The sequence below is a fragment of the Acartia tonsa genome, chromosome 3 (genome assembly GCF_053477335.1).
Source record: "Acartia tonsa isolate MP-2025a chromosome 3, ASM5347733v1, whole genome shotgun sequence".
Lineage (NCBI taxonomy): Eukaryota > Metazoa > Arthropoda > Copepoda > Calanoida > Acartiidae > Acartia > Acartia tonsa.
Window position 1 is genome coordinate 50,172,307 of NC_137262.1, and position 72,089 is coordinate 50,244,395.

The 72,089-nt window shown below is 34.9% G+C and overlaps 1 protein-coding gene across 1 annotated transcript; it reads left to right on the forward strand.

Annotated features, from left to right (window-relative positions):
* The first annotated feature begins 2,685 nt into the window (after positions 1-2,685).
* LOC145314504 (uncharacterized) lies at positions 2,686-55,118 on the forward strand. The gene is made up of 7 exons (XM_080154431.1): positions 2,686-2,817; positions 8,367-8,442; positions 10,079-10,155; positions 11,252-11,312; positions 50,360-50,425; positions 54,023-54,104; positions 54,808-55,118. Exons 2-7 carry the CDS (start codon positions 8,401-8,403, stop codon positions 54,870-54,872), a joined length of 393 nt encoding a protein of 130 aa, XP_080010557.1. The 5' UTR covers positions 2,686-2,817; positions 8,367-8,400; the 3' UTR covers positions 54,873-55,118.
* The last annotated feature ends 16,971 nt before the right edge of the window (positions 55,119-72,089 follow it).

Below are 72,089 nucleotides of genomic sequence, written 5' to 3' on the forward strand. Positions count from 1 at the left end.
GGTTAATAAATAGTTTAAACAGTATTTAATATTAAAATGTAGGTTATTACTTCGTTCAGATCTAAATATATAGCTGCGCTACTAAAATAAGCAAATATATATTTGTTTTATTATCAAATAAGATAAATAAATCATGTATAACTAGATTAATCAATCTAAGCAAATCAAAACCATTTTCCCTAAGCTCAAAAAAGATTTTCTTTTTTTCCGTCATGCATTCTCTACAGTTTTTTTTGTGTAGAATAAAGGATCTACAAAACAGGACAGGCAGGGAACCAAATATATAGAAGCAAGTTAGAAGCTATAAAAGTCTTCTATGTACTGTATATTCCCTAAACACGGTTATTTATTCTATTCAACTATTATTTTATAACCTGCAAAACCTTCCATAACCCTGTATGCGTATGCCTTTTTTTGTAAATTTATCTTTTTTTGTTGACGGAATATTAATTTTTTCTGCGTTTCAAATATGAAAAATGTACCTTTTTGTACCTTATACAATTGTTTATAAGAATCCTGTGAAACTCATTATCTTGTTATTGCTGTAATACTCATAGAAATTATGGTCACTGATAATATTTTTTCAGGATACTTATCCCTGTGCTGTATTCAGGCCTATCTTGTTCTTCCATTTGCTTCAGAAAAATCATGTGCTTGGTAACACACACACACATACACACACACTCACACACACAAAACCACACACAGAAATCCTCCCCCTCTTACGATATAAGTCCCCATAAAACAGCCAATCCTAAAAATTAGCAAAGAGCTAGCAAACTTAAAAATGGATAAAAACACATTAACTAAAAAGGATAGTCAAAGTGCAATATAAAAGGACAAAAATACATCATTAGTTGAGCAATTGGATTATCATAAAGATTTTAAAAATAATTTAGAAAAATAAAAGAAAAAAAGTAAATCTACTTTTAAATTTTTGGTAAATTTTAAATTTACATGTTTGTTTGTTAACTTAATTCCAAAGCCTTCCCAATTGTGTAAAGAAGGCCAATGCCACTAATTTACTTATTCTTCTATTTACCCCAATTTCTACCACTCTCCCCCCCCCCCCCCCCATCCAAATCCATGACTCCGTCATTTCCTCTTTGTCCTCTGTTAGTGTAGTCCTTCTTCATTTTTGATTTCGGTGCAGATACGTTGCAACCAAAGATAATACTGTCCAAATTAGCGCATCAACAAAAGTAAATTGTTAATTGCAACGAAGTCCGGAAAAATAACTGCGAAAAATACTAAACTAAAGCCCACATGATGTAAAACATGTAAGGGAGGTGGAAATATGTGAAAGGTGGCAGATAAAATGTTGATCGTGAAGATACAAAATGTTAATAATATTCCTACAGAAGCAGCATTTAATACAATTTTATTAGAATTTTTAGAACTTTAGAAACAAAAAAATCAATTTGTCTTTATTGAAGAATAAACGGTTAGATGGAAAGAAACCATCTAGCAGCTGCGCTGCTAGTAGCTTTATACAGTTTGTGCAAAATTCAGCAAATTTTGTCTTTTTGTGCGACCTCCTTACGTCCTCTCTGGGTGGTGGTGATGGTACTCACGACCTCAGAACATTTATCTTCTCTCCGAGAATTGCTTACAAAGTTTCTGCTTCGAAGAGAATTCCAGCGTAGCCAAAAGTGGTATAATTTATACATTGTCGTCTAAGTAGTACATAAATTACAGTGTACTACTACTGGGCAAAAAATAATTATTCATATGGTAAAATGAAACCAATTAAAGCCTTTATGATTTCTTGTTTCATTCAATTAAAAAATCTTGTTCTATAATATGCTAGCCTCTAGGCCTCTAGGAAAACTTAAAGTAGAAGCTACCCACTTTTTCAATATTAGTTTTTAAAGTTGGGGTAATTATTTTCTTGGGGCGAATTCTCTAAGGAGGGTAGTGTTAGCCTACCCAAAAATAGGTATAAACCTAACCATGACATGTGAGAAGCTAATAAACACAATTTTCACTTTTTTCAAAACCAATTTTGCATATTTGAGCATAAATTATGGCATATTCACCTCTATTGAGTGTCTTTTTCTACGATTTTATATTATTTTCAATATGTATACCTATCCTTTCTGTTTTCATATAAAAAATACAACACATTTTTGTTGTTATTGCATAAAAGAAAATAGCTTAATGTGATATCATACCATATTTTTTATAACATAAATATCATAATTAGGAAACTTTTTAATTGTTCTATATCTTAGGATCGTAAATATAAGGCCGAGTCTTATTACGGTGTCCATTCGATAATACTTAATTTCTGACAAGGAAGCAACTCTGTAATTGACATTGTCTGTCTGCAATGGTATAGGGGTAATGTGATTTTCTTAGCTGCTTGTTAAGATATACTGCCGATTTTTTTTTTAATAATGAGAATTCAGTAATGTATTCCTCTATGATTTTTGTGCCTCGCTATTTATTGATAATGTCATTCTTGTTTTCATATAGGTCAGAGGGTCAGTGCAATTATATTTGTTTTGAGACCATGGACAAAAATCTGTAATATTGTGTTAACATTCAACCTCTCTGAGTGTCCCATGCCTCTTTGTAATCCGAAGGGATTGAAATGGGGAGGTATCCCCCCCCCCTACACACACACACAACCAAGGGCGCAGGCCTAAGGGTTGATGCATAGAGGATGGCCCATGGGGGGGGGGAGTGGGTTGAAGGGGAGGCTGAGTATTATGGTTGAGAAGCACATAGCCATAGTAGTAAACCATCCACAAGACCAGTGTTAGGTCATTGTTACAGTAACAGGAGTACAGGAGCTGTTCCTTCTTTTTTGAGGTAATTTTACCAAGTTTTTTGTGGATTTTTATTTTTTTTTATTTTTTTTTATTATTAATAGTCATCTACAATTAGAAAAATAATGTAAACTTATATTGAAGTGTTAAAAACGTATATTTTTTTAACAAAGAATAAATTAACATATATCATATATGATTGATTTCATCATTTTTGGTAGAAAACTTTTTTTGTGAGATTCTAGAGGCGTAGCTACTATACAAATAATATGTGTCAGTTTGTTGGTCATTTAGTAATGTTTTCATTGATTTGTCATGAGGGATAAGATTAGGTCATCCCATTAGTGGCGTTAAATGCACTTAAACAGAGATATGACAACAGTCAATAATTAAATCTTTTCTAAGGATTTCATGTCTGAAATTCTGCCTGTCATTTTAATCTTCTTGAGTAGAAAAGAGAGGTGTAGATTAATCCTTTCCCTCCTTATGTTGGTGAAAAGCTTTGCTGCCTAAGAACAAGAGATTTCTTGTGTTCCTAACAGAAAATTGGCAAAGAATACGCTTTGTTTGGAAGGGTAATTGTTCTTTTATAGTTTTTATCAACATTTATATTTAAAGGGACCATTTTATCCATAACAAGTGTAGCAATAACAAGTCAATACATATTAGATAAAATTAAGAACTGGGTTAATTAAATACTTAAGGGTAAAAAATAGTTTTAGTTGAGAAGCTACTCTATAATCTACACGTCTATCCATCAGTCTGTTTGTAATGATATGGGATAGATTTTTTAAGCTGCTATTTAAGGCAGCTGAAATACTTTTTTCCCTAAAGGTTTCGTGGTTTTATGACTTGTTTTCTGTTTTAAGTCAAATGAAATTCTTTTCAATAAGTCGCTTTGTCTGTTTGTCCATCTAACATTTTTTTGCTTTGCTACTTATTTTGTCATCCTTGTTAAATTATGTGCTTAATGGGAATGTGTACATGTATTTGTGCGTGTGTGTGTGTGTGTGTATGTGTGTATGTATGTGTGTGTGTGTCTCTTGAGGTAAGTATACACCATAGTTATATAGTAGCTGCGCTACTTTAAGCTTTTTTAAAATGAATTTAGAAATTAGAATTAAATAATGTTTCCCCAAATTTCTTATGCAAAAACTACTTGCGATTAAGTTCTCATTTATATAGTGCGCAATAAGCCAAAAATTATTCTTTTTTTTTTTCACCATGAAAATATAGATTTTTAATATGATAATGAGAGGTTTGCTTTGGGTAAACATTACACTCATATTGCGTGGAATTTTTAAAAGCAAAGGTTTTCTATAATTGGGATATTATTTACTCCGTCATTCTATTGGACTGCCAAAAGGCTAACGTCAGAAATACAGTTTCTATGCAGTCTAGACTCTCAAATATTTACGAAATCCTGACAGTTTTTACTTTTGCTGTACAGTTATATGCCCCTAATGTTCGTTCTCTCTAATATTTTCTCTATTATTACTGCATTACTGTTTATTGTTATTCAGTAATAAGTTATAGCCAACAAGCGAAATAAATCTAAAATAATATTTGGGGGGGGGGGGCAGATTAAAAAGTCATCAATTCTACTTTTGTTGCCCCCCCCCCCCCCAACGACAGCAGAAAATCACTTATAGGGTTCGTGATTTACTTTCTTATTCATTTCGTTGTTGGTATAAGCTGATTTTTACTGTGCTAATTATGGACAATATTGTCCTTGAAAAGAAAAATGTATGTGGTAAATTATATGTATTTTTACCTTTCGTACTTAAAAACTTTTTGGAAAATAGAAATACTAATATATTAGCTTTATTAATAAAGTTATGGTTTATTGATAATTTTTTTCCGCCTTCCAATAAATCGTTTTCTTTACCTTTTGATGCTGTTGTAACAGGATGTCTATCTGTTTGTCTGTCTGTCTGTTTGTCTATCTGTCAGTATTTTTAAATATTATGTAGGTATAGTAGCTTAAATATGTATTATTCCTACTACATTAAAAAAGCAAATATTCATAATAAGCAATCTATCTGTCTATGTTTACCCTTATAAGTAGGTGTGTGTGTGTGTGTGATTGTAGGTGTGTTTGTGGGTATAGGTGTGTGTGTGTGTGTGGGTAGGTTTGTGTATTTAAGGTAAACTACGAAGGGAATAACCAATGGATACATGGAATCCTCAATAGTATACAAATGTAACTTTTTATTTTTATGAGCTATTAAAAAAGGTATGTAATAGTTAAGAAAAATTTAGTTAGCCTTCTATATAAGCCTGAGAGGACTAGCCTTTTGGGTTCAGCTAATGGAAGGAATTCTGCGTGGCTCTTCTGTAAAAAATTAGTGTCGTTGTTATACTTACTTAGCAATGTAGCCATCATATCATTTAAATAGTCTTATATTAATATGGTGTCAGTCTGGACCACATTTATTTAGTGTGATATTGCCGACATAAATAATACCATGTCGATAAAATGTCAGCCGTGACCACTTTTATCTATATGTCGACATATAACATTAAAATTGCATTCACAGAATGTTTTTTTATGTATGCATTACATTACATTGAATAGCATGTCTTGCAATTTCATCTTGTTAAAATAAGATTCGATTAAAACATTCATATTCTGTAAGAGTGTAAATTCCATGTGGAAACACAGTTTTTATAATGAGCCCAGCTACTCTATAAGTTGTGTGTGGTTAATTGACGGTATATTTGATGCCAAGAAAGGGGCAGGGACGTCATTTATGTGACGTCATGAAAATGCGTCTGTTATCCATCTCTTTTCAGGGCAAAATTGAAAAAAATTGAAAAAAAAATTTCTAAGAGGATAACGCCGAATATCTTATTTAAAAGAGCATTTGCTGAAAAACTGTAGAGTAAGGTTGTGTTTCAATTTTTAGGTCTATTGCTGTAAAAATTGCTTACGTACTTGGTTTCTCTGATTATTAGAATACAGATATCTGAGTCACGAAGAATCTGTGCTTAATAAAAACACACATTTTTTCTTCTTTTTTTCAAATTTCCTTATGTGTATTTTGAGAAAGAAATTTTCTGAAACGTAATTAATTTGAAATGTATCACTGTCATACAATTCTCAAATTTAGAAACTTCGTTTATCATAATTTGATATCTTTCAAAATTTGAGGGAAGTATAATTTAATCATCAATTTAGCTATCCCTGTATTCATATTCTAATCCCAATGAAAAAGATCAGCAAATTACGAATCTGAAAAGATTTAAATATTGGAAAAATAATAAATCTAATACAACTTTTATTCTATTTTAATAATTGATTGTGGTTTAAAGTAAGTACGATGACGTCTTATTTACGAATACCTTGTCATGGTGTTACGGAAATACCTACGGACAAAACAAGTTGTCGTTCAGCAGTCAAATATATAAGGAAAGGAAGATTTGATTTTCAACTCTTATTTGTCCAATAAAATTTTAGGAAAATGTATTAGCTAGTCTACATCGTACAGCATCCAAGAGAACCTTTTTCAGCCCTAAGCGTTCCTGAAGCATGGAAGACAAACATTGTGATTTAAGAAGTAGCTACTCTACGAAAAGTTCTTAAAGTTTTACACATTTTGTAGAGTTTATTGCTACATAAAATACATACGAACATATTATATAACATTTAAGAATATAAGCATAAGTAAAAAGATCAAAAAATGAACAAACATATCTTTCATTTTGTTGACCTATGAAAATTATGTATGAACATTATCCGATTTTTTAAAGTAATAGGCTTTTTTCTGTCTGTAGCGAGGGATCTCGCTAACTAACGAACAGATATGGTTCTTCTTTACAGTAAAGCTTCTTAAAGGTCCTAAGGTGGTTTTAGGATATTTTTTTGCCCATCCATATCCCTTTGATTATAGAGCCATACGAACATATTACATAAAATTTAAGAATATAAGGATAGGTAAAATAGCTGAAAATCTCTAGATTCATATCCCCAAATTTTTCTATTTGCATTTATATTTAAAGAAAAATTAGCTTGTTGTATGTTATCATGGTTACAATCTACCAATCCTTTTATCCACACTATTTTATCTCGTAAATATGTATGTAGCCGCGCCTAAGGAAAGTTTTAATCTAAACTTTAATCTAACTCTACTTAATTTATATGCACTTGGAATAAAACAAAGCATTTGATGTGCAGCTTTTAAAACTTTTTGAAACTGTTTCTTTGATGCTTGTTTAAGTTTAAAATGCTTATTAAGACAAGGACGCCAACATCAAATAAATATATACAATAGAAGCTTAAATTATCAAACTCTCATATAAAAGTAAAATAATTTGTCTGTCTGTACCAAAGGATCTCGCTAACAGTTTAGCTTCTCATAGGTCCTGGGTTGATAACTTTTCTAAGGGAGGGTACCATTAGCCTCCCAAGAAATACCAAAAATATGACATACTGGACTTTCCCATGTACAAGACTGCCTAAACTTATTCTTTTTAAAACTATAATTGAAAGTGTAGGGTCGAAGTCACCTTCCCTCCTCCCACCTGTAAGAGGCGTAGTCAATTTTACAATGTATAACGAGACATGATAATTTACAAATATCAAATAGTTAATTGTATTTATATCAAATTAGTTACTGTATGCTATTTTATTAAAATTATTGTTCAATTGCTGCGATGCTTCAAAGCTGTAAATTAAATCATTCTCTAATTATAGAAAAGTTTCACCTTGAAAAAGTTACATAAGTGCTTTTGGGTACATGGCACTTTTACAACTACTACAAATATAGTCACCGTGTTTTTTTGGCAAAATAGTTTTACCTGTGAATTTGACAGTCTGATTAAATTATAAATGACAATTCAACTGTGTTCATATCAGTGGTAAATATAAAGTTGTTCTTATGAGTTAAGTATATGTCCAGTTATACACCTAATAATAAAATTGACAAAAATACATAAGTTTTTGTCAAAAACACAGGCGCTTTACTTTTGTTAGTTGTATAAATGTCAGCACCCCATGCTTTTATGGAAATATAATAACGTTTGCATACCTACATAGCATTCTTTTGCATTAAAAATTAAACAAACTTTTTTGACAATGTATACACAACATTTTTATATAACTAAACTCTGCATCTGAACTTTTTAAATAAGATCTTTTTATATTTATGACTCATTATAAACGTCTGTAATTTATAGAGTGACAGACGAACGCACAGACATTTCAGAGCTCATAAAAATCAATGTTAACCTTAATTGGGTAATTTAGTTTGAATCAGACATGTCTAACACACAATTATCGAGATTCTATTTTTCTCCAATCGAAAGACTATTTATACCTAAGGTTGTGAAGCATCTCTAAAAATAAAATCTTATTTACGTAGCTACATATATAGGGTCCTGTTTTTTTTGGAGTTTTTTTATTTGTTTTTTTTTCTAGATATTTGTATTAAATCCTTAAAAAGAAAAACCATTAAATATTAGTAACAAATTTACTTTGCTATATAAAGAATATCGTCTATTTATTGTTAGCTTCACTAACCTAAGACTTTTAGTCAATTGCCAATTTACTGACATTTTTCATAATTATATTCAAATTTGTTTTGTTTTCAGACGTAGAAAGGACCCCTGAAAAGCCCGTGCCAAGATGATGATGTTAAAGATGATGAACCCTATGGGTTCCATGCCTGTAAGTTTTATATAGAGTAGCTCTGCTCTTATATAATTAGCTTGTGCGTTCGTTTGACCGTACGTGGTTTCTCCGCCCCCAAATTTTGATTGGATTAGGCCCTTACCTCCAAGTGACCGTCTGACCGGTGATAGAGTAGGTAAATAGAATAGGTTCAATTTCAAATCAATTTTGAATTAACCAAAGAAGGCAATACTTTTTAAAGAGTATCCATGCGTATTTTGATTTGCAATTTATGCAGAGTTCTGCTTTTAAAACATTATGATTGAATTAATATATATTTATTATGCATCTTAAAACAAACTATCTGCCAAAAGGTATTGATTTTTAGATCAATAAAAAAAAACATTTTAAACATTCTAAAAACTGTTATAAAAACCCTATACAAAGAATTGGATCAATACTTTTATTTTAATTGAAGATTAAAGAACCTTCTCATATTATTGTTTTAGCTCCCACTATGAGCTTTAATATTGCTATGAAATGTTTACATTTTTTTTCTTTTAAGGATATCATTAAATAGATCATTAAACTTTAAGCAACCTATAATCATTTGAATTAGGAGATTTAGACATACCAGAGAAATAGACTAGCTGTTCTTCTAAACATTAATGGATATTATGGTTGGTCCACTGGGTATATAAGCTATTTTACCACGAATTGTCTTCTTACAGAGTCTATTGAAGTCTTTTGTTTGGATTTTACAATTGAACTTCTTGCGGATCAAGTCAAATATACGAAGAAAGTTGTTTTAAATACATCTTATAAAGTAATTTTCTAAGCTTAAACATTAGTTTTATTAAAAATAACTAGGCTAGCGGTTGCGCTAAAAGTAAATTATATTAAATTTATAATAATGCTATGTACTTTGAGTAAATGCATTCAAAAGCATAAAAATAATATGGAATCGCCTTGATTTCCTTGTTCATTGCAAGGTCTTTACAAATTTATATTCACTGTCTAAGAAGTGTACGACTTTACTGAGACTTGATCCACCTTTTTTCTGTGTAAACATTTTTATAATTCTTTCTTGTGTTGTTAACCTGAAGAGGTATTTTTCTATTCTATTGTGTTAAAACTATTTTAATGAGAGAATAAAAATTGTTTAATGTTCACACTAAGCTTGAGTTTGACACAGTCTTATATGGGTTTCTTTAGTTGAGTCAAAGTCCTGGCAAAACATAGATTAATTAAGTAAATAAGTGGTTCCATATTGGGAATAGTACATTAAAAAGTCACCATCCTTTTATAAACAATTCTAATAAGAAAAATAGTAGAAATTTTTTATCATATCAAAAGAATAATTTTGATAATTAGTGATTTTTAGGTAAAAAAATAACTGTTTTTTGACAATCTAAAAGTAACTTATGTAAATAACCTATCCTGTAAGTGGTTCAAGGTATATGTAATATGTATATGTATATTTACACAAGTACTGTACTTATACTTTAAGAGCCAATTTACAACTTTATAGTACACTATTTACATATGCTAATTTTTTTCCTTTGAATATATATTTCAATCTAAAATCCGTAAAATTTCATATGATAGAAAAAAGGTATGAAAATAAAGAAGGAATATAAAAGATTCAACTTTAAATAAACTTCATGTTCACTCCAAATTAAATTTACTTTAGTCTGTTCCAAAAGTTGGTGGAGATGACGATAAAGATGGTATGTCAGCAGATGATAAGAAAGAACAAGAAAGATTAAGGTAAAATTTGTTTTAGTACCTGCTACGCCCCTAGAGACTTATAGAGGCACTTGTGGTACTGGGGGTCGGGGGCGGGATCGACACTTCACATTCAATTTATGTAATTTTAAAAGAAAAATTTTGTGGAAAGAGGGATTCTTTCAGATCAACTTCTCTTGGAAGGCTGAAGGTATCCTTCCTTAAAATAATTATAAACTTTCTCCGGACCTATATTAAGGAAGAATCAAATCGGTTTATCGATTTTTGCTACGCACAAAGAGAGGCTGATACAACGCATAATGAGGTGGTTTCATGAAAGTATTCAAAAATTAAAATATTTATAAAAAAAAAACTACACGGTAAAAAGTAATGTTTTCACATACATAATAGAATGACATAAAGATTCTCTTTTAGTGTTTAAGGATTAGCATAAAATGCAAAAGTTAATTTTCTACCATCTATTAATATTTAAAAATCATAAATTAACTTGGATGTTTAAATTGCATGATTATACAGCAGTTAAATCATCAAGTTTATTACTATTTCAAGGATAATAGTTTCCAGGAAAGCATTTATAGTGTGTATAAAATTATTAGAGCTTACTTTTGCACATTTATATATGTAAGTTATTTGAATTGTATTATTTTGATCAGGGGGTCAAGTTGGTGCTGTCACTCAAATATAATTATGTACTAATTCAATGTTTTAGCCCATGCAGGGGTTCTAAACCTGCGTAACCCTATCTCTACTGGATTTTTTCCCGGTAGTTCTTTTGGTTGACATAAACTAAGCAATAAAAATTAATTTTAAAGTTTTTTTGTGGTAAATTATCGCTACTTTTCTAATCATATTTGAAAATCAGGGGGGAGGGGATATAAGGCTGGGTATTACACTAGTTTTATAATAATGTTTTTCATTCGTTGGCCATACAAACTTGGGGACAATATTTGAATTTTGATTGGTTGGTTTATTAAGTTGAGTGTTCAAACGTTTCAACCACCGATTGAAATCTACAGAATTTGAGAATATCATGTGTAACATCATTGGTGATGTACATCAATTTACTGGCCATGGTCTTATCCCTTTAGATACCTGTTTGAAAATGCACTAATTTCAGACAAGAGGCAATCAAACACGCAGAGAAAGAGAGACAAGCAAAGTACAAAAAGGAGCGAGAGGTAATTATACTTTTTTGTTTAATCCCCGACAGGAATCCTATACCTTGGATAGCCTAACCACTGCGTGTTTTCAACCGAACTTAAGCTTATTATATAAAAATCCTGAAGAACCCTACTTAAGACAACCGTACCTATCGAAACGTTATTTGTTATTATAAGTAAGATTTATACTTATTGATATTAAACATAATGATTCCTTTACAGGTACAGATTAGAAAGCGTAGTAGTTCTGAATGCATCGCCAATATATCCATTTCAAACATGGCGATTTACTTCACTTGTTGTCATCCTTGTTTCGGCATTATTTGTAAAACTTAGTGTTATATGTATTCTTGTAAATCTTTTACCTTGGCCGTTTTAAGAGGATTTCAAAAATATACCAACATAGATAATTTGAAATCATATTAAAAAGTTTTATTATATGATAGTACTTAGTTTGCAATCCGCGGGTTGGAAACCCTAAAGAGCGGATCGGCTGCAGCTGTGGTTTAATCAAAGCGGTTGACAAATCTGCTGTTTATAGCTGCAGATAGACACGATTTTGGAGTGTCTGTAGATTGTCCAAAATCGCAGCCGTTAGGCTACAGCTTCTTAATAGCAACAATGGATGTAGAATATCCGTGGATATTATGACAGAAGAAAAATTGTTGTCAATTTAGGTTGCTAACATTGACAACATTTATTGGTCACCATTTCGTTCATCCAGTAGGAGGGGAAGGTGATTTGGTAAAGGGGGTCAATGGGTGTAATCGTTATTTTATCCAGCTACAAGTTAACCTTTATTAGAGAGCAAGATAATCTGGTGTAAGATCCAAGTAATAATAAATCCATTTAAGTAACTTGCTCGCGGCTTTTTATTTAAAATTTTGTTGGCGGCTGCGGCTGCTGAACTCTGATATAAACCAACATTCTGTATAAACAACTTTGCTAATTAAAGTTTGAAATTTCATCTCAAGTTCCTGAAGATTGATTATTTTCAATCATCCTAAATTTTATCAATGGAACGCTTGGTATCTTGATTTCTCCTCTCTTTATTACAATCTTAAGTACAAGCGGCTTCGCCCCTAGAGGCCTCCTGGATGAGTCAACCCATCCCCACTTTCAATTTCAGTTTTGAAATTAAAAAATGTTTTAGGAGCGATTTGTACCCTCCCCAAAAATAGTTATACCCCTTCCCAGAACCTATGAAAAAAATTCATTGTAAAGGGGACAGACAAATACAGACAAATTTAAAGACATCCTGTTACTTTTTATAGAAACTTTGCCCCTAGCCTCTGAGGGCTTTACCCCAAGAGGTGATCAAAAAAAATTAAGGTGAAATTCGTAAAAAAAAGAACAAAGGAAATCTTCTACAAAAAAAAAATGGGGGAATTTTTTTGTTTTTTTGGGGGGATGGGGATGTCCCACCCCCCAAGAAAATAGCCTAAAAGCACCACAGGAGCAGTAGGTTTATTCCCTGAAGAGTAGAAACTGATCGGTTAAATGGTTACCGAGATCTTAAGCTTCAGACGGACGGACGGACGGACAGACAGACAGACAGACAGACAGACAGACAGACAGACAGACGGACAGACATCAAACTACTTTGTATTATAGATATAAATATAGCTTTTAGAAACCTCCAACTCTTTCAATTCTTGTTAGTGCTGAGTAAAGTCCTAAGGGTAAACACAGACATAAAGACAGACATACTTAAGGTAATGTGCCGGTTTTTAAAATAAGAGGGGGAGTTTTGCTACTTTTGCTACCGACAATTTTATGTACATAGCTCAAGTACCTATATCAAGTTGATAAATTTTGTACTAATTTAAAAATTGTTTCCTACTTTGAAAATAGATTTAATAGCTTTACTAATCATTCAATAAAAAGAATTTTTACTTTCATCAAAATAAATTTTTTTTGGTCATTATGCTAATTTGTATAAACCTTATTGTACTCTTATGTTATTCATTTTCGTAAAAATTGGCATTATTATATTAGAAAGCTATTTAGTGTTCATGATTACTTCATTGTTATTTCTAAGGTTTGGTTGAATTACAGGGATTCGGGTATAGAGACAAAAAATCTTAAATGAATGTTTTTCTTGGTATAATACTTCAACATTTGAAAAGCTTTTGCATTTCATTAGAGGATTTAAATCAGGAATAAAGTATAACCAACAAGCGAAATAAATCTAAAATAATATTTGAGGGGGAAGATGGAGAGGTCTTCAATTCTACTATGTGTTGCCCCCCAACGACAGCTGAAAACACATATAGGTTTCGTGATTTTTTTTTCCAGATTGATTTCGTTGTTGGTATAAGCTGGATCAAAATTAAATTGTTTTTATTCTATCCTTACCTCCCTGAATAAAATACCAAAAATAACAATAACAAACACTTTTTACATTGCTTGCACAAAATTTTGAGATTGAACATTGGGTTAAAAACCAAGGGTATAGTCCTTTCCATGACATCGCTCCATATGGGGCGATGATTTTCTATAGCTCCTTCAAGGAGCTATAGCATAGCCTCTTATCATATGGAGCGATGTGAAAGCCCCTTTTAAGGAGCGTTCATATCGCCCCTTATGATAAGAGGCTATGCTATAGCTCCTTCATGGCCTCTTAATAGCTCCTTTGAAGGGGCGTTAATATCGCCTCTTATGATAAGAGGCTATACTATAGCCCCATGATGGCTCCTTCATAGCCTCTCCATCGCCCCTCCGTAGTCCCTTACCTTAATTTATATAACATCCCACTTGATGGCCCCTACATCGCTCCTCCATCGCCCCTTCTCCAAATTTATATTACATTGTACTTTGATGGCCCCTACATCGCTCCTACATCGCCCCTTCATCGCTCCTACATCGCTCCTTCATCGCTCCTTCTCCAAATTTATATTAAATTGTACTGTGATGGCCCCTACATCGCTCCTACATCGCTCCTTCATCGCTCCTACATCGCCCCTCCATCGCTCCTCCATCGCTCCTTCATCGCTCCTTCTCCAAATTTATATTAAATTGTACTGTGATGGCCCCTACATCGCTCCTACATCGCTCCTTCATCGCTCCTACATCGCCCCTTCATCGCTCCTTCTCCAAATTTATATTACATTGTACTTTGATGGCCCCTACATCGCCCCTCCATCGCTCCTACATCGCCCCTCCATCGCTCCTTCATCGCTCCATCTCCAAATTTATATTACATTGTACTTTGATGGCCCCTACATCGCCCCTCCATCGCTCCTACATCGCTCCTTCTCCAAATTTATATTAAATTGTACTGTGATGGCCCCTACATCGCTCCTTCATCGCTCCTTCATCGCTCCTACATCGCCCCTTCATCGCTCCTTCTCCAAATTTATATTACATTGTACTTTGATGGCCCCTACATCGCCCCTCCATCGCTCCTACATCGCCCCTCCATCGCTCCTACATCGCTCCTTCATCGCTCCTTCTCCAAATTTATATTAAATTGTACTGTGATGGCCCCTACATCGCTCCTACATCGCTCCTTCATCGCTCCTACATCGCCCCTTCATCGCTCCTTCTCCAAATTTATATTACATTGCAACTTGATGGCCCCTACATCGCTCCTCCATCGCTCCTTCATCGCTCCTACATCGCCCCTTCATCGCTACTTCTCCAAATTTATATTACATTGCAACTTGATGGCCCCTACATCGCTCCTCCATCGCCCCTTAATAGCCCCTTACCTTAATTTATATAACAAAGCTCCTATATGGCCTCTCTATCGCCCCTTAATAGCCACTTACCTTAATTTATATAACATAGCCCTACATAGCCTCTCCATCGCCCCTTAATAGCCCCTTACCTTAATTTATATAGCATAGCCCCTACATAGCCTCTCCATCGCCCCTTAATAGCCCCTTACCCTAATCTATATAACATAGCCCCTACATAGCCCCTTCATCGCTCCTTCTCCAAATTTATATTACATTGTACTTTGATGGCCCCTACATCGCCCCTACATCGCTCCTCCATCGCTCCTTCATCGCTCCTACATCGCCCCTTAATAGCCCCTTACCTAAATTTATATAACAAAGCTCCTATATAGCCTCTCCATCGCCCCTTAATAGCCCCTTACCTTAATTTATATAACATAGCCCCTACATAGCCTCTCAATCGCCCCTTAATAGCCCCTTACCTTAATTTATATAACATAGCCCTACATAGCCTCTCCATCGCCCCTTAATAGCCCCTTACCTTAATTTATATAGCATAGCCCCTACATAGCCTCTCCATCGCCCCTTAATAGCCCCTTACCCTAATCTATATAACATAGCCCCTACATAGCCCCTTCATCGCTCCTTCTCCAAATTTATATTACATTGTACTTTGATGGCCCCTACATCGCCCCTACATCGCTCCTCCATCGCTCCTTCATCGCTCCTACATCGCCCCTTAATAGCCCCTTACCTTAATTTATATAAAAAAGCCCCTACATAGCCTCTCCATCGCCCCTTAATAGCTCCTTACCTTAATTTATATAACATAGCCCCTACATAGCCTCTCCATCGCCCCTTAATAGCCCCTTACCTTAATTTATATAACAAAGCCCCTACATAGCCTCTCCATCGCCCCTTAATAGCCCCTTACCTTAATTTATATAGCATAGCCCCTACATAGCCTCTCCATCGCCCCTTAATAGCCCCTTACCCTAATCTATATAACATAGCCCCTACATAGCCTCTCCATCGCCCCTTAATAGCCCCTTACCTAAATTTATATAACAAAGCTCCTATATAGCCTCTCCATCGCCCCTTAATAGCCCCTTACCTTAATTTATATAACATAGCCCCTACATAGCCTCTCAATCGCCCCTTAATAGCCCCTTACCTTAATTTATATAACATAGCCCTACATAGCCTCTCCATCGCCCCTTAATAGCCCCTTACCTTAATTTATATAGCATAGCCCCTACATAGCCTCTCCATCGCCCCTTAATAGCCCCTTACCCTAATCTATATAACATAGCCCCTACATAGCCTCTCCATCGCCCCTTAATAGCCCCTTACCTAAATTTATATAACAAAGCTCCTATATAGCCTCTCCATCGCCCCTTAATAGCCCCTTACCTTAATTTATATAACATAGCCCCTACATAGCCTCTCAATCGCCCCTTAATAGCCCCTTACCTTAATTTATATAACATAGCCCTACATAGCCTCTCCATCGCCCCTTAATAGCCCCTTACCTTAATTTATATAGCATAGCCCCTACATAGCCTCTCCATCGCCCCTTAATAGCCCCTTACCCTAATCTATATAACATAGCCCCTACATAGCCCCTTCATCGCTCCTTCTCCAAATTTATATTACATTGTACTTTGATGGCCCCTACATCGCACCTACATCGCTCCTCCATCGCTCCTTCATCGCTCCTACATCGCCCCTTAATAGCCCCTTACCTAAATTTATATAACAAAGCTCCTATATAGCCTCTCCATCGCCCCTTAATAGCCCCTTACCTTAATTTATATAACATAGCCCCTACATAGCCTCTCAATCGCCCCTTAATAGCCCCTTACCTTAATTTATATAACATAGCCCTACATAGCCTCTCCATCGCCCCTTAATTGCCCCTTACCTTAATTTATATAGCATAGCCCCTACATAGCCTCTCCATCGCCCCTTAATAGCCCCTTACCCTAATCTATATAACATAGCCCCTACATAGCCTCTCCATCGCCCCTTAATAGCCCCTTACCTAAATTTATATAACAAAGCTCCTATATAGCCTCTCCATCGCCCCTTAATAGCCCCTTACCTTAATTTATATAACATAGCCCCTACATAGCCTCTCAATCGCCCCTTAATAGCCCCTTACCTTAATTTATATAACATAGCCCTACATAGCCTCTCCATCGCCCCTTAATAGCCCCTTACCTTAATTTATATAGCATAGCCCCTACATAGCCTCTCCATCGCCCCTTAATAGCCCCTTACCCTAATCTATATAACATAGCCCCTACATAGCCTCTCCATCGCCCCTTAATAGCCCCTTACCTAAATTTATATAACAAAGCTCCTATATAGCCTCTCCATCGCCCCTTAATAGCCCCTTACCTTAATTTATATAACATAGCCCCTACATAGCCTCTCAATCGCCCCTTAATAGCCCCTTACCTTAATTTATATAACATAGCCCTACATAGCCTCTCCATCGCCCCTTAATAGCCCCTTACCTTAATTTATATAGCATAGCCCCTACATAGCCTCTCCATCGCCCCTTAATAGCCCCTTACCCTAATCTATATAACATAGCCCCTACATAGCCCCTTCATCGCTCCTTCTCCAAATTTATATTACATTGTACTTTGATGGCCCCTACATCGCCCCTACATCGCTCCTCCATCGCTCCTTCATCGCTCCTACATCGCCCCTTAATAGCCCCTTACCTAAATTTATATAACAAAGCTCCTATATAGCCTCTCCATCGCCCCTTAATAGCCCCTTACCTTAATTTATATAACATAGCCCCTACATAGCCTCTCAATCGCCCCTTAATAGCCCCTTACCTTAATTTATATAACATAGCCCTACATAGCCTCTCCATCGCCCCTTAATAGCCCCTTACCTTAATTTATATAACATAGCCCTACATAGCCTCTCCATCGCCCCTTAATAGCCCCTTACCTTAATTTATATAGCATAGCCCCTACATAGCCTCTCCATCGCCCCTTAATAGCCTCTTACCTTAATTTATATAATCCTTACCTTAATATATATAACATAGCCCCTACATAGCCTCTCCATCGTCCCTAAATAGCCCCTTACCCTAATTTATATAACATAGCCCCTACATAGCCTCTCCATCGCCCCTTAATAGCCTCTTACCTTAATTTATATAACATAGGCCCTACAAAGCATCTCCATCGCCCCTTACCTTAATTATATAACATAGCCCCTACATAGCCTCTCCATCGCCCCTTAATAGCCTCTTACCTTAATTTATATAACATAGCCCCTTCATAGCCTCTTCATCGCCCCTTACCTTAATTTATATAACATAGGCCCTTTATGGCTCCTGTACAGCCTCTGTAATTGTATTGCCCCTTCATTATAGAAGGTAGGGCATTAAGGTAAGGAAGGAATGTGACCCTCTACAGTTTTAAATTTAAGTTTTAAAAGGATGACAAGGATGACAACATTTATAAAAGCAAAGCTCTGAAACGGTAGAAAAAAGTTTAATGAACATTAATAATGTAGAATGTCAGAACTGAATAGTCAGAACATAAATTTAAAATTCGAAACAAAATTGTAAGTAAATTTATTGAGAAATTGCTTACATGCAGGAAAATGCTTAAGGACGTACTCACATTTTTTGGACTTGTTTATAGATATGATTCGCTTATAACATTCTATTTTGTTGTCCTAGGAATCAGTATCCCAGAAATCAGATTAATCGGATAATTTTGATACATAAAAATTTGTTGTAAGTTAATAATTAGTATGCTTAAAATGGACGTACGGATATTCTGATAATGATTATAGACTTTCTAAATCGTACCTTTCTACTACAGGAATCACATGCCTAAATTAACGAAAATAGCTAACCGTTACGGACGTACGGACTGATCCTTAATATAGAAAAGCTTTGCTTTTAAAAAGTTAAAAAGATTTTTTGAGGGGATGGGGTAATATTTTTCTTGGGGTGAATTTTCTGGGAGGGTGGAGATACCCTCCCTCGAAATAATTATAAACCCTCTATGAACTTAAAAGAAGCTTCACTGTAAAGGAGAACCATATAGGTTCAGCGGTTAGCTTTTCTACAGACAAAAAAAGATTACTACTTTATATAATAGGTTATGAAAAAGGAAAAAAAAGCAAGATAAAAAGGATAACAACATTCACAAAAGCAAAGCTCTAAAATCAGGAGGTCAAACATAAATTTTGTTAAAATTAGCGTAAATCTATAATACAAAGTAGAATGATGTCTGTCCATCCGTCTGTCTGTCTGTTTGTCCGTCTGTCTGTCAGTCTCTTAAGATCTCGGTAACCACTGAACCGATTATATTCTACTATTCAGGGATTATACCTACTGGTCCTGTGGTGGTTTTAGGCTATTTTCTTGGGGGGTGGGATACCCCCAACCCCCCCAAAAACAAAAAAATCCCCCCCCATTTTTTTTTTTGCTGAAGATTTTCTTGGTCCTATTACGAATTTCGCCAAAAAAAATTTTTATCACCTCTTGGGGTAAAGCCCCTAGAGGCTAGGGGCGAATCTGCTAGTATAGAATATAGTAAAAGGGCATAATTTTATTTTTAGTATTTGATTATAATACTAAACCTTGTTGTCCTAAGAAACATTACTCCAAAACCCAGATGAATGGGACAATGATATTATACAAAAAAAATGGACGTACATACTTTCTAGTAATGAATATAGTATTGTACCCAACTGTTATAGAAATCATTCTGCAAAGTTTGAAATCGATAGGATATTTATAACATGTCTAAATTAAAGAAAATGTCGTCTAACCGTTTGGACGTACGGACAAACCAATCCTTACTATAGAAAAGTTTCGCATTTAAAAAGGAAAATTATAATGAAAATATAATGAATTAATAAAATAAATATAAATAATATAATAACACTAGAGTTGGCTCGATATAATTATCTCCCTATTGGCTAGTTTTCTATATGCATATCTATTTCTTAATAAATCTATTTTCCTCACCCGGCATTACTATCTAAAAGAAAGTAAATATTTAATAATTTAAATGATTTTTAAAAGATTTTTTTAAATTAAATTTTTTTCTTTACATTACCATCACCAAAGGGTTAATGATGATGATTACAATTTTAGTTTAATATTTGAACACACAAAATGTCGCCACAATCGAATTCTTTTAAAACATAGTTTTCTTAAATTTATCATATTATAAATTTAAATTTTCTTTTTTATGATTAGAAATTAAATACATCAATATAAGGTAAATAGCAACATGAAATGAAAAAAATGAATTTATATTTAATAAAGTAAAATAATGGGTCTTATCGTTAGGGCAATGAGAGTTTATTATGGATTATTGGAGCACTATGAGTTTTAATCATATATTCCTTGGAAAACTTGAGCTCGTTTATAGACATTTATTTCCTATATAGATCTGACATGGATCTTGAAGCAATTAAGCAGGCCGTTTTGTACATGTTAAAAATTGGAAGATTTCATTAAATAAAAGTAATCGCAAATATACTTAGTAAATAATGAAATAAAGAAAAAAAAATAAACTAAGAGAATGAAATTTTTTAGTTAAATAGAATAAGGATCATATAATGGACAAACAGACAAAGTAAGTTATAGAGCAGACTTTAAAAGAATATGCTATTACTCAAAGATTATCACGAAACCTAAGTCTTTTGAAGCATAATTGAGAGACAGACAAAATAATTTATAGACTGGATATACATATGTCATGGGAATATTCACTAAAAATCTCAACAGTCTATCTTTAACAATAGCAGAGAAAACCACATGCTTAACTTAATGAGAAGAGCAATGACGAAAGGACTAACCCTAATTGTAGAAAAGTTTCTCTTTTAACAAAAAAAGTATTTTTTTTGGTCTGAAGCTTAAAAATTTCATAAACTGACTAAATTCTCCATTTAAGGGAAGCTTCACATAGGTCATGGGATGGTTTTTTGCTATTTCATTTTCAGATTTAAGCCCCTAATTGGTTTAGGCTATTTTTCTGCCTCCTTACATTAAAAAGAGCGCAGCTGCAAGTGAATAAGAAAAGAGAAATATAAAAGAAGAATACATATTATCCTATTATATAAAGTAGTAAAACATAAACAAACGTTGGAGTGGACAAACCTAGGAATGGGACAATCGTCGGAGTGGACATTGCTTATGTAAAACGCAGGAGTGTCTTTAATTTTATTTATAAGATAAAAATCTTTCAAAACAAAAAAAAATCTTGAATATCTTTTCTCACAGACTGAAATTTTAAAATCAGTCTGACAGTTTTCCAAAGTAGGTAAGTTCTATCGAAAGGCAAAGGTTTGAAACAGATAGAACATTTCATTAAACTAAAACATATTTTTTTCTCACATTGTTTACAACTGTCAAATATGTTTTTTTATATGCCTAACCCCTGCAGGGGGCTTATTTGTATATTTATATCTTAACCTAACCTAACCTGTGTAGAAATAACTAAACAAATGTTGTTGAAACCTAATTTTTAAGATATTATAGACACTTCTGCGTTTTACTTATATAATGTCCACTCCGACATTTGTCCGAAATATCCTGCGTTTGTCCACGTTAGTAAGGCTTTCTGTTCTGAAACTTAAGATCTCAATAACTACTAAACAGATTGCGCTTTCTATTTCAGGTAAGCTTAATATTTGTCTTGTAATGGCTTTAGGCTATTTTATTTTAAGTCGAGGGATGGTTTTAGGCTATTCTATTTTAAGTCCTGGGAAGGTTTTAGGCTTTTATTCATTCCCCTTTGAATACAGAGCCAATAGATGCTGGGGGCGTAGCCGCTAGTCGATATACAAAGTTTTTTTTTGTCTGTAGCAAAGGATCTCGTTTGCTCCTAAACCGATATGATGTATGTCTGTCTGTCTATATCGTAGGATCTTGCTAACCGCTGAGTCCTGAGATGATTTTAAGATAGTTTATTTTTTTTCCTTATAATAAAATAACAGGATATTTGTCCATAAAAAGCGAAGCAATATCTTAATTTTTGTTGTTGGAACTGTTATTCAGTTGATTATACCGAGGATCTAAAGGAATAAGACAATGGCCGATAAATTTTTATCCTTCCCTAATAACGATACACAAAATTGCAACACTACAACCAAAATATGACAAAAGTCCCCAAAGTTTTGAGCCAACGAATAAGAAAACTTCATTATAAAACTTTGGAGACTATTGTAAAAATTGCCTAATGTTTCCTTTCTCCCTGAGATTATACAGACTATCCTTAAACTAATATTTACATTAAAGTAACAGGATGTTTATCAGTATCAACTGAACCGATATGCTTCTCCTTTACATTGAAGCTTATTTTACTCGCAGGAAAAGTTTTCATTTTGGGGAGGGGACCAACACTTTCAGCCCCCGGAAGGTATCACTTCCCTTAAATTCTTAACCTTCCCCCTCCCCCCCCTCTCCACCACATCTATTCATTAAAGTACTCCTAGGGTCATCTATGGGATTAGCCGTTAGTGACTTAAAAATAATTCAAGTGCAATGATATATTTACCAAATTAATACGATAATTTTGTATACATTTTTTATGAAAAAAAATTATTTTGCCAAAGGCAGCCAAAAAATAAGCAGCAAATATTTCAAAAATGCTCTGATAATCAGAGATCTACAGGGATAAGACGAGTGTCGATAAAATGATATATATACATATATACAGTGTGTTTTTTTTATGAGAACTTTTTTGAAAGCAATTTTACCTTACTTATAGTTATCAGAATTTAATGATTAATGGCTTATTCTCTTCTTTTTTTATAACCTTTAATAGAAAAGCAAAAAATATTTCAGTTTTTATTCAAAAAGTACAGTAAATTAAAAAATTTAAATCTTAGGTGTCAACATCTAAAAATGGTTTTAGTGCATTTTTCTTATAATCTACCTTTGCAAGAATGGCTGCAAAACGCTTCAAAGTTGAGATATAGAGCTAAAAATTTATATAGATACTATTTGTGACATGTACTAGAACATTTTGAAATTTGAAGGCCATATCTCAACCAGGGAGGGAATACTGGCCCCCCAATGTACTCCCTCCATTCTTGGAAAGGGTAGAAGATTTGAGCATTAGAAAAATGCGCTAAAACCATTTCTCGTATTCATTTGAATCCGGTGGATAGGAACCGGTTCTCATCCATACGAAAAAACTATGTCTAGCATCGTATTATATCCAGCTTTCTACGAATATAGATATGTACAATCATAAGATTAAACCCAGTTTTTTTAGCCGGTGCCTTCGGCACCTCGGGGCTAAAAAAACTAGTTTTAATCTCATAATTGTACTTTCTATATCCGCGGAAAGCCGTTTATAATACGATGCGAGAAATAACTATTTTAGATGTTGACACCCATGTTTTGAAATTTTGAATTTACTGTACTTTTTAAATAAAAACTGAAATATTTTTTTTGCTTTTCTGTTAATGGTTATAAAAAACGAAGAGAATAAGCCATTAAATTCTGATAACTATAAGTAGGGTAAAATTGCTTTCAAAAATGTTCTCATAAAAAAAACACTTTATATATATGTATGTTTATATATTAATTATTCCCATTGATGATTCACAAAATTACCCCTTCTTTAGTTTAGAATTAGTGGTTGAAACATTTAGACACTCAACTTAATGAACTAAACAATCACTAAACAATAAAAAGTCCCCAAGGTTGTTAATCTAACGAATAAGAAAACGGTATTATAAAACTTTGGAGACTAGACAGCACTCTTGGATAAGCCAACTTATAACACTTTGGGAACTATCCCAATCCTCCCTGGCGAAATGACAATGAGATTTTTTGGTAAATTTGTGGCAAACTTTATTCTTAATAAATTAGCACTTGCCAAAATTATACTGGAGAGATATTTCATTGAAGAATAAATCTTTTTTTTTTGCCCAAACTTTTCGTCAGCCAATAATAACAGATAAGTTAAACATTGTAAAAATAATATTGTAACTTAACTCGAGTTGTCGAGAAATTAGGTCCTGAGATGGTTTTAGGCCTGGAAAGGTTTATAACAATTTTATCTGTATTTCTTAAAATAAATTAACAGAATCTTTGTCTGTATGTATGAATGTCTGTCTGTACCGAAGGATCTTGCTAACCGCTGAACCAATATGGTTCTCCTTTACAGTGAAGATTCCTATAGGTCCTGAGATCGTTCTCCTTAATAGGGTAGCTTCTCATAGGTCCTGGGGAGGTTAATAACTATTTTATTTTAATCCTTATAATAAAGTAACAGGATCTTTGTCTGTATGTATGTCTGTCTGTACCTTGCTAACCACTAAACCGACATGGTTCTCCTTTACAGTGAAGCTTCCTATGGGTAATGAGATGGCTTTAGGCCATTTTATTTTTAATCCTTATAAAAAGTAACAGGATCATTGTCTGTATGTATCAAAGAAGATCGCTAACTGCAGAACCGATATGGTTCTCCTTTATAGGGTAGCTTCCAATAGATCCTGGGAAGGTGTATAACTGTTTTGAAGGAGGATATAAGGGGCTATTAAGGGGCGATGGAGAGGCTATATAGAGGATATGTTATATAAATTAAGGTAAGGGGCTTTTAAGTGGCGATGGAGGGCTATTAAGGGGCGATGGAGAGGCTATGTTATATAAATTAAGGTAAGGAGCTATTAAGGGGCGATGGAGAGGCTATGTAGCGGCTATGTTATATAAATTGGCTATTAAGGGGCAATGGAGAGGCTATATAGGGGCTATTTTATATAAATTAAGGTAAAGGACTATTAAGGGGCGATGGAGAGGCTATATAGGGGCTATGCTATATAAATTAAGGTAAGGGGCTATTAAGGGGCTATGTTATATAAATTCGGGTAAGGGGCTATTAAGGGGCGATGGGGAGGCTATGTAGGAGCTATGTTATATAATTAAGGTAAGGGGATATTAAGGGGCGATGGAGAGGCTATGTAGGGGCTATGTTACATAATTAAGGTAAGAGGCTATTATGGGGCGATGGAGAGGCTATGTAGGAGCTTTGTTAAATAGATTAAGGTAAGGGGCTATTAAGGGGCGATGGAGAGGCTTTGTAGGGGCTATGTTATATAGATTAGGGTAAGGGGCTATTAAGGGGCGATGGAGAGGCTATGTAGGGGCTATGCTATATAAATTAAGGTAAGGGGCTATTAAGGGGCGATGGAGAGGCTATGTAGGGCTATGTTATATAAATTAAGGTAAGGGGCTATTAAGGGGCGATTGAGAGGCTATGTAGGGGCTATGTTATATAAATTAAGGTAAGGGGCTATTAAGGGGCGATGGAGAGGCTATATAGGAGCTTTGTTATATAAATTTAGGTAAGGGGCTATTAAGGGGCGATGGAGAGGCTATGTAGGGGCTATGTTATATAGATTAGGGTAAGGGGCTATTAAGGGGCGATGGAGAGGCTATGTAGGGGCTATGCTATATAAATTAAGGTAAGGGGCTATTAAGGGGCGATGGAGAGGCTATGTAGGGCTATGTTATATAAATTAAGGTAAGGGGCTATTAAGGGGCGATTGAGAGGCTATGTAGGGGCTATGTTATATAAATTAAGGTAAGGGGCTATTAAGGGGCGATGGAGAGGCTATATAGGAGCTTTGTTATATAAATTTAGGTAAGGGGCTATTAAGGGGCGATGGAGAGGCTATGTAGGGGCTATGTTATATAGATTAGGGTAAGGGGCTATTAAGGGGCGATGGAGAGGCTATGTAGGGGCTATGCTATATAAATTAAGGTAAGGGGCTATTAAGGGGCGATGGAGAGGCTATGTAGGGCTATGTTATATAAATTAAGGTAAGGGGCTATTAAGGGGCGATTGAGAGGCTATGTAGGGGCTATGTTATATAAATTAAGGTAAGGGGCTATTAAGGGGCGATGGAGAGGCTATATAGGAGCTTTGTTATATAAATTTAGGTAAGGGGCTATTAAGGGGCGATGTAGGAGCGATGAAGGAGCGATGGAGGAGCGATGTAGGTGCGATGTAGGGGCCATCAAAGTACAATGTAATATAAATTTGGAGAAGGAGCGATGAAGGGGCTATGTAGGGGCTATGTTATATAGATTAGGGTAAGGGGCTATTAAGGGGCGATGGAGAGGCTATGTAGGGGCTATGCTATATAAATTAAGGTAAGGGGCTATTAAGGGGCGATGGAGAGGCTATGTAGGGCTATGTTATATAAATTAAGGTAAGGGGCTATTAAGGGGCGATTGAGAGGCTATGTAGGGGCTATGTTATATAAATTAAGGTAAGGGGCTATTAAGGGGCGATGGAGAGGCTATATAGGAGCTTTGTTATATAAATTTAGGTAAGGGGCTATTAAGGGGCGATGGAGAGGCTATGTAGGGGCTATGTTATATAGATTAGGGTAAGGGGCTATTAAGGGGCGATGGAGAGGCTATGTAGGGGCTATGCTATATAAATTAAGGTAAGGGGCTATTAAGGGGCGATGGAGAGGCTATGTAGGGCTATGTTATATAAATTAAGGTAAGGGGCTATTAAGGGGCGATTGAGAGGCTATGTAGGGGCTATGTTATATAAATTAAGGTAAGGGGCTATTAAGGGGCGATGGAGAGGCTATATAGGAGCTTTGTTATATAAATTTAGGTAAGGGGCTATTAAGGGGCGATGGAGAGGCTATGTAGGGGCTATGTTATATAGATTAGGGTAAGGGGCTATTAAGGGGCGATGGAGAGGCTATGTAGGGGCTATGCTATATAAATTAAGGTAAGGGGCTATTAAGGGGCGATGGAGAGGCTATGTAGGGGCTATGCTATATAAATTAAGGTAAGGGGCTATTAAGGGGCGATGGAGAGGCTATGTAGGGCTATGTTATATAAATTAAGGTAAGGGGCTATTAAGGGGCGATTGAGAGGCTATGTAGGGGCTATGTTATATAAATTAAGGTAAGGGGCTATTAAGGGGCGATGGAGAGGCTATATAGGAGCTTTGTTATATAAATTTAGGTAAGGGGCTATTAAGGGGCGATGGAGAGGCTATGTAGGGGCTATGTTATATAGATTAGGGTAAGGGGCTATTAAGGGGCGATGGAGAGGCTATGTAGGGGCTATGCTATATAAATTAAGGTAAGGGGCTATTAAGGGGCGATGGAGAGGCTATGTAGGGCTATGTTATATAAATTAAGGTAAGGGGCTATTAAGGGGCGATTGAGAGGCTATGTAGGGGCTATGTTATATAAATTAAGGTAAGGGGCTATTAAGGGGCGATGGAGAGGCTATATAGTAGCTTTGTTATATAAATTTAGGTAAGGGGCTATTAAGGGGCGATGTAGGAGCGATGAAGGAGCGATGGAGGAGCGATGTAGGGGCGATGTAGGGGCCATCAAAGTACAATGTAATATAAATTTGGAGAAGGAGCGATGAAGGGGCTATGTAGGGGCTATGTTATATAGATTAGGGTAAGGGGCTATTAAGGGGCGATGGAGAGGCTATGTAGGGGCTATGCTATATAAATTAAGGTAAGGGGCTATTAAGGGGCGATGGAGAGGCTATGTAGGGCTATGTTATATAAATTAAGGTAAGGGGCTATTAAGGGGCGATTGAGAGGCTATGTAGGGGCTATGTTATATAAATTAAGGTAAGGGGCTATTAAGGGGCGATGGAGAGGCTATATAGGAGCTTTGTTATATAAATTTAGGTAAGGGGCTATTAAGGGGCGATGGAGAGGCTATGTAGGGGCTATGTTATATAGATTAGGGTAAGGGGCTATTAAGGGGCGAATGGAGAGGCTATGTAGGGGCTATGCTATATAAATTAAGGTAAGGGGCTATTAAGGGGCGATGGAGAGGCTATGTAGGGCTATGTTATATAAATTAAGGTAAGGGGCTATTAAGGGGCGATTGAGAGGCTATGTAGGGGCTATGTTATATAAATTAAGGTAAGGGGCTATTAAGGGGCGATGGAGAGGCTATATAGGAGCTTTGTTATATAAATTTAGGTAAGGGGCTATTAAGGGGCGATGTAGGAGCGATGAAGGAGCGATGGAGGAGCGATGTAGGGGCGATGTAGGGGCCATCAAAGTACAATGTAATATAAATTTGGAGAAGGAGCGATGAAGGGGCTATGTAGGGGCTATGTTATATAGATTAGGGTAAGGGGCTATTAAGGGGCGATGGAGAGGCTATGTAGGGGCTATGCTATATAAATTAAGGTAAGGGGCTATTAAGGGGCGATGGAGAGGCTATGTAGGGCTATGTTATATAAATTAAGGTAAGGGGCTATTAAGGGGCGATTGAGAGGCTATGTAGGGGCTATGTTATATAAATTAAGGTAAGTGGCTATTAAGGGGCGATAGAGAGGCCATATAGGAGCTTTGTTATATAAATTAAGGTAAGGGGCTATTAAGGGGCGATGGAGGAGCGATGTAGGGGCCATCAAGTTGCAATGTAATATAAATTTGGAGAAGTAGCGATGAAGGGGCGATGTAGGAGCGATGAAGGAGCGATGGAGGAGCGATGTAGGGTCCATCAAGTTGCAATGTAATATAAATTTGGAGAAGGAGCGATGAAGGGGCGATGTAGGAGCGATGAAGGAGCGATGTAGGAGCGATGTAGGGGCCATCACAGTACAATTTAATATAAATTTGGAGAAGGAGCGATGAAGGAGCGATGAAGGAGCGATGGAGGGGCGATGTAGGAGCGATGTAGCAGCGATGTAGGGGCCATCAAGTTGCAATGTAATATAAATTTGGAGAAGGAGCGATGAAGGGGCGATGTAGGAGCGATGAAGGAGCGATGTAGGAGCGATGTAGGGGCCATCACAGTACAATGTAATATAAATTTGAAGAAGGAGCGATGAAGGGGCGATGTAGGAGCGATGGAGGGGCGATGTAGGAGCGATGGAGGGGCGATGTAGGGGCCATCAAAGTACAATGTAATATAAATTTGAAGAAGGAGCGATGAAGGGGCGATGTAGAAGCGATGGAGGGGCAATGTAGGGGCCATCAAAGTACAATCTAATATAAATTTGGAGAAGGAGCGATGGAGGAGCGATGTAGGAGCGATGTAGGGGCCATCAAGGGACTAAGATATATATAATAGTGAAGGGGCCATGAAGAGGCGATATTTAATTAAATAGCCCCTTGGGATAAGAGGACATATCATCTCCTCTTTAGAAGGGGCGATAAAGGAGCGATAAAGGATCATTTAATCGCCTCTTAGGGCAAGTGGCTATTAAATCGCTCCTTTCAAGGAGTCATAACATCGCCTCTTGTTATATGGGGCTATTAAATCGCTCCTTTCAAGGAGCCAATACATCGCCCCTTGTCATAAGAGGCGATCAATTAAAATCATCGCTCCATATGGAGCGATGTCATGGAAAGGACTATACCCAAAACCAATCTTGAACCTATTTTATTTGTATGAAATCATGCCTTTAGAAGGTTATAAATATCGAAATCGAATTCATTTGAAGAAGAAATACTTGTAAAAAAGTTTAACAATAAATTTTCTCTTTTCCTTGGTGATAATTGCAATAATTGTATGTTTGACTTCAACAAAATGTTAAAAACTATTGTATGACAAGAATGGTAACATCCATAAAATGGATGCCAATCAATCAGACAGTTTGACAAACGAATATTAATGCTTATATAGTGCCAATTGAAGAAGCAGGATTCTATTTAGAAGCCTAAACAAAACTTTGTTTAAAGATTGCTTTATTAGGACAAACTATCTCAGCTTTTGATATAGATTGATGGCTTATAATCTTAGTTTCATTTCCCCATGTGATAAATAATTTTGTGCTATGTTGCTCAGTAAAAGTCACATAAAAACTTAAAACGCCAGAAATGTTGGAATTTTCCAAGATTACAGAGTATTCACTACATCAGTGCATAATGTTTATTAAAAAAACAATGTTTTATAATTTGGAGTAAAATGTTCAAACAATTATAAATATGAGAAATTTTATACAAATGATAACCTTACTTCAATGCTGTAAAGGACTGACGGACAGACAATTATTGATAGTGGCTTCGTTTATAAAACATCCATAAAAGTGAAGCACTGAAACAGTAGGACAAAGAGACATTAACACTTGTATAGTGTCAGAACTTAATAATCAGAATATAAATGTATAAGAGTCAAAGCAAAATCGTAAGTAAATTTGTTGAAAAACTGCTTGATACATTATAACATTATACTTTGTTGTCCCAGGAATCAATATACCAAAATTCAGATCAATCGGATTATTTGATGTTTAAAAAGTAAAAAAAATCGACATGTTGGTAATGATTATAGAGTTGCTACGCTTTCTAAATCGTACCTAAATACTAAAGGAATTACCATGCAAAGTTTGAAATCGATAGGACAATTCTAACGAAAAAAGCTATCCGTTACGGACGTGCGGACGGACGGACCGACCCTAATTCTAGAAAAGCTTCGCTTTTAAAAATATCGTACCTAATGAATCTAAATCTTGAGCAAACTTGTAAATGTGTAAACTTTTTTGTTTGCACTCCTTAGTTTTATTATACTGGCAACGTCCTCTCAAAACAAACAAAATTTACACCAAAACAGCAAAACAATCATTTGTAATTTAAGCGTTGAAATTGCAATATTTTTTTATCCTTATTTTTGTAAATATTTAAATGGGTTATCACACTCACCAGAAAAATATCTTAAAACAATATTCTATCATAATTTTGTATTTCGTTAAGAGCTTATGGGAGATACACATAAAACTGTCTGGTAAGAGAAAAAATAAAATCAATTTTTTAAAATAATTATTTTTTATTAAAATGTTTAAACATCCACCAGTCTATTGTCCTTTTTATCTCTTGATCTTTTGTTTGTTTGATCAAAGATTTATAAAGAACAGACTTTCTGGAACCAGATTACACAGTCATTATAACAAGGGAGTTTATAGACATTATAAAAACAAAACACAGCTTTTAATCCTTTTTGTAAAACACAAAAAAAATTAGTATAGCAGCTACCCTATTGATAAAATGTCTGTCAGTCTCTCTCGACTGTTATTCAATTAGATTAGATTAGATATTTATTTTATGATACACAGAACAAATAATATATAGTATTATGATACAAGTATTAAATATTCATAAACAAACAATAAAAACGAATATGAATAAAAATTAAGGACAGATCAATTAAATAATAATTATGTACAGTGTCAAAGGACTAAACAATCTCGTGAGAGGTAATATCAGATAGCCTTTGCAATAGGTAATATACAAGTTTAAAGAATAATATTAGGAATATGAAACAACAACAGAAATTTACTAAAAGGATAATATTTCATTCCAGTGTGAAAATGAGAGAGTGAGGAAGGGTGTATGTGAGAAAACTAGAACATTAGATAATAAATTTTGAAAAAAATTAAATTGATAATAGATGAAGTATAGAGTTAAGGCTAATTACAAGATAAATGGTTGAAATAATTTGTAATTATTGGTATACCATCTTGTATTTTCTAGTCTATAATTTAATAAGCTGTTTATAGTGCATACAATACAAATGATCAATGATGAGCCAATACACACAGACTATATTACCAATAGCAGGACAGTATACATTTTAATTGACCAATGGTAGACCAGTATGACGTCATTTTTATCATCACTATAAATTATTAGCTATTATGGATAGACAATTTGATTTTCTATGTGATGATTCTGCTGTCCAACTAGTATCTTCTATATATCACACTTTGATTGCAAACATTATAAGATTTCAACTTATGGATGTTGCCATCCTTTTTTAATAACCTTTCAGACAACCAACCCTTAAATTAAATAACCTTTGTCTAGAAGTCTGAATTTGCATGGTAATGAGTTACATCTTATTAAGGCCAAAGCATTATTCCAACTATAACTATTAATGTATAGCAGTAGGAACCAATTTTGACGTCTTTAGTTATTGCGTGGTGTTTGGCTGAGATTCGAACCTATCACCTTTTTAACAACGAGCACATGCGCTTGGTGTTTAGCTACAGTCGCTGGTCTATAAAAATATTAGATTTTTTTAGAAATAGTAAGAATGTTTTATGCGAAGCATCTGTATAATGAAGCTTTAAAATGTATGTAATATTTTTGTTTGGAATTCTTAATGATATACAATTTAAAATGTTCTGAAACTATATTTGTTAATGACTTTCTGATTGGTTTAGATTTGCTTTTATGGATGATGTCATCATTGTTTTCTTTCAGGGAGTAAGGGAGGGGACAATGGATCGAATATTCATTTTTTAGGAGTCTCAGACTTTGGGTACTAGCTTAAAGGGAATGTGCAAGAATTTAGCAGTTTCTGACTGAGTTTGGGTACTTGTGCATGAAATGCCGCTACTCGTTGTGTATGTTTTGAATATTGTAGACGGGGAGAAGGGATAAGGGAAGTGGCGGCAAGGAAAATAACTACTCGTTGTGTTAGTTTGGAATGTAGCAGACGGGGAGAAGAGAGAAGGGAGGTGGGGGCAAGGGGCAAGGGAAATAAACAGAATAAAAAGGGGCAGTCATATTCTTGCTAGCAGCTGGCCGGGTCCAATAATCTTGTAATATAAAAATCAAACCATAAAACCTCAATATATTTCATCAAAAAAAAATTGATTTCACTTTACATGACGCTATGGAAATCTATTATTCAATTAACAATCCCATTATAATTTCCTACAAATTTATTGAATTAAACTGGATTTCATGGCCTTTCTTTGATAACTCTTATATTGAATTAATTGCCCATTGTCCCCTCCCTTACTCCCTGGTTTTCTTTATATTTTCAAGATTGTTTTATAAATTGTAAAACAATATAAAAACCTCTGCCTATAGTAAGACAATTTTATAACGCAAATATTTCAAAACATTTTATTTTGTTATTGAATAAAAAGAATATGTACGTAAAATTTGGGGTATAGTCCTTTCCATGACATCGCTCCATATGGGGCGATGATTTTCTATAGCTCCTTCAAGGAGCTATAGCATAGCCTCTTATCATATGGAGCGATGTGATAGCCCCTTTTAAGGAGCGTTCATATCGCCTCTTATGATAAGAGGCTATGCTATAGCTCCTTCATGGCCTCTTAATAGCTCCTTTGAAGGGGCGTTAATATCGCCTCTTATGATAAGAGGCTATGCTATAGCCCCATGATGGCTCCTTCATAGCCTCTCCATCGCCCCTCCGTAGTCCCTTACCTTAATTTATATAACAACCCACTTGATGGCCCCTACATCGCTCCTCCATCGCCCCTTCTCCAAATTTATATTACATTGTACTTTGATGGCCCCTACATCGCTCCTACATCGCCCCTACATCGCTCCTACATCGCTCCTTCATCGCTCCTTCTCCAAATTTATATTAAATTGTACTGTGATGGCCCCTACATCGCTCCTACATCGCTCCTTCTCCAAATTTATATTAAATTGTACTGTGATGGCCCCTACATCGCTCCTACATCGCTCCTTCATCGCTCCTACATCGCCCCTTCATCGCTCCTTCTCCAAATTTATATTACATTGCAACTTGATGGCCCCTACATCGCTGCTACATCGCTCCTTCATCGCTCCTACATCGCCCCTCCATCGCTCCTACATCGCTCCTTCTCCAAATTTATATTAAATTGTACTGTGATGGCCCCTACATCGCTCCTACATCGCTCCTTCATCGCTCCTACATCGCCCCTTCATCGCTCCTTCTCCAAATTTATATTACATTGTACTTTGATGGCCCCTACATCGCCCCTCCATTGCCCCTCCATCGCTCCTACATCGCCCCTCCATTGCTCCTTCATCGCTCCTTCTCCAAATTTATATTACATTGTACTTTGATGGCTCCTACATCGCCCCTCCATCGCTCCTACATCGCCCCTCCATCGCTCCTACATCGCCCCTCCATCGCTCCTACATCGCTCCTTCTCCAAATTTATATTAAATTGTACTGTGATGGCCCCTACATCGCTCCTACATCGCTCCTTCATTGCTCCTACATCGCCCCTTCATCGCTCCTTCTCCAAATTTATATTACATTGCAACTTGATGGCCCCTACATCGCTCCTACATAGCTCCTCCATCGCTCCTCCATCGCTCCTTCATCGCTCCTACATCGCCCCTTCATCGCTCCTTCTCCAAATTTATATTACATTGCAACTTGATGGCCCCTACATCGCTCCTCCATCGCCCCTTAATAGCCCCTTACCTTAATTTATATAACAAAGCTCCTATATGGCCTCTCTATCGCCCCTTAATAGCCACTTAATTTAATTATATAACATTGCCCCTACATAGCCTCTCCATCGCCCCTTAATAGCCCCTTACCTAAATTTATATAACAAAGCTCCTATATAGCCTCTCCATCGCCCCTTAATAGCCCCTTACCTTAATTATGTAACATAGCCCCTACATAGCCTCTCCATCGCCCCTTAATAGCCTCTTACCTTAATTTATATAACATAGCCCCTATATAGCCTCTCCATCGCCCCTTAATAGCCCCTTACCCTAATCTATATAACATAGCCCCTACAAAGCCTCTCCATCGCCCCTTAATAGCCCCTTACCTTAATCTATATAACAAAGCTCCTACATAGCCTCTCCATCGCCCCATAATAGCCTCTTACCTTAATTATGTAACATAGCCCCTACATAGCCTCTCCATCGCCCCTAAATAGCCCCTTACCCTAATTTATATAACATAGCCCCTACATAGCCTCTCCATCGCCCCTTAATAGCTCCTTACCTTAATTTATATAACATAGCCCCTACATAGCCTCTCCATCGCCCCTTAATAGCCCCTTACCTTAATTTATATAACATAGCCCTACATAGCCTCTCCATCGCCCCTTAATAGCCCCTTACCTTAATTTATATAGCATAGCCCCTACATAGCCTCTCCATCGCCCCTTAATAGCCTCTTACCTTAATTTATATAATCCTTACCTTAATATATATAACATAGCCCCTACATAGCCTCTCCATCGCCCCTGAATAGCCCCTTACCCTAATTTATATAACATAGCCCCTACATAGCCTCTCCATCGCCCCTTACCTTAATTTATATAACATAGCCCCTACATCGCCCCTCCATCGCTCCTACATCGCCCCTTCATCGCTCCTTCTTCAAATTTATATTAAATTGTACTGTGATGGCCCCTACATCGCTCCTACATCGCTCCTTCATTGCTCCTACATCGCCCCTTCATCGCTCCTTCTCCAAATTTATATTACATTGCAACTTGATGGCCCCTACATCGCTCCTACATAGCTCCTCCATCGCTCCTCCATCGCTCCTTCATCGCTCCTACATCGCCCCTTCATCGCTCCTTCTCCAAATTTATATTACATTGCAACTTGATGGCCCCTACATCGCTCCTCCATCGCCCCTTAATAGCCCCTTACCTTAATTTATATAACAAAGCTCCTATATGGCCTCTCTATCGCCCCTTAATAGCCACTTAATTTAATTATATAACATTGCCCCTACATAGCCTCTCCATCGCCCCTTAATAGCCCCTTACCTAAATTTATATAACAAAGCTCCTATATAGCCTCTCCATCGCCCCTTAATAGCCCCTTACCTTAATTATGTAACATAGCCCCTACATAGCCTCTCCATCGCCCCTTAATAGCCCCTTACCTAAATTTATATAACAAAGCTCCTATATAGCCTCTCCATCGCCCCTTAATAGCCCCTTACCTTAATTATGTAACATTGTCCCTACATAGCCTCTCCATCGCCCCTTAATAGCCACTTACCTAAATTTATATAACAAAGCTCCTATATAGCCTCTCCATCGCCCCTTAATAGCCCCTTACCTTAATTATGTAACATAGCCCCTACATAGCCTCTCAATCGCCCCTTAATAGCCTCTTACCTTAATTTATATAACATAGCCCCTATATAGCCTCTCCATCGCCCCTTAATAGCCCCTTACCCTAATCTATATAACATAGCCCCTACAAAGCCTCTCCATCGCCCCTTAATAGCCCCTTACCTTAATCTATATAACAAAGCTCCTACATAGCCTCTCCATCGCCCCATAATAGCCTCTTACCTTAATTATGTAACATAGCCCCTACATAGCCTCTCCATCGCCCCTAAATAGCCCCTTACCCTAATTTATATAACATAGCCCCTACATAGCCTCTCCATCGCCCCTTAATAGCTCCTTACCTTAATTTATATAACATAGCCCCTACATAGCCTCTCCATCGCCCCTTAATAGCCCCTTACCTTAATTTATATAACATAGCCCTACATAGCCTCTCCATCGCCCCTTAATAGCCCCTTACCTTAATTTATATAGCATAGCCCCTACATAGCCTCTCCATCGCCCCTTAATAGCCTCTTACCTTAATTTATATAATCCTTACCTTAATATATATAACATAGCCCCTACATAGCCTCTCCATCGCCCCTGAATAGCCCCTTACCCTAATTTATATAACATAGCCCCTACATAGCCTCTCCATCGCCCCTTACCTTAATTTATATAACATAGCCCCTACATCGCCCCTCCATCGCTCCTACATCGCCCCTTCATCGCTCCTTCTTCAAATTTATATTAAATTGTACTGTGATGGCCCCTACATCGCTCCTACATCGCTCCTTCATTGCTCCTACATCGCCCCTTCATCGCTCCTTCTCCAAATTTATATTACATTGCAACTTGATGGCCCCTACATCGCTCCTACATAGCTCCTCCATCGCTCCTCCATCGCTCCTTCATCGCTCCTACATCGCCCCTTCATCGCTCCTTCTCCAAATTTATATTACATTGCAACTTGATGGCCCCTACATCGCTCCTCCATCGCCCCTTAATAGCCCCTTACCTTAATTTATATAACAAAGCTCCTATATGGCCTCTCTATCGCCCCTTAATAGCCACTTAATTTAATTATATAACATTGCCCCTACATAGCCTCTCCATCGCCCCTTAATAGCCCCTTACCTAAATTTATATAACAAAGCTCCTATATAGCCTCTCCATCGCCCCTTAATAGCCCCTTACCTTAATTATGTAACATAGCCCCTACATAGCCTCTCAATCGCCCCTTAATAGCCTCTTACCTTAATTTATATAACATAGCCCCTATATAGCCTTTCCATCGCCCCTTAATAGCCCCTTACCCTAATCTATATAACATAGCCCCTACAAAGCCTCTCCATCGCCCCTTAATAGCCCCTTACCTTAATCTATATAACAAAGCTCCTACATAGCCTCTCCATCGCCCCATAATAGCCTCTTACCTTAATTATGTAACATAGCCCCTACATAGCCTCTCCATCGCCCCTAAATAGCCCCTTACCCTAATTTATATAACATAGCCCCTACATAGCCTCTCCATCGCCCCTTAATAGCTCCTTACCTTAATTTATATAACATAGCCCCTACATAGCCTCTCCATCGCCCCTTAATAGCCCCTTACCTTAATTTATATAACATAGCCCTACATAGCCTCTCCATCGCCCCTTAATAGCCCCTTACCTTAATTTATATAGCATAGCCCCTACATAGCCTCTCCATCGCCCCTTAATAGCCTCTTACCTTAATTTATATAATCCTTACCTTAATATATATAACATAGCCCCTACATAGCCTCTCCATCGCCCCTAAATAGCCCCTTACCCTAATTTATATAACATAGCCCCTACATAGCCTCTCCATCGCCCCTTAATAGCCCCTTACCTTAATTTATATAACATAGCCTCTACATAGCCTCTCCATCGCCCCTTAATAGCCCCTTACCTTAATTTATATAACATAGCCCTACATAGCCTCTCCATCGCCCCTTAATAGCCCCTTACCTTAATTTATATAGCATAGCCCCTACATAGCCTCTCCATCGCCCCTTAATAGCCTCTTACCTTAATTTATATAATCCTTACCTTAATATATATAACATAGCCCCTACATAGCCTCTCCATCGCCCCTGAATAGCCCCTTACCCTAATTTATATAACATAGCCCCTACATAGCCTCTCCATCGCCCCTTAATAGCTCCTTACCTTAATTTATATAACATAGCCCCTACATAGCCTCTCCATCGCCCCTTAATAGCCCCTTACCTTAATTTATATAACATAGCCTCTACATAGCCTCTCCATCGCCCCTTAATAGCCCCTTACCTTAATTATGTAACATAGCCCCTACATAGCCTCTCCATCGCCCCTTAATAGCTCCTTACCTTAATTTATATAACATAGCCCCTACATAGCCCCTACATAGCCTCTCCATCGCCCCTTAATAGCCCCTTACCTTAATTTATATAACATAGCCTCTACATAGCCTCTCCATCGCCCCTTAATAGCCCCTTACCTTAATTATGTAACATAGCCCCTACATAGCCTCTCCATCGTCCCTTAATATCCCCTTACCTTAATTATATAACATAGCTCCTACATAGCCTCCCCATCGCCCCTTACCCGATTTTATATAACATAGCCCCTAAATAGCCTCTTCATCGCCCCTTAATAGCCCCTTACCTTAATTTATATAACATAGCCCCTACATAGCCTCTCCATCGCCCCTTAATAGTCCTTTACCTTAATTTATATAAAATAGCCCCTATATAGCCTCTCTATCGCCCCTTAATAGCCAATTTATATAACATAGCCGCTACATAGCCTCTCCATCGCCCCTTAATAGCTCCTTACCTTAATTTATATAACATAGCCTCTCCATCGCCCCTTAATAGCCCTCCATCGCCACTCAAAAGCCCCTTACCTTAATTTATATAACATAGCCTCTACATAGCCTCTCCATCGCCCCTTAATAGCCCCTTATATCCTCCTTCAAAACAGTTATACACCTTCCCAGGATCTATTGGAAGCTACCCTATAAAGGAGAACCATATTGGTTCTGCAGTTAGCGATCTTCTTTGATACATACAGACAATGATCCTGTTACTTTTTATAAGGATTAAAAATAAAATGGCCTAAAGCCATCTCATTACCCATAGGAAGCTTCACTGTAAAGGAGAACCATGTCGGTTTAGTGGTTAGCAAGGTACAGACAGACATACATACAGACAAAGATCCTGTTACTTTATTATAAGGATTAAAATAAAATAGTTATTAACCTCCCCAGGACCTATGAGAAGCTACCCTATTAAGGAGAACGATCTCAGGACCTATAGGAATCTTCACTGTAAAGGAGAACCATATTGGTTCATCGGTTAGCAAGATCCTTCGGTACAGACAGACATTCATACATACAGACAAAGATTCTGTTAATTTATTTTAAGAAATACAGATAAAATTGTTATAAACCTTTCCAGGCCTAAAACCATCTCAGGACCTAATTTCTGCCGTTGACAACTCGAGTTAAGTTACTATATTATTTTTACAATGTTTAACTTATCTGTTATTATTGGCTGACGAAAAGTTTGGGCAAAAAAAAAATTTATTCTTCAATGAAATATCTCTCCAGTATAATTTTGCCAAGTGCTAATTTATTAAGAATAAAGTTTGCCACAAATTTACCAAAAAATCTCATTGTCATTTCGCCAGGGAGGATTAGGATAGTTCCCAAAGTGTTATAAGTTGGCTTATCCAAGAGTGCTGTCTAGTCTCCAAAGTTTTATAATACCGTTTTCTTATTCGTTAGATTAACAACCTTGGGGACTTTTTATTGTTTTGTGATTGTTTAGTTCATTAAGTTGAGTGTCTAAATGTTTCAACCACTAATTCTAAACTAAAGAAGGGGTAATTTTGTGAATCATCAATGGGAATAATTAATATATAAACATACATATATATACAGTGTTTTTTTTTATGACAGCATTTTTGAAAGCAATTTTACCCTACTTATAGTTATCAGAATTTAATGATTAATGGCTTATTCTCTTCGTTTTTTATAACCATTAACAGAAAAGCAAAAAAATATTTCAGTTTTTATTTAAAAAGTACAGTAAATTCAAAATTTCAAAACATGGGTGTCAACATCTAAAATAGTTATTTCTCGCATCGTATTATAAACGGCTTTCCGCGGATATAGAAAGTACAATTATGAGATTAAAACTAGTTTTTTTAGCCCCGAGGTGCAGAAGGCACCGGCTAAAAAAACTGGGTTTAATCTTATGATTGTACATATCTATATTCGTAGAAAGCTGGATATAATACGATGCTAGACATAGTTTTTTCGTATGGATGAGAACCGGTTCCTATCCACCGGATTCAAATGAATACGAGAAATGGTTTTAGCGCATTTTTCTTATGCTCAAATCTTCTACCCTTTCCAAGAATGGAGGGAGTACATTGGGGGGCCAGTATTCCCTCCCTGGTTGAGATATGGCCTTCAAATTTCAAAATGTTCTAGTACATGTCACAAGTAGTATCTATATAAATTTTTAGCTCAATATCTCAACTTTGAAGCGTTTTGCAGCCATTCTTGCAAAGGTAGATTATAAGAAAAATGCACTAAAACCATTTTTAGATGTTGACACCTAAGTTTTAAATTTTTTAATTTACTGTACTTTTTGAATAAAAACTGAAATATTTTTTGCTTTTCTATTAAAGGTTATAAAAAAGAAGAGAATAAGCCATTAATCATTAAATTCTAATAACTATAAGTAAGGTAAAATTGCTTTCAAAAAAGTTCTCATAAAAAAACACACTGTATATATGTATATATATCATTTTATCGACAATCGTCTTATCCCTGTAGATCTCTGATTATCAGAGCATTTTTGAAATATTTGCTGCTTATTTTTTGGCTGCCTTTGGCAAAATAATTTTTTTTCATAAAAAATGTATACAAAATTATCGTATTAATTTGGTAAATATATCATTGCACTTGAATTATTTTTAAGTCACTAACGGCTAATCCCATAGATGACCCTAGGAGTACTTTAATGAATAGATGTGGTGGAGAGGGGGGGGAGGGGGAAGGTTAAGAATTTAAGGGAAGTGATACCTTCCGGGGGCTGAAAGTGTTAGTCCCCTCCCCAAAATGAAAACTTTTCCTGCGAGTAAAATAAGCTTCAATGTAAAGGAGAAGCATATCGGTTCAGTTGATACTGATAAACATCCTGTTACTTTAATGTAAATATTAGTTTAAGGATAGTCTGTATAATCTCAGGGATAAAGGAAACATTAGGCAATTTTTACAATAGTCTCCAAAGTTTTATAATGAAGTTTTCTTATTCGTTGGCTCAAAACTTTGGGGACTTTTGTCATATTTTGGTTGTAGTGTTGCAATTTTGTGTATCGTTATTAGGGATGGATAAAAATTTATCGGCCATTGTCTTATTCCTTTAGATCCTTGGTATAATCAACTGAATAACAGTTCCAACAACAAAAATTAAGATATTGCTTCGCTTTTTATGGACAAATATCCTGTTATTTTATTATAAGGAAAAAAAATAAACTATCTTAAAATCATCTCAGTACTCAGCGGTTAGCAAGATCCTACGGTATAGACAGACAGACATACATCATATCGGTTTAGCAGCAAACGAGATCCTTTGCTACAGACAAAAAAAACTTTGTATATCAACTAGCGGCTACGCCCCCAGCATCTATTGGCTCTGTATTCAAAGGGGAATGAATAAAAGCCTAAAGCCTTCCCAGGACTTAAAATAGAATAGCCTAAAACCATCCCTCGACTTAAAATAAAATAGCCTAAAGCCATTACAAGACAAATATTAAGCTTACCTGAAATAGAAAGCCCAATCTGTTTAGTAGTTATTGAGATCTTAAGTTTCAGAACAGAAAGCCTTACTAACGTGGACAAACACAGGATATTTCGGACAAATGTCGGAGTGGACATTATATAAGTAAAACGCAGAAGTGTCTATAATATCTTAAAAATTAGGTTTCAACAACATTTGTTTAGTTATTTCTACACAGGTTAGGTTAGGATATAAATATACAAATAAGCCCCCTGCAGGGGTTAGGCATATAAAAAAAACCTATTTGACAGTTGTAAACAATGTGAGAAAAAAATATGTTTTAGTTTAATGAAATGTTCTATCTGTTTCAAACCTTTGCCTTTCGATAGAACTTACCTACTTTGGAAAACTGTTAGACTGATTTTAAAATTTCAGTCTGTGAGAAAAGATATTCAAGATTTTTTTTTGTTTTGAAAGATTTTTATCTTATAAATAAAATAAAAGACACTCCTGCGTTTTACATAAGCAATGTCCACTCCGACGATTGTCCCATTCCTAGGTTTGTCCACTCCAACGTTTGTTTATGTTTTACTACTTTATATAATAGGATAATATGTATTCTTCTTTTATATTTCTCTTTTCTTATTCACTTGCAGCTGCGCTCTTTTTAATGTAAGGAGGCAGAAAAATAGCCTAAACCAATTAGGGGCTTAAATCTGAAAATGAAAAAGCAAAAAACCATCCCATGACCTATGTGAAGCTTCCCTTAAATGGAGAATTTAGTCAGTTTATGAAATTTTTAAGCTTCAGACCAAAAAAAATACTTTTTTTGTTAAAAGAGAGACTTTTCTACAATTAGGGCTAGTCCTTTCGTCATTGCTCTTCTCATTAAGTTAAGCATGTGGTTTTCTCTGCTATTGTTAAAGATAGACTGTTGAGATTTTTAGTGAATATTCCCATGACATATGTATATCCAGTCTATAAATTATTTTGTCTGTCTCTCAATTATGCTTCAAAAGACTTAGGTTTCGTGATAATCTTTGAGTAATAGCATATTCTCTTAAAGTCTGCTCTATAACTTACTTTGTCTGTTTGTCCATTATATGATCCTTATTCAATATTCTATTTAACTAAAAAATTTCATTCTCTTAGTTTATTTTTTTTCTTTATTTCATTATGTTATTATATTATTTATATTTATTTTATTAATTCATTATATTTTCATTATAATTTTCCTTTTTAAATGCGAAACTTTTCTATAGTAAGGATTGGTTTGTCCGTACGTCCAAACGGTTAGACGACATTTTCTTTAATTTAGACATGTTATAAATATCCTATCGATTTCAAACTTTGCAGAATGATTTCTATAACAGTTGGGTACAATACTATATTCATTACTAGAAAGTATGTACGTCCATTTTTTTGTATAATATCATTGTCCCATTCATCTGGGTTTTGGAGTAATGTTTCTTAGGACAACAAGGTTTAGTATTATAATCAAATACTAAAAATAAAATTATGCCCTTTTACTATATTCTATACTAGCAGATTCGCCCCTAGCCTCAGGGGCTTTGCCCCAAGAGGTGATAAAATTTTTTTTTGGCGAAATTCGTAATAGGACCAAGAAAATCTTCAGCAAAAAAAAAATGGGGGGGGATTTTTTTGTTTTTGGGGGGGTTGGGGGTATGGATATTAAGGGGCGATGGAGAGGCTATGTAGGGGCTATGCTATATAAATTAAGGTAAGGGGCTATTAAGGGGCGATGGAGAGGCTATGTAGGGCTATGTTATATAAATTAAGGTAAGGGGCTATTAAGGGGCGATGGAGAGGCTATGTAGAGGCTATGTTATATAAATTAAGGTAAGGGGCTATTAAGGGGCGATGGAGAGGCTATGTAGGGGCTATGTTATATAAATTAGGGTAAGGGGCTATTTAGGGGCGATGGAGAGGCTATGTAGGGGCTATGTTATATATATTAAGGTAAGGATTATATAAATTAAGGTAAGAGGCTATTAAGGGGCGATGGAGAGGCTATGTAGGGGCTATGCTATATAAATTAAGGTAAGGGGCTATTAAGGGGCGATGGAGAGGCTATGTAGGGCTATGTTATATAAATTAAGGTAAGGGGCTATTAAGGGGCGATGGAGAGGCTATGTAGGGGCTATGTTATATAAATTAAGGTAAGGAGCTATTAAGGGGCGATGGAGAGGCTATGTAGGGGCTATGTTATATAAATTAGGGTAAGGGGCTATTTAGGGGCGATGGAGAGGCTATGTAGGGGCTATGTTACATAATTAAGGTAAGAGGCTATTATGGGGCGATGGAGAGGCTATGTAGGAGCTTTGTTATATAGATTAAGGTAAGGGGCTATTAAGGGGCGATGGAGAGGCTTTGTAGGGGCTATGTTATATAGATTAGGGTAAGGGGCTATTAAGGGGCGATGGAGAGGCTATATAGGGGCTATGTTATATAAATTAAGGTAAGAGGCTATTAAGGGGCGATTGAGAGGCTATGTAGGGGCTATGTTACATAATTAAGGTAAGGGGCTATTAAGGGGCGATGGAGAGGCTATATAGGAGCTTTGTTATATAAATTTAGGTAAGGGGCTATTAAGGGGCGATGGAGAGGCTATGTAGGGGCAATGTTATATAATTAAATTAAGTGGCTATTAAGGGGCGATAGAGAGGCCATATAGGAGCTGTGTTATATAAATTAAGGTAAGGGGCTATTAAGGGGCGATGGAGGAGCGATGTAGGGGCCATCAAGTTGCAATGTAATATAAATTTGGAGAAGGAGCGATGAAGGGGCGATGTAGGAGCGATGAAGGAGCGATGGAGGAGCGATGGAGGAGCGATGGAGGAGCTATGTAGGAGCGATGTAGGGGCCATCAAGTTGCAATGTAATATAAATTTGGAGAAGGAGCGATGAAGGGGCGATGTAGGAGCAATGAAGGAGCGATGTAGGAGCGATGTAGGGGCCATCACAGTACAATTTAATATAAATTTGAAGAAGGAGCGATGAAGGGGCGATGTAGGAGCGATGGAGGGGCGATGTAGGGGCTATGTTATATAAATTAAGGTAAGGGGCGATGGAGAGGCTATGTAGGGGCTATGTTATATAAATTAGGGTAAGGGGCTATTCAGGGGCGATGGAGAGGCTATGTAGGGGCTATGTTATATATATTAAGGTAAGGATTATATAAATTAAGGTAAGAGGCTATTAAGGGGCGATGGAGAGGCTATGTAGGGGCTATGCTATATAAATTAAGGTAAGGGGCTATTAAGGGGCGATGGAGAGGCTATGTAGGGCTATGTTATATAAATTAAGGTAAGGGGCTATTAAGGGGCAATGGAGAGGCTATGTAGGGGCTATGTTATATAAATTAAGGTAAGGAGCTATTAAGGGGCGATGGAGAGGCTATGTAGGGGCTATGTTATATAAATTAGGGTAAGGGGCTATTTAGGGGCGATGGAGAGGCTATGTAGGGGCTATGTTACATAATTAAGGTAAGAGGCTATTATGGGGCGATGGAGAGGCTATGTAGGAGCTTTGTTATATAGATTAAGGTAAGGGGCTATTAAGGGGCGATGGAGAGGCTTTGTAGGGGCTATGTTATATAGATTAGGGTAAGGGGCTATTAAGGGGCGATGGAGAGGCTATATAGGGGCTATGTTATATAAATTAAGGTAAGAGGCTATTAAGGGGCGATTGAGAGGCTATGTAGGGGCTATGTTACATAATTAAGGTAAGGGGCTATTAAGGGGCGATGGAGAGGCTATATAGGAGCTTTGTTATATAAATTTAGGTAAGGGGCTATTAAGGGGCGATGGAGAGGCTATGTAGGGGCAATGTTATATAATTAAATTAAGTGGCTATTAAGGGGCGATAGAGAGGCCATATAGGAGCTTTGTTATATAAATTAAGGTAAGGGGCTATTAAGGGGCGATGGAGGAGCGATGTAGGGGCCATCAAGTTGCAATGTAATATAAATTTGGAGAAGGAGCGATGAAGGGGCGATGTAGGAGCGATGAAGGAGCGATGGAGGAGCGATGGAGGAGCTATGTAGGAGCGATGTAGGGGCCATCAAGTTGCAATGTAATATAAATTTGGAGAAGGAGCGATGAAGGGGCGATGTAGGAGCAATGAAGGAGCGATGTAGGAGCGATGTAGGGGCCATCACAGTACAATTTAATATAAATTTGAAGAAGGAGCGATGAAGGGGCGATGTAGGAGCGATGGAGGGGCGATGTAGGGGCTATGTTATATAAATTAAGGTAAGGGGCGATGGAGAGGCTATGTAGGGGCTATGTTATATAAATTAAGGTAAGGGGCGATGGAGAGGCTATGTAGGGGCTATGTTATATAAATTAAGGTAATGGGCTTTTAAGGGGCGATGGAGAGGCTATGTAGGAGCTATGTTATATAAATTAAGGTAAGGGACTATTAAGGGGCAATGGAGAGGCTATGTAGGAGCTTTGTTATATAAATAAAGGTAAGGGGCTATTAGGGGCGATGGAGAGGCTATGTAGGGGCTTTGTTATATAAATTAAGATAAGGGGCTATTAAGGGGCGATGGAGAGGCTATGTAGGGGCTATGTTACATAATTAAGGTAAGGGGCTATTAAGGGGCGATGGAGAGGCTATGTAGGGGCTTTTTTATATAAATTAAGGTAAGGGGCTATTAAGGGGCGATGGGGCGATGGAGGAGCGATGGAGGAGAGATGTAGGGGCCATCAAAGTACAATGTAATATAAATTTGTGGAAGGAGCGATGAAGGGGCGATGTAGGAGCGATGGAGGAGCGATGGAGGAGCGATGTATCAGCGATGTAGGGGCCATCAAGTTGCAATGTTATATAAATTTGGAGAAGGAGCGATGAAGGGGCGATGGAGGAGCGATGTAGGAGCGATGTAGGGGCCATCAAGTTGCAATGTAATATAAATTTGGAGAAGGGGCGATGTAGGAGCGATGAAGGAGCGATGTAGGAGCGATGTAGGGGCCATCACAGTACAATGTAATATAAATTTGAAGAAGGAGCGATGAAGGGGCGATGTAGGAGCGATGGAGGGGCGATGTAGGGGCCATCAAAGTACAATGTAATATAAATTTGAAGAAGGAGCGATGAAGGGGTGATGTAGGAGCGATGGAGGGGCGATGTAGGGGCCATCAAAGTACAATGTAATATAAATTTGGAGAAGGAGCGATGGAGGAGCGATGAAGGGGCGATGTAGGAGCGATGTAGGGGCCATCAAGGGACTAAGATATATATAATAGTGAAGGGGCCATGAAGAGGCGATATTTAATTAAATAGCCCCTTGGGATAAGAGGACATATCATCTCCTCTTTAGAAGGGGCGATAAAGGAGCGATAAAGGATCATTTAATCGCCTCTTAGGGCAAGGGGCTATTAAATCGCTCCTTTCAAGGAGTCATAACATCGCCTCTTGTTATAAGGGGCTATTAAATCGCTCCTTTCAAGGAGCCATTACATCGCCCCATGTCATAAGAGGCGATCAATTAAAATCATCGCCCCATATGGAGCGATGTCATGGAAAGGACTATACCCAAAATTTGCTTTGTATAAATTTGTTAACAAAATATTTTCCAACTTTATATATTTAGAGATTAGATGAGTTTTGCATTAATAGTGTTTCAAAATATATTTAGATAAAGCGGAGCTTTTCCACAATTACGGTGTTCTTATTATAGGTATTTTGAATATATTTATTAAGATTTCTCAGAAGATAAAGTATAATATTGGAGATCAGAATGTAATGTATATCCTTATAGGGATTTTTAAAAATTGAGTTATGATCATTTCATATAATTGATATAAAATATACATAGATATTATGGCAGGGTAAAATATTTAGGTTGCTAACATGGACATAATTTATCCATTAGAAAGGGAGAGTATGGGCTAAAGGGGGTGAAAGGAGAGGCCATTATTTTAGCCAGCTACAAGTTTCGCTTTATTAGAGTACATGATAATATGGTGTAAGATCCAAGTAATAATAAATCCATTTCTGATACATCTTATGTGTTCAAAAATTTGCATAAAATAACTTTTTCTCAAATTTTTAGAGTTTCACTTTTATGAATGATATTATTCTTATTTTAAAACTTCAAACAACAGAATAGCATTAAATATGCGAATATGAATTATGAATACATTTTAATAATAAATTGGGATATTTACATAAACTATAAATTTGCTTAATCTTTAACAAATCAACACATTTCGCAACAAATTAGTTAAGTAACTTGGATATTTTTTTTATTATATTGTACAATAGCATTTTTTTATTGTTATCAATGAAAAATAATTCTATAATATAAAGTTGATCTAGCTTACCATCGAACTATACTAGTTGAATTATATAATTCAGAGAATCTTTATATTGGCTGGTTTCCATCTATTTTCAAAATAAAATATTTCCTGGAGGTTAGCGGCGCAACAAATAGTGTATTGAAAAACATATTTTTTTTATTTTTGAATAATGAAAAAGTTACATTAAAAGTTTTTAAAATTGAAACTAATCTTGTGACGTCAATGAAAAGAGTATAACTAAAAGTTGATTTTAGTAATATACATTTTTTGCTGTATTTATATTGGTTGGTTTTCATCTATTTAATAATAATGTCTCTAGAGGACAGCGGCGCAACAAGTAGTGTACAGAAATAACATATAGGTTTTTAAAAGCGAAGCTTTTCTATAATTAGGGTCGGTCCGTCAGTCTGTCCGTACGTCCTTCCGTAACGGATAGCTTTTTTCGTTAATTTAGGCATGTTAGAATTGTCCTATCGATTTCAAACTTTGAATGGTGATTCCTGTAGAAGTTAGGTACGAGTTAGAAAGCGTAGCAACTCAATAATCATTACCAGAATGTCCGTAAGTCCATTTTAAACATGTTGATTTTTTTTACATTTTTAACAACAAATTTGTATGTGACCTAACTATCCGATTGGTTTGATTTACTTACAATTTTGCTTTGATTCTTTTACATTACATTCTGATTATTCAGTTCTTACATTATACAAGTGTTAATGTCCGCTTGTCCTACCGTTTTAGAGCTTCGCTTTTATGGATGTTTTCACCTTGTTTATATTTAAATAATGAAAAAGTTTTAGGCTTTGAAAGTTTTTTAAACTGAAACTAATTATGTGACGTCAATAAAGAATAATAAGTATAACAAAAAGTTGATTTTAGTAATATACATTTCAACAACTGTATGTCAACAATAACTACCTTTATCAAATGCTATTTAGTCGACATAGCAAGAGCACTGAAAGACTTTTTGCAACAACAAAAAACTTTTTAACCCGTAAAATGCGTGAATATTTGTGGTGAAAATTGATCCTTTCTCAGTCTCTTGAAGGTTGATATCCGAAACCTAATTATTTTATACCATGCTGACTTATGCCAGGGAGTCAAAGGATATTCCAACTAAAATTTAAATTGTGACATTGTCTCCTGCTTTATCCTTGTCTGCTCTTGTGGTCGAATAAAAAACTTACCAGAGGCTACGCCCCTAGAGGCATCTTGGGACACTTAAGGAGGGGAGATTTTTTTGGGGGGGAGGGGTCCACACATCCCCCATTTTTATCAAGGTTTTATTATAAATTCTAGGGATTTCTCGTTGGGGGTGGTTATACTCTCCCCCTAGTTATTAACCTTCCCAGAACCTACGAGAAACTACCCTGTAAAGGAAAACCATATCGGTTTACCGGTTAGCGAGATCCTTGGGTACAAACAAACGAAGATACATTACATTGTAAGGTTAGGTTTTTGCAAACAAAAATGTTGCAATTTTGACTGATATTTAAGTTGGAGGCAAATATTTTTTCTCAGGTGTTATATCCCTCTTCATGTGCAAACACTACATAGTATTTTCCAGAAAAAAAGGATAATTATGTTGATAGTTAGTGCAGCAATTACAAGCTAATTTCAATATTTAAAATTAAAGAAGATTTCCATGTTGGCTTCGAAACCGCTTAAAATCAGCTGGATTAGAACTGGTTCTCAGCCATACTGAAAAATCATGTATAGCATCGTATTACAGACAACTGTCCATAAAATTTAAATAAAAATCATAAAATTATTACATTCGGCTAACATAAATGGTTTTAATCTTATAATTATTTAAATTCAAAATCCGGGGAAATCTGTCTTTAATACGATGCGGTAAATAACTAGTAATAAAAAAGTATTTTACTTTTAATCTGCTTTTTCGACGGACAGACAAAAAGTTGTTGAATAGCTACGCTTCTAAAAATGCTTAAACTTGATATTCCAACCGAATATCTTCATATCAAATCTGATTTTGTGCAATTTTTTTCCCCTTCAAAATTGCATTTCTAAAATAAGATATGTGCTTTCAAATATGAAAAATAAGGTAAAATTACTTATGTATTTAAAAATGTACTTTATGGTTTCACCGATTATATTGATCTATGAAGGAGGGGAAATTTATTTATTGGGGTTTAGATTTATTTATACTCCATTAACCCAATCCCTTAAGATCACTAGTTCTTCCGATGTTGTCAACCTTGTTAAAATAATTGATGTAGATCGTAGAATCGTCAATTTAGTTTGGAACTTGTTAATTGCTCAGCTAGCTCTTCAACTAGGAGGGGAGTGGATTGGGAAAAGAGGTGGAAGGAGGTAATCATTATTTTACCCTATTATTTCACTTTATTTGAGAACATGAAAATCTGGTGTAAGATCCAAGTAATAATATATCCATTTGTAAAAATCTATTTTTTTAGGTACGAGACCAAGAACGAGACAAAATCAGAGAACGATACAATATCGAAAAGAAACCAACAGCTGAGGTAGACAAATGCTTTCAAATCCTATTATATAACCTCCCAGTATATAAAATAGTAAGGATTTTTGTTTGTCTGTTGCTTTCTCGTAAACCAATCAATTTTTAAAAGATTCGCACAAGTACCGGGGTAGGTTATTTTTTTTTATTTATGGGTTTGGGATGGTTTTAGGCTATTTTTCCCACCTATCTATAATTTTTCGAATACAGAGCTATAGAGGCAAAAAACGTTACTAGCTATTATTTATTTCGACTATATGTTATTAAATAAAAGTGCTAATGGCTGACATATGTATTATCGACACTTTTTACGACATTTTGACTCCATGTTGATAAAATGAAGACACAAATTTGTTCATAAAATACTTACATGGACACACATTAATACAAAAAAATCATCCTATTATATGAAGTAGTAAGCTTTTTTTGTCTTTAGCGAAAGATCTCACTAACCGCTTAACCAATATGGTTGTCACAGTGGACCTTCTTATAGGCCCATGGAAGGTTTTTAACTATGGTGCAGAAGGGTATCTGCTTCCTCCCAATAAAAAATAACCACCAAAAATGTATTTTTACTTTTTCTTTTTAAAACTCAAGTTGGAAATGAATGGTGTGTCGACTTTTCCCCCTTCCACCTGAAGTGCCTCTAGAGGCTTCTAGGGGCGTAGCCATTATATGATATAAAGAAATCATATATTTATATTTTTCATTAAAAATGTAATATATTTGTAAATTGCATAAAACTAATTATTACTAATCTAATTATAAAATAATTAATGTATACATATTGTACAATAACGTATTATACATTTTGAGAAAGATTATTCCGTCCCTTATAATCTAATGGACTCTATATTATGAAGTATTTGATCCATTCTTTTTTTTAGGGGGGGGGAGTGTATATTATAATTTAACCCTTAACGGTCGGGGGGGGGGGGGCGTTGAACGCCCCCCATCCGGTTTTTTCTATCTCATTTTCTGTGTGTGAAAGATAAAGAGCCCAAACTGCGTGACTTTTTAAGTTTGGGTATGACACATAACCGAGAGTTGGAATTTTTTGAATATCTCCATCCTGGCGGGCACAGGATGCCAGCAAACCTGGCAGGGTCATCCAGGTAAAGAGCAAAAATATTTTTTTGACTTAAAAAAAGCATTTTATCTTACCAAAATACTAAAATATAATCTAGTAGTACATCCTCATATTAAATACAGGTGATCAAGTCAATTTCAGGTTCCAGGTATGATCCTGCAGGTCCTGATCCTCCAGGTCTCCAGAAATCTTTAAATGGCTCCTGTGGCCGCAATTTTTGACTTAGAGACTTCAAATTTTAAACTTAAGCTTTTCTTACATGTCTACATAACGTATTAAAATTTCATAAAGATCCGCCGCCGTTTTCCTGCCGACCGCCGACTGCGGCGGCTGGCAGCTGCCAAGTACAGCTGCGGCCTCTGAAATTTATATTTTGATATTTGAAATATAAAATTTACATAAAGATTAACATTTTCTGCAAAAAAAATTTTATTCTAGCTTCAAAAATAAAAAAATTACAGCCGTTTGAAATTTTTAAGTAAAAAAGGACCTAAAAACAAAGGTTGTTAAATAAAAGGGTGAAGGAAGCGAAAATTGACCTTGACTTACTTAAGGTCGGAAATTCATCATAACACAGGGAACTTACACAAAAAATTTTAGCCCTCTAGCTCTAATAGGAACTGAGATAACATGGGGGGGGCGTTGAACGCCCCCCCCCCCCCCCGACTGATTAAGGTGCAGCAAGGGGCCCGACTGTAAGGGGTTAACACGATGGAGATTTAGAAATATTTACAGGGGGTATACTATACAATCCCCACTAAAATGTCATAATTTCACTTGATTTGTTTTCCTTTGTACGTTCTTGTTCTTGTTTTTTTATCATGGTTCAGAAGTGAAAATTACATGGAGCTGTGATGGAATAATCTAAAACAAACCATATGGAAGGGAAATAATTTTTAGCAGAGTGATGTAAAACCTTATTCTTTATATTAGTTTCTTGAATAAGGAATTGGCATTATATCATATTAGATTTCTTTCTTTCCAAGTACTTAATCTATAATACAAAGTAGCTTGATGTCTGTCCGTCCGTCCGTCTGTCCGTCTGTCTGTCTGTCCGTCCGTCTGAAGCTTAAGATCTCGGTAACCACTGAACCGATTGGATTCTACTCTTCAGGGTATATACCTATTGGTCCTGCGGTGGTTTTAAGCTATTTTCTTGGGGGGTGGGACACCCCCAACCCCCCAAAAAACAAAAAAATTTCCCCCCCATTTTTTTTTACAAATTTTACGAATTTTATGAATTTTACGAATTTTACGAATTTTACGAAATTTACGAAATTTACGAAACGAATTTTGCGAATTTAATCGCAAAATGTTTTCCTGCTGGGTAGGTGCGAAAATTTGTGATCCGTTCTGCTGGGTAAGTAATAGAAGATGTAATTATACCTCTTGGGGCAAAGCCCCTAGAGGCTAGGGGCGAAGCCACTAGTGTACAATATATAATAAACGTCTATTTTTTTCATTATTCCATAAAAAAAAGTTTATTTTAGTTTTAAGATGGAATTTACTTTGTGTTATACCGCATTACTTAATACAAAAAAAGTTTCGACAATTGTAGTTTGTCTAAACTAACCAATCAAGATTTTAAAAAAGCCAAACAATGGATGAATGTGTTTAAAATACTCTGAGGAACAATATGATTTACAGTACAAATTTTCCTTCATCCCTAAAAACAACTCAAAAATGTAGTCTTTAAAAAAAACTCAAAAGACATGTTTGTGAGTGGTCGGCGAATAATCATTATAATAAAGTAACAGGATGTGTGTATGTCTATGTGTGTGTTTGTTTTTACCGATGGATCTCGGTAACCACTGAACAGATCTAGTTCTCCTTTACAGGGTAGCTTCTCATAGGTTCCAGGAAGGTTTATAACTATTTTGTGGGAGGGTAACATTTATTTTACCTATAAAGACTTGAGCGCAACATTGCAAGGTATCGTAGAGAATTGAAAGCAACATAGATAGGTATCGTATTATTTTTTAAAAATATATATGTATATTTAAAGTGTCACTAGGGGCGTAGCCACTAGATAATAATAATAAAATAAACCCAAACATTTTAGATCTCAAAGATAAAAGTTAAGTTCCAGTATTGCTTCGAAACCGATAAATATCCGTTTGATTGAGATTGGTTTTAACAAAACAAAACTGGTTTTAAACTTTTAAGTTTTCATTATTTTATCCGCGGAAAGCTGTCTATAATACGATGCGATAAATAACTATTACAGCACGTTATTAAAATAACGCAAGAAATACTCAGAGAACTAAAGGGATAATAAATTGATGTACATTGTACTACATCCCCATTGACGATACACAATTTACCCATCATGTAGCGTAAAATTAGTGGTTGAAACTTTTAAACACTCAACTTAATAAACCAATCAATCAAATTTCACTTCAGTCCCTAAAGTTGTAAGGCCAACCAATAAGAAAACGTTATTATAAAACTTTGGGGACTCTTATAATAAACAGCCCAATGTCCCCTCCCTCCCTGATAAATGTTGATGTTTAGGAGGAAGAAGAAGAGGAGAGTGATGAGGAGGATGATGCTTTTGGTCCCAAGAAGAAGGAGGAAGATCTGGACGCTGTTGGACGTGAGTTTTTCTTGTTTTTAGGGGATTTTTTATCTGTAAGAATCACGCAACCTTTTATCGAAAATTATAGCTTGATTTAGATGTAAGGGCGTGTATACGATTTTGTTTGTGGGGATGGGGGAAGGAAATAATAATATTTTTCTATTCACCATCACCCCTTCCCCGTCTAACAAAAAGGTAACAGGTCTTACGTTACCGCAGTCCCTTCTGTGAATTTTTTTTTTGAGGGAGCAAAACCCTCCACAGAAATGACCATAAATCTCCTCACTTCCTAAAAAATGTTTACCACTATGTTATGATTATAAGAACATATAATTGCTTTAGAGTATATTCTTCGGAAAATATTCAAGCTTTTATAAGATGATTTGTGAAATGTCGTCTTGTATATAAGAAAATCAGTTTAACATTGGTTACCAAAAGAATAACATCAAGCTAGCTTTTCTAAAAAAAAAAGAAAAATCAATATATTATTTTTTGGATATTGCAGCAGATTTTCATGTATTTTAACAGAGTGATAATCGACACTCGTAGCTGAATAAAATACCCCCCATCCATCTCCTCTAATTCTATCCCCTCCCATCATGCTGGATGAACGAAGTGACCAATAGATAATGTCCATGTTAGCAACCTACATTGACGACAATTTTTCAACGGTCATAATATCCACGTATTTTTATATTTCTTATTATTCTATTCTTTTTAGAAGCCAAAAAGATGGCCGAGGAAAAAATGGGAGCAGCATCGTCTTTCTTCAAAAGTTTCTTCTAAAACATGTTATTGATGTTGTTTGTTGTGAATCCAATTAGAGTTGGGGATACGAAACCAGTTTTATAAAATATACTTTTATTGGATTTCTTCAATCTAAACAATTAGTATAAAAATCTTTGTTGATTTTTAAAGTCAAAGTAATGAAATAATAATCCTACATTCTATACTATAAAGTTAGTTTCGCGTCCCTTACCGTATATAAAAAGTATTATTTCTTATTTTATAAAATATATTATACTACTAAAATGTCCACATAAAATTAAGTAAAACACTGTGTAAAAATCAGGGCTTGGCAGTAGCCAATCAAAAAATATATGTTGAATAATGTTAGGGAAAAGATGGAATTTAACCGCGACTGTAAACTATTGGTTTACTGGCGGTCACCTTCTGCTGTGTTTTATTTTATCAAAACTGCGGCTGCATGTCCAAAAACAGCTGGCAATTGTTGAGTTACTGCTGAGCCCCGCAGAAAAAAAGCATTTAAAAGATTTCTTTATCTTTTGAAAGTAAAATGTATTTTGAATATTTGCTTACATGGCTATTTATAAAGTGTTGGTTTAGGGAATACATTGATAGGGATGGGGCACTCGAAGAAAAATATTTAGCCTAATCAATAAATAAATTAAGAGAATTGTAGATTTAATTAATTGGTAAAAATCTAAGCATTTATTACAGTCTAGAAAAAATTTTTTCCTGAATTATGATCTTGTTAAACAAATTAAAAAGATTTTGTAAAATACAGGTAGGGAGGGGATTTTAGACTGTAAATAACACTGGTAATCAAAGTTAAAAACCACATTATTAACCACATTAAATTTTGTGGCTCAATAACGTTGGTTACCTTTGTTGAATTTAAGTTGACTGGTTTCAAACTAGAAGTGGCCATGCTTTTTAACCGATTGTTTCCATCTATCGGAGGAGTATTTTGGTTTTTAACCATTGGGGCTGTATATCAACTTGTCTTATCCCTTTAGATCTATTTCTTCGAGTGTTGTATCATTGTCCCTGGATAAAACATTTAATACTTTTGTTGTTGTAACAGAATATTTATTAGTTTCACTTGTTATGAAGTAGCAAAATTTACATTTTACATACAACATATGAATAGTATGTACAACAAAGACAATTATGTCCATAAGTAGCAACGCAATTAACTTAAATTAAAATGGCAACATTGAATATTAAAGACAGTTAACCCTTACAGATCGGGCCCCAATTCCCACCTTAATAGATCGGGGGGGGGGTCATATTGACCCCCCCCTCTATCTCGGCTTCTGTTACAGATAAAGACGTAAAATTTTTTTCTGGTGGTTCATGTGTATTTTTAGAGAAAATTACTTTTTCTAGTCATAGCAGTCAGGCCGCTCCTTAGCCGCTTTTTAGCGGCCAGCCGCTAAATTTTAAAACAGCTGTAGAGCGGCCAATTTTGCAGCTAGGATGACAAAATTTTAGAACGAACTTTTATTTTTCAAAACTAAAAAATTACTTTTTTTGATCATCGCCGAAAAACGGCAAATAACGGAAACCGCCATTTTCGGCGGTTACGGCGGTAAAACGGCGGTTGGCGGCACCAATTAATATTTTTATCTGTTTACAGTTGCTCAAGGATTTACCAAAAAAAAAATTAGGTCTCTAGCTGTAATAGAAGCCACGATATTCATGATATATGTCTGTAGTAAAAGCCGGACAAAAATCGGTCATAAAGTCGGTCAGGGTGCGGTCAAACGGTCATAACACCACTTTTCTCATAAGGTCTGTATTCACCAAAAAAAATTTAGGTTTCTACCTTATTTACAAAAGTCATAATGTAGAAATTAAGATTTATTTAGAATTTTTTTAAAATTTTTGTGCTACCCAACCGACTTTGACCGGACACCACGACCGACACAGACCAGATATCCTAATAAAATCAACTCTTGCTGACGTATAATTACTAAACTTAAAAAGTCATGAAGTCACAACTCTCTATCTCACCTACAAAAAAAATGACATTGAATAAACTAGAGGGGGGGGGGTCAATATGACCCCCCCCCCCCCGATCTGTAAGGGTTAATAAGCAAAAATTACTGTCGTTTATTTGCAGGCAGGCATACTATAGTTACATAAAAGCTGCGCTACTTTTGGTAAGTTAAAAATAAAAGTTACATTTTGGTAACATGTTTTTGAAAAATAATGAATTAAAGTTTTTTTTGGACTATTTTTTGTTAACTTCTTATAAATCTTTACTCTTATTGTGGCGATTTGTTCAATTTGGTGCTTTAATTATAAATTTTATTAAAATTCTTATAATTATTAATTAGTTTAGTGAATTTTATTATAATCTTATTATATTAATAAACATAAAAATTGTATTTTATTAAAATGTTGTTCAATTTACATTTTTTGTCCAGAGTGAAAAACTAAAAAGATCAAATTAAAATTGTTTTGAAAATAATGATATTATATTTTAACTTTTTCTATGTAAATGTTTTGAACTTTACTGAAATTTTCTGATAGTGAATAAAGCTTTGGTTGTAGAAATATTGTTTGTTAGTAGCGAATCCACTCTACATGATTTGGACAATTTCGAGGGCGTCTGATCATTTTAAGTCATTTAAACGAAGGTTTCGTGATTATTTAACTAATTAATTAACAAATTTTTCTACAAATTTTTATTGGGAGGGGAGAGGGGGGGGTAGAGTGGTTGATATATATATATATATATATATATATATATATATATATATGAAGTAAAGATAGTGGAAAGGGCAAAGCGATTTTTTAAAAAAATATTCATTTTGGTCAGGTAAAGAATAACTATTTTCTGATGTCTATGTTTAATGTTGCTTTTCAGCCATTTTAATTTCATTCCCTTTTAAAACATTATTGACTGACGGACAAAGTAAGTGTTAGAATTGATTCCCATTGATGCTTTTAAAAAAATCTTAGATGATATAAATAAAAGTTGAGAAAATCAAGTTTCCATCAAAACGGACAATCTGACTTAAGGGCAGACCTCTTAATTATAGAGTAGTTTCGCTACTTAAAAGGAAGAAAGAGAGAAAGAGAGGGAGAAAGAGAGAGAGAGAGCGAGAGAGAGAGAGAGAGAGAGAGAGACAGAGAGACAGAGAGTGAGAGAAAGAATGAGCGAGAGAAAGAGAGAGGGAGGGAGAGAAATGTAACTTGGCGGACTTAAATCAAATTATGTAAAGTATTTCCCCCAGGTCACACTTTGAGCAATATCAAGCCTAAAGTCACTACAAACCATTGAGAAAGTATTAAAGAGGAAAAATAAAGTATCAATTTACTACTTATCATAGAGAAAAAAATAAAGAGTATTTAACTCAGTCCACACTATGAGCAATATCAAGCACTCAGTCACTACAAACCACTGAGGAATATTAAAGAGTAAACCTAATTATCTTAAAGAATATATTAAAGAGTGTTTTAAAAGTTGACTTAAGAGATTTCTAGCATCCATTCTCTACAGATTGTTGATATCAAGAAGTATAAAGAATAAAACATATTTTAGCTTTTTCATAGAGAGTTTAAGAAAGAGTTCTTTTGTGATTAATCCATGCAAAACAGTTATCTGAATTTCTCCTCTTTTATAGTTAATCAACGTAAACTGGCCAATTTTGCTTTGAACAATTATCTAAAGTTAATCTATCATATAATACCTAATTTAATGGTTATTCAACATAATTCAACATAAATGTCCAGTTTAGGCTTCTTCACTTTTCAAAATTGTTCACGCTGTTAGTAAATTAATATAATATATGTATGTATAAATTGTGTAATAAAGTAGTTGGTCAGTAGCTACATAGCTTCCTAAATTATCATTCATTGCATTGAAGATAGTTTTAATTAAAGATTGTGGATGGATTTTAGTGGCTTACTGACTGTTTAAATGAATCAAATAGCAGCTGAATATATGATTTGAAGAGTTCAAATTATTTGCAATTTTATAAGAAATATCACTATAGTTTCGGCAGCCTCAGCCAAGATGCTTATAGAAAGAATTAGCACCGCCAAATCTCAGCCAGCTGCAACTGCAAATTTGAATTTGAACGCTACCATTTTCTCGGCTCCTATTCAAGATAGATGGCTGATTTTTTTTCCTATACCAGTATACTACCAGAAGGCCTACATTATGTCAGTCAATATTAAAACATATAAAAAAATGTGAAAGTTTTTGTGATTTCTATGATTTTTTTTTGATTTATTTATGACTACTATACATCTGCTTTTATAATAATAATATCCATGACTTTTTAAAGTGCTTCGCTACTTATGAATTCTTAACATGTATTTAATAATTGTCTAGGTATTCCCTGTATAGTTTTATTTTACCAGATACAAGACTTGAAACTTTACTTTCAAACTTTAAACGAGTATTTTCATGTTTAAACTTAAGGTAAAACTTCTGGAATTTTCGAATAGAACAATGTAAGATAAATTTTTCTGCCCACCAATTTTTTAAAAGCGAAGCTTTTGTATGATTATTAAAAGCGAAGCTTTTTAAAGGCGAAGCTTTTCTATAATTCGGGTCGGTCCGTCTGTACGTCCGCCCGTACGTCCGTCCGTCCTAGATAGTTAGCTTTTATTCGTTAATTTAGGCATGTTAGAATTGTCCTATCGATTTCAAACTTTGCATGGTGATTCCTGTAGTAGTTAGGTATGATTTAGAAAACGTAGCAACTCTATAATCGTTACCAGAATGTCCGTACGTTCATTTTAAACATGTTGATTTTTTTACTTTTTTAATAACAAATTTTTATGTGATAAAATCATCCGATTGATCTGATTTTTTTATTACTGATTCCTATTACAAGAAGGTACAATAATATGAGCGAAGAATCTCTATAATCAAGTATTAAAGTGTCAGTATGTCCTTAAACAGAATTCTGTATTTAAGAAGTTATGCAACAAATTTACGTATAATTTTGTCAAACCTTATATATTCATATTTTGTTTATTCAGTTCTGACACTCAACAAAAGTTAATGTTCGTCTGTCATATCGTTTCAGAGCTTCGCTTTTATGGATGTTGTCATCCTTGTAAGTGAAAAATTCATTAATTTAAATGTGTTTATGCTTTAGGGAAGGAAGAAAGGGTTGGTGACTAAATTTATGCTATTTAACCATCATTATTTAGATTTAATTTTTTGTTATGGAACATTTTATAAATTTTATTACTAGAATCATGAAAAGTAATAGAATTGAAAATTCCAGACTAAGTTTATGATCATTGTTACCATTGGACCTGGAAACCTGATTGCAGAAAAAGCCATGCTTCATTTATTGATCAATAGAAACATTAAGTTGTCCTAATTCTAACTCTTGCAAAGCTAAAAAGTTTTAAATTTATCGGCCTCGCAATGTTTCTTAGTCATTGCTTTTGCAAAAAAAAGTTCGCAAGTAAAAAGTTTCGTAGGTTAGTTTTATTACTTAATTTTTGGCAAGTGGTTAGATCATTACTTAAAGCTAGATTTTCTTGATATTTGATTATTTTTTGTATTGATACTATTTTAATTTCATCAAAAGGCAAAAATGACAAAAATCTTTGTTAGGTTAGTTGATATTTTATAAAACAAACAAAAGTTTTAAAGCCAACGTATAAGGGGACGTGTTTTTAAAAGTTTTTGGGAAAAATCATTTCTAGTACAAGGTCCATTTTCTCATTGAACTTCTATGGGTGTAAACTTCAAAGCCTCGCCTTAGATGATGTGTACATATAAACAGACCAGCACACGTAAATTGTAGAGTAGCTGCGCTGTTAACAAGCGTGTAACAGCATGTCTCGGCTGTTAGGGATATTAATTAATTGGATGTTATTTCAAAATAAAATCTGTTTCGAGTATTTAATTATTTTATTCGGAGAAAACTTGGTATAAAATCTCTTAGCGTTGGTGGACTTTATATGCCCCACTCCCAACCCCCCCAAAAAATCAAAAAATCTAAACGTAAATACTAGCAAGTTAGCAAGTTTTATGTTTGTCTGTCTAAAAAGATCTCGGTAAATGCCAAGTAGAAAATTTCACTAGTAATCCATATATAGGAGATATTAAGTAAAGAGAAAGGTCAACCCACATTACAGAAAGAATAATCACACCTCCCCCCCCCCCTCTGATTTTCAATCAGCAGTCTTTTAAATGGGATGGGGGGTTGTTTTTATCTCAACTTGATGCTTGAAGGAATATTGTTTAAAATTGTAATTGCGACAGAAAATAAATTATCCTGGATCAACTTTATACTTCTCTGCAGCGTCTACCATGAAAGTGCAAGAATTAACAGGGATATGACAATGGAAGATTTTTAAATGTTCTGTAAATTCTGCTGTAGCTGTTAAATATTAGGGTGAGAAAGGATTGTAGATTGATTTATGCGGCATTGTCTGTTCTATCCCCATGTATTAAAGTTCATGTACAATTATATGTATGAGTTCATTTTTGGTATGTTGGTCTGTCCTCATGTAATGATTAAGTTAAGGTGTTTTTATATGTTTTTCTTTCCCTTTTCTGTTCTAACTTTCGACGAAGCCAAATCTGTCCCACTTTTGAGCAAGACGATTCCCTTTTCTTCCATCTCTTTTGAAGAGATTATATCCCCCCTTCCCTTTTTCTTTTCCCTTTATATGACGTCATGTAGGAATCGTCTTGCTCAAAAGTGGGACAGATTGGGCTTCATCCTAACTTTCCATTAAGTTTGTGATTTATTTATGGTAAAAATTGTAAAGCTATTTTAAAAATTCCATATTTAACAAATGTGTACTTAAATATGTACTTACTTTTTATTTGACAATTCTCTTGGTGTTATTGATATTTTAATAATAAAAATTGGTTTTTCTATTATTTGTAACTTTTTAGTAAAACATCCTTGGTATGACTGGCCACCCACTTGTATTGGTATATAAAATAAAATGAACCAATTTTCAAGTCATCTGGTTCTTGGGTCTAATCTCTAGAAATAAATATGGGATGCAGACAAGGAGTAACTTAGTAAAGAATGGTTTAATGTTTGTAAAAAGGGATAAACTGAATTTTAGTTTCCGAAAGTGTGCGTAGCTTCCGCATCCTATCTCAATATTTGCTACTAGCTAAAAAAGCTTCAAACTTAAAAAAAATTTAAATCTAAAAAATTTAAATTTTTCAATGTATAATGTATAAATCGTTTATTTATGGCTTTTATTATTTTTATTATGACATTAAATGGCTTTTCCATTTGACCGGAGTTGCTGAAAATAGGGTCTGCATTAATTGGGTTATCTGCTGTACACTTTAGGAAACTAGGACTCGAATAGGAAATCCATTTTCAGCTGATTTATAAAGGATATAGATCAAAGAGTATTTTATTAAAGAATACACCTTGTAAGAAGTATTTAATAATATCTTTCCTATTAAAATAAAATTCATGTAATTTGGTTTGGCCGATTGCTACATTGTTCTGACGCATAGTTAAGTATTCATAATACCTATCATTGATCAAAAGTTATATTGAACCTAAGCCATAAATGAGTGATCAAATACCTACAATGTCATCTTTTCGTTTGTCACTCATCTTTAAAATTGTTCCTTCAAGCTTTTTATTTTGTATTATTCAAATGCGTAACAAAATGTTATGTTTTGTTTGGTGTAAACTAAAGTCAAAGAATAGATCAGGCTTGGGCTAAATTATATTTTAATCTCCATTTCGGGTTTAACTTATACTATTTTAACAGCTTTTGACCTTAAATAGGACCTCAAAAGTATTTACAATTTCTACAAATAAGTATATCTCCTTTATAGGAAGTTGATAAATTCTTATAAAAAAGTAAAGATTCCTAGTTTAATAAATGTGTTTAACCAAAAGAAATCATTCATTTTTATTTTGCGTATTTCTTTTCTTTGACCTTTGAAATTGATATACAAATGATAAAAGTGATGAATCTGTTTTTCTGTTGATTAATTATCATTATTTCATGCAAAACCAGTCAATTTGTAAATTAAGTTGCATGTGTACTTTTGTTCCGGGTCTAGAATATCTGGTATATTCATATTTAATTCATAATTAGACAAATTTATCAAAGACTGATATATTACTTGACTAAAAATACTCGGTTGGATTATTTAAAATTAAGCAAATATTTATTTTATATGAAAAATATAGATTGCACTTAAATTCTAAAAAGTTATGCAATTAGGTTCTATGAATTTCTCAAAACGATAATAAATAAAGATAAACTTTAAGAGCTTTAAGGAATGGGAATCAGGACTGAAATATTAAAAATGCATTGCTAATTTTATTACTACCAAGAAGAATGAGACCAGTTATAAACTGATGAATCCTCTCTTATGATAAAGTTTAGCAGTGCATTTTGAGTATTTTAGTTGCTTGATAATCTTAGTTTTCCAAATACTTTGAGTCCTTTAAAGTTCCACTTTTTCCATAATCATTTTGGTAGACCAATTATATTTGTTTAATTGGTTATTTGATATAATTTAGGAAAAGTAAAACACAATGGGTATTAAATCTTAGTTAACACACTAGTTAAAAATTATGAAAAGGGAGGAAACTAAACTAAGCCAAATGCAATGTTGCACAGGCAATGCAAAAACGTTATCTGATGTCATTGTCCTCATTTATCAATAATTTTTACTACAATGATTTTTTATGAACATTCATGATGTTTTTTTACATAAGACATTTTTTGATAAATTAATACCAATCAGATTAAGAACATATTTGGTAACCATTTAGAAATCAAAATGAGAAATGTGAGGTAACCGATCTCCGATCTTTACATTTGGGAGTCTACCTCCCATTTCAATACATAAATTATTTACATAATAGTATAATGGATGTGCTTGGAGAAAATCTCTAAAGGAAAACGACTCAAATAAAATTGTTCCAAATTCATTCTTGATCAAATTACTCTTTGGCTATTAAAGAGATTACTCTCCATGTTATTATTAGTTGTTGGAATAACAAACAGGTGGCGCATAGACAACTAATAACACTACAATCTCTTTTTATTCAATTTTATATTACAATCATAATTACAATTCAAGAGAAAGTTCAATTTATTGTAGTAATACACAGTTACAATTGTAGATAGCTAATTTATCCTTACGCCTTCTCAGAGTCTGATAACATTTTATTATTGAATATCTTCTGAAATACAGTATTCCTAAAAGTCATACTGTTCAAAGTGTATCATAAAGTATATTACCATTTATATTGCAATAAGCCTTGACAATTTTAGGTTAGAATGTATGTACCATAGTGCATTGGGCTAAACCTTACCAAGTCTTTTGTGAAATTAGCTTGGGATCTATAGAAGCACAATAGTTTTTCTTTAGTTGTCATATCATTGTCCCTCAGATAGATCTAAAATGATGGAGAAAAAATGTCTCCATTGTTTTTCTATTAAATTGACTGATCTTCTTAATCAGATAAAGACTTAAATACAAACTTCACCCATGTTTCATGAGAACAGATAATTAACATAAACATCAAAAAGATTTTGAAGATTTTTTGTAATCTAAGAATCTTTGAAAACAAAGTACCGCCTGCCTGTTTATCCATCTTAATGAATTTAGATGAACTGAATTTAGTTTCCGAAAGTGTGCGTAACTTCCGCGTCCTATCTCAATATTTGCTACTAGCTAAAAAAGCTTCAAACTTCAAAAAAATTAAAATTTGAAAAAATTAAATTTTTGAATGTATAATGTATAAATCGTTTATACATTAAATCGCTTTTCCATTTGACCGGAGTCGCTGAAAATAGGGTCTGCAATAATTGGGTTATCTGCTGTACACTTTAGGAAACTAGGGCTCGAATAGGAAATTTATTTCAGCTGATCTGAATTTAGGAATCTGTATCCCTAGTGATAAGGCAATGGATATAGAACAAGTGTATATTGCGACAGGAGAATCTTTGTTTTCAATTTGGATTGCTAATATAGTCCCCAGATATTAGTCTTTACATTCATCCTCCTCTATGGTCAGGGGAGGGGATGGGGTAAAGTCATAAGGTTAGGGAGGGGTTGTTACATTAGCCTGCTCTGTTCTAGTCATAAATGCATGGATAGCTTATTAAAAGATATTTTACCAAATTTAAAAATTTAGGAATTTAACTAAGAATGTACACAGGAATAAAAAGTACAAAGGCAAATAACCACTAAAATACTGAAGCTCAATTAATGTTTGGTTTGAAAAATCTAGTTGTTTGTACATAAGTCTTGTTTACAATACTTGTAAAACTCGAGAAAAACTAATTTATACATGGTATGGGCTGTACAAAATTAGACCCTAAATTTGCCTGTCATCGACGTATGCTGTCGCTCTACACACATAAATAATCGTACTTGTTTTGTCTTAAAATTTTGAATTTGTTTTTTGTTATCTATAAAATGTGTACTATTTGATTAAATATGGGGGATTAGATTATCAACCATTGACCTATCCTTAAATATTTTGCCAGGGGTAATACCTACCTGTTTAGTAGTAGAGTGTTCTTTCTAATCAGTAAAAAGAGTTAGATGATTAGCAAATCGAAGATTTTTTTTTAATTTAAATTTTCACCCTAAACTATGTTTCATCTTAAGGGGAAATTAAAAAATTTTTTTTTTAAATGCAAGAAGTTTTAGAGATCTAAAAATATAAGAACATAAGATTTAAATATTAGAGTAAAATACAAGAGGGAGAAAATAACTGTATCTCCCAATCGCAACCGTCTTGTGCAACCTTTCTATTGGGTCATTGAAAATCAACTAATTGTGTCGCTTACACTAACACAGCCAATTATCAGAAAATAATTTTAGAAGTAGACCAAAGAGGTCTTTGAAAAAGGAAGGGAGGTAGTTGTCTGTATATACATCAAATCAATCAATATGAAGATGTCTGATTGGTTGAAGTTAAGTAAAATTTTGTTTATAGCTTAAAATTTCGATAACTGTTGTACCTCTAAGATCCTCGCAGTGCTAGGGGCGCAGCTGGTTGTATCTTTAAATAGCATCACTTATTCAGTTGTATGAGAACACTTTCCTGAGTTAATATAACTAGAGAAACACCCAAACACACACACACACACACACTCAACATATTAAGAGACAGTTTTATCATAAATAATATTTTAAAAATTAAATGAATAATATCCTCTTTTGTATATAAATAGAAAAGATTCAACATATTTTAAATGGATATAGAATATATTTACACCTTTCTGGAATCTTCATTTAAGATTTGAATTAGGTAGAAGTTAGAACAACACTAGCCTTTTTAATTTTATAGCTGAAAACAATGTTTTTATCTTTTAAATTAAATTTCTGCTGCCCCTTTAAAGTGTAAGATGTTTTTCTAACCATATGTAGTATCCTTTCCTTCCTCCGCATGGGTGGGGGAAATGGTTTCTCTTTCTTTTGGGTGGGGGAAAATGGTCAGTCAGTTATCCAGTTAGGTACAAGAATGGATTATTGCCTACGGAATACCTACTCGAGCATAGAAACTCATCGAAATGAATTGAGATTAATGAGGGACTAGCTTTTCGAGTGGTTGTGTTTTTCTTTAGGCCAGGTTAGGTTAGGTTGCATTGGGAACCCTGTAAGGTAGTGAACTCAATACACAAAATATAAAATATGCTCGCCAGGCATTTTAGAATTTAAGGCTTTCTAAACCAAGTACAAGCAATCATATATTTTTTTCGGGTCTAATGAAGAATATATCCAACTCATTACACAATAATCAATTGTTGCACCTAGCTGTTAGCATTTCACCACAACAAGTAACACAACAAAAAAAGGGGTGTGGAAAACCTTGGGTATGGGGTGGTTGTTGGGGTGGGGTACTACTATTTTATTTTAGGGGGGTAAGGACCCTAGGTTGGGTAATTAAAGGGTGGGGACTGACTGGGGGAGAAATTTTAATTCTCATATATGTGATGGAAGAAATAGATAGGCGAGGTATGGTAGATGGGTAGATGTCCTTACATTTCCGCTATATGTATGTTAAACTTATAAGATACAAATTATTACTACAGCGCAAGTGTCCCTCTCCCCTATGCTTTTTGCTTCACGATCCCAAAACCACCCCCTCCTCCCCCCTAAATGTTATAACCTATCCTTCAATTTTACATATAAAGATCTTGGCAAATATGACAATATGCGGAGTTAATGGCACACTAGTAGAGTAGGTAGATAAGTAATTATTTAGATTTGCCTTAATGTATTTAATTCTATTTAATCTAACTTTTACATTATTATTACTTCATAAAACTAAATGTTTAAATTTTATCAGCACTGTTCTATAGGTTGTGAAACCGCCATTGAAAGATAAGTAGACATTTCTGTTAATTATTCTTTTATTAAAGGATTTTTATGGAATCATAAGATATTAAGAGATTTTTGACAATACCTACCATTACTTGCCCAAACATATCAATTGTAAAAATCTTTATATTAAATTCTAAGCAGGCGATTTGTAAAAAAAAAGGACCATTTTTCAACAATATTATTTCCATTTAAGATTCTATCAAAACTAACTTTTCCTCAATTTTTGTCAAGAATATTTAAATAAAGGTAGATTAGATATTCAAAGCACAAATGACTATCTCATTTAGAAGCCAAGTAAATTAAATCTCCCAAAATTAAGTAGTATCTCAACCAAAAAGGACTAGATTACATAGTTAAAATTTGAAAAGGGGGTAATTCAGGCCCTATTTTTTACTCTACATATTTTGTACATATGGGTTAATGTGGAGTTTTGAAAATAGCTTAAAAAGGATTTTTACTAAAATGTACTTCAATTACTTAAATCCAAATAGCAATTTGAAATTTAGAAATGAGATTGACCTAGTTGTTTTTAATAAAGCTTGCGTATATTCTCTGTTTGCTGAGTATATTGTCATCAAAAAATTATTAAAATCTGTCCCTACTCTTAATTCTAGTTATATTATATTGAGCGAGTTTAACGAGTAGATAGAAAGGGAAAGCTAAACAATATGTGTGTGTGTGTGTGCATGAGTGTGTGTGTGTGTGTTTGTGTGTGTGTGTAGATGGAATGTTATCGTGACCAGCATTCAATTCCGTGTATATTACAAGGAGAATATACTCAAAAGTCCAAAGCAGGTATCTTAGGTGATAAATAAAGTAAAAGAATAGAGGGGGCATAAGCCATATGTAACTCTACCCACAGAACGGGGACCCTATCCAGAATTTGTTTTAGGGTTTCTGAGTCAGCTAATAGGGTCGGAAGTATAAACACAGCCGAATTCCTACAAAAGAACAGAGAGCAATTCGAAAGCAAGGGCCACGAAGGCCAGGTAGTCGTCTGGATTATACATCCATAATTCAACATTTATTAGGTGATAAGAAGATAAACCATATTGATGTACAATGTACATCCCCAATTATGTTAAACAAAATCACCTTTCTGTGATATATTGTTTGAAAAGTTTTGTCACTGGAGATTTTTACAAACAAATCAAGAAATAATAAAATTCTATCATAATTGGGAATGGGGTATTCCTATCCAGTTTTTTGTTTAGGAATGAATATTTTTTGCCCGAGGTAATAAATGATGGAACGATAGCTCATCATTTATTCACGAGAATGTTAATTTATCGTTCATTGTCTTATCACTTAAACTCCCTGTTAGCTACCCCTTTTATAAAGCATACCCTGATGTGCACATCAGATTATTTGTATCGCTAATGTTATTATTTCCCAGGCTAAAGTTTAAACAAATAATATATATTAAACTTTTGTGCTCTTGTTATATCATCATTAGCATTTCAATAAATGATTTTTTGTCTGTTTCGAAGGATCTCGCTAACCGTTGAACAGATATGGTTCTCCTTTACAGTGAAACTACTTATAGGTCTAGGAAAGGTTTTTAAATATTTTTTGGGGGATACCACCACCCTTCAAAAAGAAATTGCTTAGAATAATGCCCCCCCCCCTTGCTACTTTTAAATACAGATTTGTAAAGAGACTAGTGACAAAAATATATTTTTTTAAATCCTAAAAAGTGAGGAAAATTTTTTTTTCAGTTAATATTGGGAAACGAAAGGGATGTAAATTTGATATACAGGGTGCACAACATAAATCCGGACTTTTTCTTATTTTTAAACAAATGAACATAAAATCGTCAATTTTAAAGATTTTATTGAATTTTAAAAACTGGGAAGCAACTTAGGTATATGACTATTAGATTATTTAATAAAATCGCCGTCAGCCTCAATCACCGCCTCTACCCGCCCCCTGAACCGCCCGCCGACCCTGGTCATCATGTCCCTGTTTAAGCAGGCGAAGTTCTCCGTGATAGGAGCAATGAGAGAGGTCTTTTTGGTATGGGCGCGTCTATTGGTTCATGCTTTAATGGCGCTCCAGGCCCAAAAGTCCATTGGATTAAGATCGGGGCTGCTGGGAGGCCACATCTCCTTAAGGAGTGAGTAACAGCAGGATCCAAATTAACCCATTTTTAAAGCTACCCTTTGACACGGCGGCTCTCATTTGGGCCACAGTTTAGCTAGAACAACGTTTTATACCTTTTTAAAAATGGCACGAAGATTAAGATAGGGTTATCAGCGCAATTCATAGTCTAAAACGAGTTTCAAGGTTCCATATGGGCCCCTGAAGTCAAGAACCGAGAAATTTTCAAGATTTTTGACGTTTTTGACATCTTAAAATCTACCACGATCCACTTTGTCGGAGTACTACAGCCAAGTCAGCTGGGATAGAGAGCTCTAGTCTTTTCTTGTGTTTTCACTAGGTATCTGATAGTATATCCAGCAAGTTTCATTAGTCCATCTCACCTACAGATGGGCTGAGGTCAGATTTAGTAGGCCCAAGTCATAAATCCACGGTAATTTATCTGCGCAATTCGAATCTGCCTTGTTGAACATATGCGCGGCCAGCTCGGCGTACACGTCCTCCATCGTCCAAAGATTTTCATGGGCAAAAAGGTCATTACCTAAGCTTTTAATAGTGGGGTCAAACGTCCTGATTGGTCAAGTAGTTTTGGCGCTATGGCCGTTTAAAAAAAGTCCGGATTTATGTGGCGCACCCTGTACAAATTTAGGGCTATATCAATAGATTTAATCTTTCTCTCGATGTCATTGTAAAAAATCATGTAAATACTAAATTGCAAATTAAAGTAGCCTTTATTTCTACTTTGCAATTATAAAAAAAGAGTTTATTCACGTATACCGAAAGTTAGTAAATTATTACAAATTGAAAAAGTTCTTGTAAAAATGGAAATTTCTAATAAGTGGATATTGGTCAGGGTTACAGAGACAATACCTGAATCTTCTCCAAATTAGAATATTCAAGAATTATATTTTGATGTTTTGGGATAGATTAAATCAAAACAATATAAGGAGAAAGGGTTAAATAGCTGTATGTCCTCTACCCAAGAACCTTGCGGCCTATCAATTAAGCCTTTGAAAATCAACAAATAGCATCGGGAATATTAACAAAGGTGCTACAAAAGAGCAGAAAGCAATTTGTTAGCAGACAACAAAGTTCCCCATCAGGGTGATCCAGGTAGTTCAACATCTGAATTCATAGATTTATTGGGGATAGATTAATTTATCATTCAATGTAACATCCCTGAGTCCCTGTTACTGGCTCAGAGTTGAGTATCTACCCTAGATCTGTTCACCTTAGGCTATATTAGCTTAATATCAAGGCTATCAATAAAGGAAGGGTGGGAGCAATTTAAGCATTGATCTAAAGGGATGTACAGCCCAAATTAGTCCATATGTAGGTTACAATTTGTGGTTGAAACATTTGGACACTCAACTAAATGAACCAACAAATAAAAAAATTTCCCCCAACGTTGTTAAACCAACGAATAAGAAACTGTTATTATAAAACTTGTGGGACTAGTGTAATAAACAGTCTAATTTTCCCTCTCTGTCTGTAATTGAAGGGATAATTTATTGAAAGATTATATATTTTACTTAGCTTCTCATTGGCATAACTTCTCTTGATTTAAAATCACGTTTATTCATTTGTCCAAACTGAACCTATAACCTTGTAAACAATTAATTGCATTACGAGAACACATAGTAAAGGGTAAATTTTAATAGATAGGTATATACTTACACGGATACTGGGATAAGATAATAAATAATTCTCCTATAATATAAGTTTTTGTTGTTTGAAACTTAAGATCTCAGTATTTACTGAACTGATTGAGTTCTCATTTTTATGGAAGCATTTCATAGGTAATGGTAGGGTTTTAGGCTATAAAATTTCAAATTTAGGTTTTGGGAAAGTTTTAGGATATTTTTCTGCACTATGCCCCCTCCCTTAAATATAGATTCCCTAGGTGTTAGGGTCGGAGCCACTAGTCCTAAAATATAAAGTACTATAGTTTTTTTTCTAGCCCTTTTGTATCCCTTCGAACACAGAGTCCCTTGAGGCTAGAGGCATTGCAATTTTTTAAAGCTTGATAAAGTCGCCCTATTTAGTTAGTTAGTTTACAGGTAAGAGTGCTTTGGGGATTTCAGGAGATTTCTATGTTATGGTTTTATACTCCATCAGCGCAAAATAAGTTACATATAAACATTTAATAATGAACTTATTATTGTTATATTTACGGACTTTAACGGATGGACATAAATATAGAACAGCTTCACTGTTTGAGTGATACACAATAAGTTTAATATATGAATTTATTTAGGTTATTTTAAATGGATATATGTTTATTAAAGTAATAAGCAGATCAGTAAATAACAGCTATGACAGCAACCTAGCACTATGGCAGGGCTGCATCGGTCTTGTAGAGGTAGAACCTTCTTACACAAAACAACAATCACAACTAGCCTGCCAGCATCAAGCACACAAGGAATGTTGACATCATACAGAATACATTGACGTCAGAAAGAATCCAACAACATTCATTACATCAGGAATCAAGAAACTAAATATCACATTATCTTCCATTTCCATATGCCTGTACTCCTGGTAAACACTAAATTATTATAATAGATGGATGCGATGAAAGTACGTACATATAAGTTCACATATATGATGATTAACAATATTTAGGTGGTGCGTCATAATCATTAAGTGAAAGAGTTACTATACTAAATAAAAAAAAACATTAGAAATTCAATCTTGTAAGAAAAGAAGAAAACTAAACCTAAATATCAAAAGAAACATTTTTGGTTTTTACCTGTTTTTTAATTTCATGGGGAAAAAGGCAGCAATCTTTAAATCAATTATTGTCTATGTGTCTTTTATTTTAAGAT

Bases quoted from the DNA above. Each gene is read 5' to 3' on its own strand.
- LOC145314504 (XM_080154431.1), top strand. From the start codon at position 8,401: ATGATGATGTTAAAGATGATGAACCCTATGGGTTCCATGCCT. The intron at 8,443-10,078 runs GTAAGTTTTATA...AATTTACTTTAG, and splicing joins ACCCTATGGGTTCCATGCCT to TCTGTTCCAAAAGTTGGTGG. The intron at 54,105-54,807 runs GTGAGTTTTTCT...TATTCTTTTTAG, and splicing joins AGATCTGGACGCTGTTGGAC to AAGCCAAAAAGATGGCCGAG.